Source organism: Tribolium castaneum, chromosome 4 (assembly GCF_031307605.1).
Source record: "Tribolium castaneum strain GA2 chromosome 4, icTriCast1.1, whole genome shotgun sequence".
NCBI lineage: Eukaryota > Metazoa > Arthropoda > Insecta > Coleoptera > Tenebrionidae > Tribolium > Tribolium castaneum.
Window position 1 is genome coordinate 21,158,283 of NC_087397.1, and position 72,089 is coordinate 21,230,371.

Sequence of the window (72,089 nt, forward strand, 5' to 3'; positions counted from 1 at the left end):
TATGGCTTCATAAATGGCGAGGAGCTCGCGGTCGTACGTGCTGTAGTTCCTCTGAGCTTGGTTCAGCTTCTTTGAAAAGAAGCCCAGAGGCTGCCATGTGCCTTCGGTCTTCTGCTCGAGAACGGCACCTACGGCGTTGTCCGAGGCATCTGTTGTCAACGTGAGCGCGCCAGCCTCCATTGGGTGAGCGAGGAGGGCTGCGTTTGCCAGCTCCAATTTGCACAGTGAGAAAGCAGCTTCTGCTTGCGGGGTCCATTCGATTTTCCTCTTGTCGTTTTTGGTGGCATTTTTGAGGTACTCGAGTAACGGGGTTTGTATTTGGGCCGCGTTTTTCACAAAACGTCTATAAAAATTTATCATACCCAAAAACTGCCGCAGTTCCTTCACCGTATTAGGTTTGGGGAAATTGGTGACGGCTTCAACTTTTTTGGGCAGTGGTTGACAGCCTGAGGGGGTGATTCGGTGGCCCAGGTATTCCACTTCCTCCACACCGAACACGCATTTGGCAGGATTTACCACCAAGTTATGCTGCCTCAGCCGTTCGAATACTTCCTTCAGGTGCTGTTTATGTTCCTCCGGGGACTCCGAGGCTATCAAAATATCGTCGATGTATGCGTGGCAAAAGTCCAGGTCACCGAGCACTGCGTTAACATGACGCTGAAAAGTCTGAGCCGCGTTTCGGAGACCGAAGCACATCACTGTAAATTCGAACAGACCGAATGGGGTGCACACTGCGGTTTTGGGAATGTCCTCGTCCGCGACCGCGATTTGTTGGTACGCACGCACTAGGTCTATTGTCGAAAACACTTTTTTTCCTTGCAATTTGTATGCAAAGTCTTGTACGTGGGGGATTGGGTATCTGTCCGGGACAGTGATGCTGTTGAGTTTCCGGTAATCACCACATGCACGCCACTGTCCGGGAACTTTCTTGGGCACCAGGTGAAGCGGGCTTGCCCATGGGCTGTTTGAAGGTCGGCACCACCCTTGCTCGCTCATAAATTCGAACTCTGCTCGCGCGACTTTCATTTTCTCCGGCGATAACCTCCGGGGGGTTTCTGCCACTGGGGGGCCCTGGGTGAAAATGTGGTGTCGCACGGTGCTCTGGCTTTTGGGCTTGGGGGTATGTGGTCTGGTAATTTCTGGGTAAGCGGCCAGAAGTTCGTGGTATGGGGTTGTTCTCGCCACCGTGGTGATTACCTCACTTTGTCCCGCGGCGACGACCCCACGTGTGTGTAGCTGCGTGGTAGCGTCCACTAGCTTCCGGTTCCGGAGATCTGGCAATAAGTTGTGGAAGTTGAGGAAATCTGCCCCTAGGATTGGCTTGGCAATTCCGGCGACTACAAATTCCCATCTAAAAGCCCGGCGGAGCCCCAAACTTAAGGTCAGGCGTCGGGTGCCGTATGTTCGAATAGGGGTGTTGTTGGCGGCGAATAGGACGTTTTCCCCTGGTGTTGCCGAGTTTGTAGCGAAACATTTGGGCAGCACTGACACCTCGGCGCCGGTGTCGATGAGGAAACGAATGTTTGACGGCGGGTCGGTGATAAAGAGGCGATGTGTCCGGTGTTCGAGACCGTCGCCCATTGCCTCGATTGGGGACGGTGCAATTAGTTTCCCTGCGGGAAACTGCAAGGGTGCCGACATTTCCTGGCTTCAGCACCAAATTTATTGTGGTAGAAACAGACATTGTCGCCATTTTGTTGCTGTTGAAGAGGGTTGCGGCTTCGTGATTGAGAACGGCTACGCTGCCGCCATTTTGTCGCAGAAAGTTTGTCGAGCTTGGCCGATAATTCAGTTACCTGTTTTTGTAGAGACACAAGCGCGTTGGTGGCGCCAGCGTTTAAAGTTGCTGCCGCTTGATGCGCGGATGCGCTGTGAGGGGTGCGCACGGCGCAGATGCCGTTGGCGTCGCTGGCGTCGGCGCCTACCGCCATTACATTCGCCATTGGAATTTCCGTAAGTTTGTCTGCTACGGAGGCCAATTTCTCTCCATCCATCCCGTCCATAGTGGAAAGGACCAACTGGATGTGTGGGGGCAGCCTTTGGAGCCACAGCGTCCTCACCACCTCGCTGCTCACCTGCTCCCTGGCAAGCGCTCTCATCTCGCAAAGGAGGCGTGATGGCTTTTTGTCCCCCAGCTCAATTTCTTTTAACAATTTGCGGAGCTGCTGTTCCTGGGACTCCGTAAACGTCGTTATGAGCTTGGCCTTCAGCCGTTCGTACTTGTCAGCTTGCGGCGGGTTCCGCAGGAAGTCCTCTATCGCCTGCAGGGTGTAAGAGTCCAGCGCTGCGACCACGTTACAGTACTTGGTTAGATCTGCTTTGACCCGGCTGGCGTGAAAATGGGCCTCTACTTGCACAAACCACAGGCTTGGATTTTTGTGCCAAAATGGCGGCAGTTTTGGGGTGCTATTGATTTCCTCCACTTCCGGCCTGGGTGTCCCTGACGCTGGGGAATTACCCTGTGCGGCGTCGGGTGGATTTGCGTTTGCTCCCCGCTCTGTTAAAAGTCTTTGGGCGTCCGCTAACTGCTGTTGTAGCAATTGAATAGTCGCGGCTTGCTCTTCGACGGTCGCCATGTTGCACGGTTTTTTCTTTTTGTTTTGTGTTCTTGAACTATCGTCGGGGTCACCAGTTATGGAGGTTTAAGAGGTACTTAAAATACGTTTCTCTTTTACACAAGGTTTATTCACACACGGTATTCGTACAACCATATAAAATAACAAATGGAGGCTGATTACGCGACACGCGGTTTTGTTTCTTGCGGGACTTGAGAACTGACTTCCCCTCCTCAGAGGGCGCCACAACTACATTAACTAAACTGCAGACCAACATCTATTTCCATTAGCAGACATGCAGTGATTTTGATGCACTACATTTTATTCTACTTTTTAGATAAATATTCCCATTTACTAGAAGAAAATAAAACAGAATAGAATAGGAAGTAATAAAATACCTGTTTCCGGTAAAAGACCAACACCTTCAACCAGAAAGCCTGGCCCAACATCCCCCTACCACTCCAGATCCCGATGCCATCTCCAAACTTTCCATGGAAATTTTGGCACCTGTAATCCAAAAAACGTTAAAACATGTGCGTTTTGCATTAAACAATCTTACGTTTTACTGAAATGTCTCCTTTTGATGGAGTTACTCTTTTCCTAGGAGACACCCCAGCCTGCTCCAATAAACACGATGCCTCTTTTTCCGGAGTAAGATAGTCTGGGATGACCGACACCTTTGAGGGAGTGGTAGGCTCTGTGTCCAAAGGTGATGTTCGCTTACCACCTTCCCCATCTAAAACGAAACTTTATGAGTAAAGTCATACTACAAAAGTAATAATCTCACTTGTTGACAAGTCAACAGATGGTACCGCATTTGGTTTAAGTTTGGTGGTGCCCTCATAAAAATCATGTGCATTAAAATGCTTGTGACACACATAGCTGAAACAGATTTAATGCAATTGAATGTAAAACATTTTCTTAGCTACGATGGCTACGATGTTATTTGTTATAAACATGTAAACGTACACCTTTAATACAGACTGATCCCGAAATTCTATCTGTTGTCAATACTGAATTTAAATTTTAAAGGATACGAATGAACTACGCTTCCAGTTGAGAATAATTCAACAATCTTGTGGGGTTGTACGTCAAATAATCGTTAAGATTTAATTTTTCTGGATCAGTCTGTATTATGTGATTGTTAATAAAAAGCTGATTTACAAAACAATTAGTTGATATCAAATTTCAAATCGGTATTATGTAAACTGACGTTTGGCAATGCAGAATTAATGTATTAATTGAATTTTTATTTTTATTATTATTATAGGTATTAAAACTTTGCCGCTTCTTACCAAGATAAACGAACAATGATAGTATATGCAAAATTTGGTTTTATTAGTTACCTGAGTGGATAAAAATTGGTAATTTTCACAAATTTCATAGAATTAGAATAATTAAATGCGGCAAATTGAAATTCCAGAACCACCTGAGATCCTACACTCTCTTATAAATAGTCCGTCTATTTACCATGTTCTGGAAAGATGGTAATATGAGTGATCCACCAAGCTAGGGTTGTTTACAGCAAGCTTCCACTTCCGGCACCTGTCTAATCCTTTTTTAGGATTTGAGAAGCGGAACATAGGTCTCTGCCTGTTCTCGCACCCAGGGACAACACAACGATTACGGCTCGTCATGATTTCCTTATATCAACCAATTATTTAGAATACGGCGTGAAAATTGAAATAAGTCCTTACCTCTTAGCTGTCCTAATGATAATCCTAACTATAATTATCCTAAATACTAAAACCAGTTGAAAATCCTGTAAACAAAAACATAAGTATTTTTCTACATTTTGCTCACAATTTAGATGTACCTAACACTATAATTTATATTCCCTCAATAAAAAAGTTCGAAAATAAAATACACAACAAAAAAAACACAAAACAGTACTAATATCACATAAAACAAAGCCTAAGGCGAACACCAAACAAACGAAGCAGAAAATGGCGACTTGCACAATGACAATATTTACTTTTTAAATTGCGTCATCTGTCAACTGTCACAGGTCCACTTTTAATTTCTGCCGATATTATAGGTAGCTTCGCTAAAATTGACTAACGTGTGTGCGACATCTGCGATGGCAATACGAACTACAGTCGATTTTGAATTTGGCGCCTATACTTGGCATGGTGCATATAGGTTTCACCATCCTGGTTAGAAACTTCATTTTTGTGCAAAACACTCGTCAATGGCTGTAGATCCGAACGTACGCCCACGAGCTTTAGTTTTCGCAAAATAAAACGGAGAAAAGTAGTTTTCTTGTAACATGTCATTTTTGTGCAGTAAAATTTTCGAGATGCGAGAAAGTTTTTTATTTTAAAAGATTGACTCCAACATGATCGAGATGAAATGCAGCGAATAGTTCAAATAAGTGTTTCGTGAAAGAATCATTTCGCTAGCTGTAACACTCATCGTGTAATTGAAATTTAAATTTTCTAAAACAGGCGGTCAAAGTGGACCGCGCGGCGTATTTTCCTTTGACGTAGTGTCGCTAAATTCTATAACATTAACCAGTTGCAAACGATTTAGGACTTAAATGCAACTAGTATTGTTCAAATCAGCTGTTGGTATAACAATCATTCCGATCACTCACAAAATTATTGCAATTTAAAATTATTGCAAATGCGTTCGGGATCGCGTCGTATTTCCTTTGCAGTTTCAAGCGCTGATTCACGCTTCTTTCGCATTTCGCGGGTCCAAAAATAATAGTAATCACAAAATCAATTATTGGCATGTCCAAAAGCAGCTCATTTACGTTTCAAATTGGTTAATGTTATCTAATTTAGCGGCACCACGACAAACGAAGGAAAATACGCCGCGCTGTCCTTTTCGACCGCCTATTGCAGGAACAAATTGCAGTAATTCGGTGACTATTGCAGATATCGAAATGCTTCTTTCACCAAACAATTATTTGAACTATTAGCCACATTTCATCTCGATTATGTAGGGGTCTATCTATCAAAATAAAAAACGTGAGCCCATCGTGAAGACTTCACTACACAAACATGACACGTTACACGAAAACTGGATTTTCTGTTTACTTTTGCAAAAACTAAAGTTTGTGCGTATACGTTAGACACTGCATTAATTGAGGAATATGTTAAAAAAAATGAAGTTTCTAGTTTTATCCAGAAAGAAGAAACGAAGGTCTAAACGCACAATTTGTCCAAATGTAGGTTCTTGTACATTTTGCGCTAAAACGCCTTTTTTACCAAAAAGGCAATTTCAAATCCAATAATTACCTTCAGATTCACATTCAGCAGAAAATTTCATATGACAATCACGTGTTTGTGCTCATTTTTACAAATTGTACACATCGTCCCTTAACATTTAAGCACCCCAAACTTTGTTAATTTGCATAATATACACAATATTCAAGAGATATTTTGTGCTAAATTTTTTGCTTCACAATTTTTATTTAAAACTTTTTTTCTAGCTCTTCCCGATTTTGAAAAAACACATAATTTTCGTGTTTTCAACCTTTTCGCGAGGGTTGAAACGAAAAATTAATTACACTTTTTTAAATATTCCATAGGTTATATCAAAAATTTAAGACTATCCTCCACATGTTAATGTGACAATTTATTTAACTGGGCTAGGTTCGATACGCACGCCAATGCGTAGCCGATCGGACCGCTTGACCTTCACTCGAAAAATGATTATGCCGCTCAGTATCATTGCATGATGCATTGCCTCGTTGATATAGCTTCGACCAATTCAGTGTTGCTACAGCTCAAAATTTATTTGTACTAAATTTTAGTGAATTTTTGTACTAAAATGTTGGTCAATTGTACTAAAAGTAGTTAAGCGGGAAAATTTAAAATAAGGCAGTTTAGAAACGTAAGTAATGATGAATTCTATGTATGTTTTTAAATTATTAGTGCGTTTAGTTTAGGGAAGAAAAACTTCGGATGATTTTAAGGTATATAACACATTTATTTATAAAAGAAATAAAATTCTGTAAATGAACTCAAAACACTGTAAAAACGAACACAAATCTATAAACAAAAAAAACAATATTTTGTAATAGAACAGTCTCAATGTCATCACAAAGTTGGTTTGCAATTGCAACCGTATAATTCTTTGGGGGTAACTTTAGACCAGTCTTAACATTCTGTTTTAAGGCTAATATGTAAGAGCAAGTTAATTCTGAGAGTCTGTTTCTTAATTTGCATTTTATGATGCTCAGTTGAGAAAATGCACGTTCAGCAGCTGCCGACGAATGGGGCAATATTAACACATGTTTAACAATCTCCATTAAGTCAGCAAACATTGGAAAACCCAAACTATTTTTTGCTTTAGAAATTTTTGCCCAAAACTTACTATGAGTAAGTTTAGAATCATTTTCATAGAGAGAACTTAATAGCTGCCACTGTTCATTAATTTTGTCCACATCGCCAGATATATTTGGAAATATGTTTTTAAATTCCGAAATTGCAAAAATATCACCAGAAACAGCAACTTTCGGTACAAAAACACTTGCAAAACGAAAACAAGCCTGATTGCAATTAAACCTTTTTTTATTTAAGAACAAAGTTCCAAATAAAAGTGAAAGCATCTTAATTTAAAATTTTGTAATTCTGCTTTGGTGACTCGTTGTACTTCTGCATTATTTTTTAAAAACGCGTCTACATTCCCGCCAAAATATACTTCCTCTAATACTTTATAATTGGCAGGATGATTGTATAAATTTATTTCAAAAATGTTATGTTTATCTATGTTTGCTGGTTTTATAAAACATCGCAAAATCCCGATATACAAAGTTGTAATTCTTTCTAATAAGAATGGTACTTTGGGTGACTCGCTTTGCAACTCGCGGTTTAATGCCACTACCTTTCCCAAATTATATTCCACAAACTGCAAATACAACTTATAGACAGGATTTTGCAGATCGTCCAATATTGCACGAGCGTTTGCGATTTCGTCTTCTAAAACGGCTCTTTGAAAAAATAGTGTCAAAGAGGCCCAATGCTTTAATATTCGGGAACAAACTTGCTGAAAAAAAAAATTATTAGTTCTTAACTTGTTAAGTATTATTTCTTTAGAGAAAGGACCCAGTTTTCTCATAAGGATGTTCGTCCCTTTTTGTCTCTTCAACTTGAGACTTTTAATTACTTCGTGGTCAACTGAAACCTCTTTTAGAAGATTGACCAAGTTAAATGGAAATAATCTAAGGAAGTTCAATAAATATAAAAAACTTACCGATCCATTGTGTGTACCTTGTTCAGGCTTTAAGGGTTATTTTAATGCACATGCAGCAATGCGCAGCACACAACACACAACGCAGTCGCAGTTCACATCACGTTCGCATGGACAATGACAAAACTGACAAAAGACAATTTTGACAATAGACATCACCATGTGACATGACGTGATTTTATTCATTTTGATATTTGGCCTTTTTATATTGAACAGATTCAGTGTTAACACATGAGGAAAAATTTTTTGCTTTTAGTTAAGAAAAATGTACCTACACTGCTAGTAAAGTAAATTGTACTAAATTTGTCATTGAGGTACTGATGTACTAAACTTTTTGCCGTTGTACTAGATTTAGTACAATTGTACAAACTTTAGCAACACTGTCGACCATATATCGGATAGAGTAGGCAAATTGAAATTTGTTCAGTGTTGCCAACTTATACTTGTCAGAAATCTAAAAAAGTGACAAAAAAAAACACCAGAAACCACTAAACTCAAATAATGTATTTTAAAATTTAACGAACACAAAAAAAAAACAAAAGTGTAAATTCAGTTACATTTACGATTTGCTGCTGGATCTAAATCTCTTAAAATCTCAACTTCATTATGGATGGGATCTTCTTCAGACATTTTATAAACTGCGGATGTGCCCACTGCTTTTAACTCGTTTGGGGGAATTTCTACCTTGCATGTACAAGAATCACAGTGCCTTGGGGCAAACCGAATCAATAAAATATTATGTAATGTCTTCAGCGACATTTTGTTTCTAAGCTTGCTCTTCACAATATTCATATTGCTGAAAACCCTTTCTACATCAGCATTTGAGTGTGGAAGAATTAACAGCCTAACTGCCAGGCCAACTAAATCTTGAAATGGGTTTTCCCCAGAAGCGTCCTTGTACCTCATTACCTCTCCCCAAAATTCTGCCGTATTTTCGGTTTTTTGCCAGTTTGTTAAACGTAAGTTGGCCCACTGCTCCTCGATTTGAGTTCCAACTCTAGGGTTTTTTATGAATCTTTCCGCGATCTTGGTGATAGGCATTCTTTGGGGTTTTAAACACTCTTGTACAGAAAATAGACTTATTTGATTAAATATCTCTTTATTACTTGGTAGTCTGATAACCAATTGCTTCAAAAGCTTGACTAGAAAATTAAAACACCTTTTACCGACTGTCTCTTTTTCATCAGGAGACACGTTGCAGTCTTCACAAGCTTTTTCAAAACTGAATCCGAGGTACGGACGGGGATCTAAGTACGGATCAATTTGTTCCTCTGTTAACTCAAAAATACCTATATCTTTACGATTAGAAAAGTTATTAATTACTATGTTGGCTAATGATTTAACGAAATTTATAAGATCTTTTTGTAGTGTGAATGAATCAGTATTATTTGACTCCTTATTGACTTTTTGAACCAAAATTGAATGCAAGAAAATTAAATACACCTTATTTGAGGAATCACAGTACATTGTATATAACATGTCAGCTTTGTAGCATGATTCAGTTCTCCTGACGATTTCAAAATGTGTTTTTAATTCAATATATTGGTCGAGAATTCTACCAATTGCTGGCTCAATTGAAAGCCATTTAGTGTTCGATAATTGTACCACTTTTAAAGGTATCTTACCATCGTTAATAACTTTATAAATATTGGCATAGGTCAACTGTCGCAAGCTAGAATGTTGAAACCAGTTATACGTTTCTCTTATCATAAATTCAATATGACGAGGAAGCGATTCTTCTGTAGCTGCCGATACAGCTAACTGTAGAGAATGGCACACACAACGTACCAACACCAAATTGTCTAATCCATACGAACTTCTAAGCTTTTGAAATACTCCTTGATTTACTCCGACCATTACAGAGGCATTATCAGTCCCTAAGCCGCAAAGTTTCTCTATTTTTAGATCCACATCAGTCAATAATTGTAAAATAGCAGCAACGATAGCATCGGCAGTTCCATTCTCTAAATGGACCAACCCTAGATATGTAGAAACCGGTTTATACTTTTCAAAACTGTAGTATCTAACAACAACTCCTAACATTTTTGAAACAGCAACATCAGTAGACTCGTCAATTAATAGAGAAAAATTTCCGGTACCAACATCTTCGGTTAATTTTTTTTTTAAATAAGGACCCAGAACTTGATTTATAACAGCGGTACATTTTGTTCAATGGATCCTAAGAGGAGTAGCTGTAGAATCAACAAAAATTGAGTTGCAAATTTCGGATAAGTGATCCACTGCTAACAAAGAAGTATGGACCGCGCAGTATAATGCAAGTCGCACTTCGCCAATAATTGTTGAAGGAATTTCATTAATTGGTTTAAAATCCAATTTTTGTTGTCGTGAAGACGAAAATGGTTCAGCTGCTTTCTTGTGTTTTTGCCGTGTTGCGTGTTCTTTGAGATCTGCTAAGCGTGCAGTTAAAATGCACTTGCAAAATCGACAGAAGGTTTTATTATTATCGCCTTAATCTAAACAGAGCCAGTTTTTCAATTCGGGTACTTTCTCCCAACTAGAGCGATACTTTTGAAAATATTGCGATTTACCCATGTCTGAGACTAACCAAACCGTCGTGAAGTGTAAAGATAAATAAATAGCCAGTTAACCTACCAATTTTAACCAATTAGTTAAAAATCAACAACACAAATATTAACAAACTCACCGGCAACCGAGCAAAAAGTATCCAGAAGGATCGGATCACATTTAAATTAAATTTTGGGCAGTTAGGCTCTGGCAACGTCGTGTCGGCGTCGGGCATGTGTCGGGTTGTCGCAAATCGCTAATTCGCCATCTAATCCTAATCGCTCAACTAAACTGTCATTGTCAAGTGTCAAACGCGGAAGTTGACGGCTGACATCTGTCAATGCGCAAGGTCAAAGCATGCATTTAAAGATCATTCTTTCAGCGTGCTTTCAGCACTGTTTATTTTAAAGATTTTGTTAGTGAAAGTAATTTTAAAACTTTAACGTAAAATAAAAATTTAAATAGTGGCACTATTTACATGTAAAAACCACCAGATTTTAGACATACCTAATAAACAATAATTTTAGCTGAAATCAACAGCAAAATCCACCAGATTTAGTGATAAAACCACCAAGTTGGAAACCCCCAATTTGTTGTTAGGCCAACATGTGCAAGTGGGGCAGGGAGAAGTGACGCATGGTCCGCGAATTTGACCCTTAGGTACCCCTTCTCTGATTGCTTAATTCAAAATATTTCCAAGTGTTTTGTTAATATTCGTCAAACTTCGTGCTTCATGATTGTGATTAAAGGGAAAAATTGTCAATGGTGAATGGGTAAAATTTGGTCCTTGCGTCGAAATATACAGGAGAAAGTATCCACAATGACTTATTCATCGGTAATGTCATCCGTAAGTAAGAAACTACACGTGTTAACCTAAATATGGAAACACACCAGTGGCGTCGTAACGTATTCTGATTTTCCGCTTTGATACTAAATATTATAATTTTGATGACATGTCATAAGATCGAATTGGAAGTATTTTAACTAAGGCACTTTTTTAAACTGGAATACGAAAATTGTTTCTGAAACTTGTAATGTTTTTTCAATTGTTTGCCCCTTGACTACGAGCTGACAATGAACAAGAAGTAAGCTTCCTCTTGCCCCTTACACCTCTCGCCCTAACATGTTGCTTTAAACAACCTGCCTACTATAAGTAGAGACATGGTTGCGCCGTAACTTTTAGCCATTCGGCACTTTTGAATTTCATACGTATTTAGTACAATCAAAATTGTAATATACAAGTCTATTCCAAAGATATAATTTGACAAATACAATCAGCAGAAAATAGGGTAAAAAAGGGGGTGCAATGTTAACAATGTTAATGAATAATTCTAAATACAAAAACTCAAAAAAATACTGAGCAGAGGACCAGGTAGGGTCTTTGGACAGTTCAGAAACACTCTAACAGAGAGTATCGCAGTAGAGGATCGCCGGATAGAGCTGTTTTAAACCATTTTATTTGAAGCACACGATTTTTTTTGTACATTTTACTAAAACTAAATTAACAATAGCAGGTTTTGAAAATACGTGTGTGCAAAATCGTTTCATTTACCGTAAGAATGTATTGCAAATATCTGCTGGCGGGATACCGCAAGGCTCTGTGTTAGGCTCTCTCCTTTTTGTACTGTATACTGCTGATATAGGAGATAATTTAACGTCAACCATTACGATGTACTCGAATGACTTAAAATTATCTGATGACCTCTCTAAAATATTTGAATGATCTAAGATCTGGTTGATTCCACTTAATCTAAGTAAATGTACTGTGCTACACAGTAACCCCAATGTCTCTTATAGCATCAATAATGTCCCACTCTCAAATAGCGATTCTTGTATTAACTTAGGTGTCACAATTACTTCTACCCTTTCTTGGACAGAGCACGTTAACCGCATTTCTATTTAATTAGTAAATTATTTGTAATTAATTATCTGTAATTGTAATTAATTTGTAATTAATTAGTAAATTATTATTTTTACCATCTTCTTCCAAGCTTTACAAGACCTATGGACGTCCTATTTTTGAGTTTGGCAATGTTGTTTGGCCTCCTGTTTTACAACGTGACATAAGACTTCTGGAAAATGTTCAGAGAAAGGTGACTAGACAGCCTTTTCGCAGTTCTTATTGTCCGTCGTATGAACAAAGATTCGCATTGATTGCCCCATAAGAGGCATAAGAGGCGACCTCCTAACAACTTTTCAAGCAATTACTTCCAAAAAAAACCCTATAAATCGATTATTTAGAATTTAGTTGTACTAGAGGGCACCTGCATAAATTGCAAATGCCTTATTTTAAAACAAGTGTCAGACAGAATGTTATAACTAATAGGATTTTTAATGCTTGGAATGCCCTCCCTTCTAAACCCTGTTTTTTAACCAAAGAACCACCAACACCGCAATTTACGACAAAATACACCTGGCAACATGGTGTGAAATTTGAAAATAAGTTATAGATTATGTTTAGTGGAATATGTTTTTTAAAAATTCATGAACGATTTTTGAACTTAGAAAATTTATTTACTTTGTTACAAAACACTATTTATATCTGATTTCGTTGGTGACAAGACTTCAAGTGTCCCTCCCACGATGCCATGTTACATTTGTTTCAGATAACTAGGTGTATCATCAGCAGTTCAGTTTCCACCGTACGGGATGGGACACTGGCCAATGACATATCACCTCCCTCCTAAGATGAAAATGCTGAGGTTTAACGAGGGATTGAAATATTTGCAATTTGTTTCCTTATTGGTGATTGTACCTTCGTCAATGGTAGTTGTACTTCTCCTGGTGACCCTGTTTTGCGGCACTTATAAACGGTCTTCCTATGGATAATTATGACGCCGATAATTACTACGAGTCCGTAGATTACAATTGTCCAGATGCTGGGTGTTTCCAAAAGAAATTTTTGGATTGTTATTTAGGAAGTTTGTCTTCAAATCTTGCATTTCATGGAGACATCTTTCCGATGTGCACACTTTTTTCACATTTCGGTAGGTCAGCTTCGTTAGTACGTTTCGGATCTTCGTCTAATTTGGAAAAAAGGATTGGTTGGCTTGGTGTCATCTTGAATTCTTCGTTATCGAGTGTCTCTTGATGAATATTAACTCTGCAGCCGTTCAGAAATACAATTAGGCAGGTGTGCCGAATTTTAACGATATCTTCTTGATGGTGACAATGCATTTTTATATTTTCTTCGTTAGATGTTACAAAGACCCACTGATTAGTTTCCTCAAGTCTGTTCATAATTGGTTGGTCTAACCTGATATCAAAGCTCCTACATGTAGTAGTGACGTTTCTCAAACTTAGTAGTTGTAGCTCGCTGGAGTCTTGAGAATTTATATCTTGTAGGGACGTTTGTTCGCATAGGAATCGTTTAGGAGACATCTTCAGGCAGGAGTTACTTGAAAATGAGAAGTACAATTTATTTATTGCCAAATATTTTGACTTTGGTATATATATGTTGAAACCTCAGGCGATTGCTCAGGTGTAGATGCTTCCTGTTTGCAATCTGCCCTTATTTCTTCGAAAATTGGAAGCTGGTTCAATTGTAGGTTAAAATAAAACAACGACTTCGTCATACTGATCTTAGCGTTCTGACCACCTTCGGTTCTGACTTAAGACGGCTTTATTTTTTAATTTCGGTTCCACTCGGGAATAACCGAGAATACCCGACATGCCGCCCCCCATTGCAAGCATGCTTTCAATACAACATAACACAAATAACAAAAATACAAATATGGCAAAATTAAAAAATATAACGGAATTACATAAAATAAAAACAAAAAAAATTAAGTATATAACGGAGAAATCGTCATTCAAACACTCTCACCAACCGGTAAGACACACAACTTAGCAACAGGCCTTTTTGCAATTTGCGTTGCAAATTTAATCGTCACCACCCGCACAATACCATCATGTCCTATCTTTCAAGTGAAACGGACCAGCGTAATCTATTCCTACACAATAAAACGGAAACGTTTGTTTGACTCTACAACTAGACAATTCACCCATTATATGTTGTAAAGGCTGAGGATTAGCTTTAAAACAAGTGACACAGTTCCGATAAACCTTTCTAGCCAAATTTCTACCAGCAATTGGCCAATAAGTTTCCCGAAAGGCACTTAATAAACCTTGAGGCCCAACATGTAGAAGTTTCAGATGACAATCAGTGGCAATTAAATCCGTTAATTTATGTTTATTCGGAAGTAAAATGGGATGTTTTTTAGAAAATGAATATGTTGAATGGCCCAATCTGCCACCAACTCTTATTACACCATTGGTGTCTAAAAATGGATGCAAGCTTTTAATTTTGCTGCTAGACGACAAAGTTCCAGATTTTAAATCATATAAATCCTTATCAAAACATTGCTCTTGCAACAGAAGTATCAAAGTAGTTTCTGCAGCAACATATTCTTCCAAGTCTAATGTTTTTGAAGACTTAACAGGCCTTTTCTGCAGACGATTTTTAAATCTTGTCCACCACGCAAATGATTTAATTAGTTTTTTGAAACATGAAAATGTTGAACAGAATTTATTAAATACATCAAAATCGTTAACCGAAACTGTGACAACAACCTTGCATTTCTGTTTTTCCGAAGTTAGAGTCTGACAGGCAATTGATTTATTGTTCTAAAACTCAGATGAGTCATGAAGAAAAGATGGACCGTCCCACCACAAACAATAATTTTGTAATTCTTTGGGCTCAATCTCCTTGGACAGAACATCTGCGGGATTATTGTGTGTCTCAATGTATAGCCAAGTATGTTGATTGGTAAGATTTTGAATTTGTGTTACTCTGTTAGACACAAAAATTCTCCAGCGACTCGGATCCGAATGTATCCAAGAGAGAACTATTTTTAAATCGCACCAACAATACCGTTTGTTGATAATTATTTGTAGTGATTCTTCTGCCTTATTAATAAGTCGAGCCAGTAATAATGCCCCACACAATTCTAAACGAGGTATAGTTAGTACTTTTAATGGAGCCACGCGACTTTTTGAACACAATAGTTTAACCGACACGTTTCCCAATTGGTCAGTTGATCGACAATAAATACATGCGCCGTAAGCCTTTTCTGAAGCATCAGAAAATCCATGAATGTCAACTGAAACACTATTATTTAAAAGAACATGCCGAGGTATTTTTAATTCGTCAACAGCCATAAAACCTTGAAACAAAGCGAACCACTTTGATTTGAGTTCACCCGAAACAGGCTCATCCCATGAGAGTTTTTGTTTAAATAGCTCTTGAATAAACATTTTTCCCTTAATAATAATAGGTCCCAGTAAACCTAATGGGTCAAATATTTGAGATACGAGGATAAATTGAAAAGTCTCCGGCCTAGCTAGGGCGTTTTTCTTGGATTTTTTGTTTTAGCTGGTCCAGCAGGGAAGCATAATATGGGCCGTTGATTGTTTTTCCTTTTTCCAAATAATCTATGAAAAGAATACCCTTAGCATCCCAATACTGACTTTTCCGGCCGACCGAAGTGTTTTCGCTTTCTTCGGAACGGGTTCCCCCTTTGCAGTCCATTGTTTAGACTGCTGTTTGGTTTCGGGTGAATAATGGTGAATCCACGTCTCATCTACAGTTATAAATCTTCGTAAAAAATCCACCGGATTGTGTTGTAAGCGGGCCAAACACTCCTCAGAAATCATTTTTCTAATCAATTTTTGCTCTGGTGTGAGCAGTCGCGGCACCCATCGCGCAGATAACTTTCTCATATCCAACACTTCAGTTAGGATGTAATGTACCCGCTCCGTTGAAATGCCCACAGCTTCTGCTATCTCTACCAATTTTGACCGGCGATCATTCAAGACAATTTTATGGACTTTTTCTACAATTTCTTTGCACGTAGCGGTTTTTGGTCGTCCTGAACGTGGTGCATCTTCCGTGCTTTTACGACCACGTTTAAAGTCCGCGACCCAAGTTTTAATTGTCGTGTAAGAAGGAGAAGAGTCGCGCAATGTATTGTCCAGTTCAGATTTTATATCCTTTGAGGATAGCCCTTTAATAAAAAAATATTTGATCACTGCACGAATCTCAGTTTGCTCCATTGCGTACAAACACCAAACTACATCGAATTCAAACAACTGTCAAATAATTATTATTTGACCGATGTTTTTGATATTCCAAGGCACGACTAATAAAATATGAAAGAATATAATGCCATAATAAAATCTGCCAAATTTGCATCCTATCTAGGCTAGGCCGGAGACTTTTCAATTTATCCTCGTATTGTTGAAAGAATGCTTCTTTTGGTCGGCTTTGTTAATTCATGTCCAAAATTACTGCAACCGTACTGAATTGAGTCACATTTCGAATTCCACATTATACCCAAAGTTTTTGTTTTCTCTTCGGCGCCTACATGTAGTATGTTGTATTTAACGTCCGCTGTGTGTGATTCAATATTATTCAAAACTGTGTCGTTGTTAGATAGGTATTTTCTAAGTACGAAACCTGCTTGGCCCAAAATAGAGTTGATAGTTCATTTTGGATTTGTAAAACTTCTTCAACCGCGTCTGCTCCCGTCAGGACGTCATCAACATAAAAGTCACCTTTAATAATCTCGCACGTTTTTGGAAACGTTTCTTTATTTTCATCTGCTAGCACATTTAGACATTTAATAGCTAAATACGGTGCGCTCGCAGTACCATACGTTACCGTGTTAAGTTCGTATAACTGAAGTTGTTCGTTTGAATTGTCTCGCCAAAATATACGCAAAAACTTTCTTTGTTCGGGATGGATATGAATCATTCGATACATTTTCATCACGTCTGCCGTTAGGACAACAGCGTGTTTTCTAAATCTCAATAAAATAGAAGAAAGATCATTCTGTAAATTAGGACCGGCCATTTGCACATCATTTAACGATAGGCCCGAATCAGTTTTAGCTGATGCGTCGAAAACAACACGCAATTTAGTTGTAAGACTTTCAGCTTTACAAACAGCATGATGTGGCACGTAATAACCTGGTTCTAAGTCCGAAAATTGCTTTGAAACCAAAGACATATGATTCATTTCTTTATACTCATTGATAAACTGCGAATATTGTGTTTTCAGTTGAGGATTTTTGGCTAACTTTTGCTCCAGACTGTAAAATCGTCGAAGTGCCATTTGTTCTGAATCACCCAAGAAAACATGGTTATCTTTCAGGGGCATTTTAACAATAAATTTCCCGGATGGTTCACGTGATACTGTTTCAGAAAAGAATGTTTCGCATAACTGATCTTCTTTAGAAAAAGAAGAAAGTAGTTTTACATCTTCTTCGATTTCCCAAAATTGGGTCAAATTTCTTTGAAGGTCTTCGTTTGAGACATTATCAGGCATATTCGTGTTACAAAAAGAGAAAGACGTATTTTGTGATATAGCTTCTGTGATTAAATTTCCTGCTACCACCCAACCAAATTGAGTATTATGAATAATAGGCAAATTATCATTACCCAATGATATGGGTTCACCACGTAAGATCTGAAAAGCTAGTGACGCACTCATTAAAAGATCGATTTCGCTAGAAACATTGAAATTTGGATCTGCCAGAACTACATCAGGGGGTAGATTTAAAATATTTTTATCAAATGATATGATTGGTAATTTTTCCGTAATTTTTTGAATAACCAAGCAATGTAAGTTGCATTCAAATTTAGTCATTGAGGATGAAATACAGATTTTGACTTGCTTATTAATGTTCGATGGATAAGAGTTTATGCCCAATACAGTGTAATCCATAGGTCGCTGGTCCATCCGGCTCGAAGGACCAAAATGTTGAAACGTCAGGCGATTGCTCAGGTGTAGATGCTTCCTGTTTGCAATCTGCCCTTATTTTTTCGAAAATTGGAAGCTGGTTCAATTCTAGGTTAAAATAAAACAACGACTTCGTCATACTGATCTTAGCGTTCTGACCACCTTCGGTTCTGACTTAAGACGGCTTTATTTTTTAATTTCGGTTCCACTCGGGAATAACCGAGAATACCCGACAATATATATATATATATATATATATATATATATATATATATATATATATATATATATATATATATATATATAAACAAAATTTAAATTACACCTTTTAGAACCAAAGGGACACATTTTAGCGCTACATCATTTATGAAATAATTAATTTAAAATTAAGAAAAAAATTGGAAAATTGTTTAACTGCATATTATTAGAAGCAAGTTTACAATAACGTATTAGCAAACTTCGTTTTAACAGAAGTAATGCAGATTCTTTAAAACCTTTTTTTTTTAATCGTAAAAAAAATGTTTCTTTTTGAGTGAAATATCGTCATCCATGAAGCGGTGTTGTAAATTAGATTGTAAATTAGCTACCTGTAAATTTAAAACTGTCACTTTGACATAAAAATGTCGAAAAATATCCAGTTTAACGAGACTGGTGCGTGGGTGTATTTTTGAGTAAAGATGACTTTGAAATTTTGAACGAATTGGTAGCGTGGATTTGTTTTTTTGGTGGAGTTGGCACCTTATTGGGTTCAGACGTTCCTTGAGGTTGAAACAATGGGAGGATCGCTTACCTTGGTCGCCGATCCGCCTGAAATAGTCCCTCGGGGATCACTTCACGATACACTCAAGAAAACACAAGTTTCAGCGAAACCAGCCGTTTATTTCACAACACTGACGAGCGAATAAAAGAAAGTTAATAATGGATACAAAAAAAAATTAAGAATTCTCCTACTGATCACACAAACGTAATGGTCACAAGGTCTATTTGATTTCGGAATCAAACAAGAACTATCTAAACTTCGGAATTTTGAAACTAGGAAAGCTCGCCTTCGGAGAGGGGCTACTTCCTAGACCAATAACTTAGAAGCATCCCTTGGCGGCAATTCCCGGTCGGAACGTTGTTGCCAAATTTTTCTCTTTTACCCGAACTAACGCGAGGACCCAGAGAGAGGCCAGGTCTTTTGTAGTTCTTGTGACTTTGATGGATCATCTCAGCACTTGTGGCGGTATACAATTTCTACGAATAATATGAATAAAGTGATTACACGGTACCATCACTTGATTTTGAGTATGTTCCATCGCCTAATTAAGGTAGCCAGGACCTCGCGACGCTCCTGTGAATAGAAAGGTCCTGAATACCTGTCTGGTCTGGCCGATCTTACAGCTAAACAAATTGTACAATTACGTGAGGACCGCATTCATTGTATTTCTAGCATGTGGAGGCCAATTCCCTTAATTCGCGTCCAGTAATTCGGTTCCATGGACTTGATTATCAAAGAGAAACTTTTGAAGCGCGATTCTACGAAATGACCACATGTCCCCAATAACCAGATGACGACCGTTTCGGTCATAGAGGCGGTCGTCGGAGGTGGTCGAACATTAAAGTTTTCTAAAGAAGACGGCACTAATTTTGACAAATTTATGATTTCCCGTACATGAACTTAAATGCTGAAAAAGACTGATAAAGTGTCGGCCTTCCGAGAACGCAATCTGGTCGACATTTTCGAATTTGATCCATGTGACAAATAACGGTCAAACTGAAACTAAAGGAACCGAAATTACTAATTCGTTTTTAACAAATAACACATTTGTTACACAAGAAAAGCGAGAAATCATTTTAGTCTATGGTGAAAGCGGGCGAAATTTACAACAACCCGAGTCCTTCAAAAGTGCTTTCCAGAGTTCCGTTACTCTTTGAAAAAGGTCCGCCGAGTTGTTAGATTATTTGAAAGCACTGAGTGATTCCACCTAAACGTGTCTTATTTTCTTGTGAGATAATCGCGCTTCGGCACAAGTTGCGAGAGATGCGATACAAGAAAGATTGAAATAATTTATTTAACTGTGCCGCTGAAGGAAAACAAAAGGGATACTGAAAAATAGGTGTTTGTATTAGTTGAAGCTGGCTGAAGACAGTTACCTCTTAGTTCTGTGGCACAGTGTACAACCTAGGCATTAATTAATATTTTATGTCACATGTTTAGAGGGACTTAAATTATTATACAATAATAAAAGCATTGGCGTTGCTTCAGCAGGTTTGAACCTAAATAAGCCTAATTTTATATCAGGTTCGAAAATGTTCGAGGTAACGTTTAAATAAACCACAAAAATCAAAAGCATTACCGAAAAAATGAATTGGTAAAACAACAATAATAAATAGCAGCAACCAGCAACAAGAAAGTCGTGTTAAAAACAAAAAACTGCGTGCAACCATAAAAAACTCTCAAATTATCTTCTTTAGAAGAATTACGAATTTTTCTCAAAAATAGGTAATAATAAAGCATTTTCTACGTGGAACTAATGCTTACACATTAAATGCTCAAACACATTGCCATTTGCTTGCAAGCAGAGCAACAACCGGTCTCTAAAACTTCGTTTCACTCGTATGAGGGTTTCGGGTGTTATCTCAGCAAAAGCAGCTCTGATTCGGTCTTTCATGTCGTCTACAGTTGTGGGTGCCGTTTTATAAACTTTTGCTTTAAAATCACACCCCAGAGAAAAAAATCACATGGTGTCAAGTCAGGAGAGCGCGCTGGCCAGTGCAAGGATCCTCCACGTCCTATCCACCTTTCCGGTAGGTGTCGGTCTAAGTGGCGCCGAACCTGTCTTGCAAAATGGGGAGGAGCTCCATCGTGCATGAATATAAGTTACCCTATTATGTTTAAAGGGACATTTTCTAACAGGTCCATCAAACTTCTCCTCAAAAAATTGAGATACATCTCTCCATTCAAATGGCCATCAAAAAAGAATGGGCCGATAACAAATTGTCCAAGAATGCCGCCCCAAACATTCAGAGACCATACTTTTTGATGGTCTACTTGTCGCATCTATCGTGGATTTTCAACTGCCCAATAATGCATATTGTGCCTATTCACCAATCCGTTGCTCTTAAATGTTGCTTCGTCCGAAAACAAAACAAAATTTAGAAAATCATTATTTTCCTCTAATAAATGAATTAGGTGTTGGCAAAACTCCATTCGGCTTTCATAGTCACCAGGACGCAATTCTTGATGTAATGATATTTTATATGGATGAAATTTATTTTATTTTAAAATTCTTTGGACCGAACTCTTGCTAATATTATGTTGTCGTGCTATTATCCTGGTGCTAACATTAGGATCTTCTTCTACCGCATTTCTCACAACTTGCACCAAAGCGTCATTGTGTCGCACAGGAAAATAGACACGTTTAGGTTTAACAACTGAGCTGGTGTCTTCAAATAATCTAACAATTTTGCGGACCTTTTTCAAGGAATAACGGACCTGTGGAAAGCGCTCTTGCAGGACTCGAGTTGTTAGTTGTAAATTTCTGCCGCTTTCACCGTAGACCAAAATGATTTCTCGCTTTTCTTGATTAGATAACATTTTTGGTTTTTGTTCAACATTCACTGCACAGTGAAATTATTCCACGTCAAATTTTCGGATATCAATGTCAATGTGACAGTTTTGAATTCACAGGTAGCTGTTTACACCAATGACGTTAGAATTGTATAGATGAAGCGTTGCGTATCTCGGCTTAACTGAACATTGACTTCAACATGTGAGAGAGATAACATGATGGGGAAATTCACAACAAAGACGGAGAACGCAATTCGGAAATAAAATTAACTAGACGCCCTCTGGTGATGACTTTTGAACTATGTCGAAAACAGTAAAGAAATTTTCGTAATGCCACATTTAACTGACATTTAATGAATTGTTCAACAATTTTGCGTGTATAGTGTTATTTACTTACAATAGAAAGAATTACTTTAAAAGTACGTGGTGGTAAATACTAGCGTTGACTTTGGTTCTGTAGTTTTTCGTGGTATAAAGTGTTTATTGTTGGAACTTGAAAGTGGATAAAAAGTGAAAAATATTTAAATTTTGATTACAAAGTGTTATCAAACAGTTGTCTAATTAAAGATTATAAGTAATGGATCACAGCGAACACAAAGTTTGGCTCAAGAAACCAATAAATTAGTGGAGTGTTATGAATTTTAGGTTAGAATTTTCCACTGAAAAAATCATGAAATGCTGCGGTAAATCTACAAAACTACAATAAAGATTAACAACTGCTGATACATTTAAACGTAAATTATGCCAAAAGGTAGGCTTTTCAATGTCTTTGTAATAATTTTCCAATAAAGAAAGTGAACCAAACAGTCATTCGTTATTCGTGTTTTCCTCGTTATCTCTCATTTGTCAACATAAGTTTCTTGCATCAAAGATGCAATAATCATTCCGCATAGGCAATGTAATAATTGTGAAGCCCCAAAATTCGTACAACGCTTAAAATATCCGAATAAACATTTTCCCGCCATTTATGGTTACTGTTTTCGACCTAGCTCAGTGGCGCCCCCAACGATAATTTTACTTCCGAATAATGAGATCACGTGGGTTTGGTCAATTTCTCATTGCGTTGCATTGGCAACACGTACAAAATTGAAAAAAAAACGCTTTATACACAACGAATGATTTATTAATTCATGTATTATTGGTAGATGTTAATAGTACAAATAAAACTAAGCACTTCTAGCTTTAAAACTATTTAAATAAAACAAAAACGTGAATTCTAATTTAAAATTTTATTATTGCGGCATAAACAGTTTAAAGATTACAACAAGGAGAAAAAACGCAAAGTAAACGGCTTTCATTGATTTTTAAATAAAATTAATTTTGAATATTTGTGCCGAATTCTTTCTTTGGTTTCATTGATTGACATATTTTTGTGGTGCAACCGAATCGTAAAAAAAGTTTTTAAAATTAAATTTACAAGTTGCAACAAATGATTGTTCAGAGGATCTTGATCCAGAATGTGGTCATTCCGTTTAACAAATAATTCACAAATTTTCAGTTGTTTTTTTGTTAAATATATTAGCCGTAAAATAACGTTTCCTGATGAGATCATCTCATAATTTCTGAATACATTTTCGACAGCTCTGCAGATTAAAAAAACATCTGCAGAAGGTTTAATCAAACCCCCTTATTTTTCCTGTTCAAAAATTTATAACAGATCAAATTGTCTTCCAATGCAGAGCAGCATATTTGACAATTAATCTTCTTGTTCAATTAGCGAACAATAAACCCAGAAATGTATCCAATAATGTCCGAAATGTACAATGATTGGTCGACCACATTAATAATTTCGTCACATGCATCGTCAATGTTATCGTCAACTTCATGTAAGTTATCAATAACCGACGTTATTTGTCTTTGTTTATTTGACGAAATGTTCAAAATATAAGTTTCGTCTTGTTGCAAACAATTTGCCGTTGCTTTTGATGATATTTCGGCATGGATCAAAAGCCTTTTATAAGCTGCTTCAAACTGCAAAGCTATCGGGTTATTGTTAAAACCGCCTCGGGATCTAATGGCACATAAAAAGTTTCTATGTGATCCTGGCTTACCTTGTAAGTAAGCAGGTATGACAAATATTTCTTTTCGATGATATATTTTGCACAATTCCTTCGAAAGAAGTCATGTTAATTATCAACCCAAGGAAGCCTTTTTTCCGGGCAGATAAAACAAGTTGACTTCCTTCTACAGTTTTCAGACCCACAATGTATGATTTCGCCTCTTTGAAAAACGATGTAATAAAAGGTAAGCGACCTTCAGTCATGGGTTTCTTGAACATATTCTTGCTCAAAGAATTTCTGGTATTAAAAAGATCAAAGAGTTTGTCTACAATTCGACAAAAATCCACTGTGGCATCCGATTCATTAAACTGTGCCAGTCGTAAATCTTTATTGCAGTACTCCAACGCATCCACAACACTTGTACTGAAGACTTGCACAGCTAATTTCACTTTCATTTTTTCATTATGATAGTGAATATGCCGAGATCTTATTTTTGTAGCTAAATGTAGCTCCTGACTTTCCTGGAGTGTTACCAACTCTTTAAAAAATTGCCACAAAATTCTTCGGTTTTTGCTGTCTAAGAATGTAAATTTTCGTGATTTTTTCAAATACCAAAATATTTTCGAAACTTCAATAGGAAATTGGTCTTTGTCCAATTTCGATTCTATTCATTTAAGTTGGTCAAAGACATCAGAAGGGCTTATTATACTGAGATGCATCATGCAATGTCATAAAAATTGCAACACCAGAAGGAATTAAATTTTTTTAACGAAACGTGGCACAAATGGTCGACTTTTAGCGAGTAATAAATGATTAAAATTTGATGAATTTTAATCATGTGGTAAGAAAGTTTTTAACACTTAAGTTCTTTTACCAGCAAATGTTATTCTTCCATTTTTTTTGCTTTTCTGACTATCTTTTTATGTGTTTTTTTAATTCGTTTAGGTTTAATGCCCGGTTGCACAAAAGTCTAATGCCCGGTTGCACAAAAGATAATTGACAATTAACAAAGCGTTAATCGTCCATCAAAAATTTTGTGCAACGCAAAACACCGTTGACGGCTGATTAATCTCTCATCAAATATTTGATGAACGTCAAAGATAATTGTCAATTAATCGTTGATTAACTCCGTTTTCCGTTGCACAAACGCAAATCAAGGCAAATGTCATAGTTAATCAGTGATTAACGAATCATCAATTTGATGGCCGAACGGCGGGCGATTAATCTCTGATTAACAGTCTTTAACACTTGTTGTTTGAGAATTTAAGGTGTTTTTGATAAAATTTCATTAACTAAATTGAACCATTACTTAAGGGGTAAGACAATAACAAGAATTAAAGAAGAAAACCTTGAATTTATTTTATTGGATTAGAATGGTTATGTGCAAATGACTGAAGTGTCTGAGAGGCCTGTGCAGAAAATCAGAGATCTTGAGGATCTGTTTGAGATGTTGGTTCACCATTAGTGTAAAAAGCGCTTTAGTTTAAATAAAAACCACAGGTAGAATTGCACCAAAACGCAACTAATCAAATCTCTCAGTGCACAAACAAAATTTTAATTTTTTTGGCGTTTTTGGTTTTTTGTCTTTTGTAGAACATTTCTAGGGTTATCACAGAAAATCACAACACAACTCGCTCACACATGAATTTGTATCGTTTGTTCAATGAAACAATTCGAGGAATAACTCATTTTTTAACCAATAACATAATATCCACTTTATTGCTTCCCAATGTGCCAATGCGCATGATTCACTTTTAAACAGCATTGTCCAACAGTTCGAATAACTTAACAAAAAAAGAAATGCAAAAACTTTATTAGTTTTAGTTGAAATAAAACCCCAATGTTTAAATCAAGGTTTATTGATTTTGGTAATAAACACGTGTAGATTCCTTTACGCCCTAACTTCATCTACCCTGGGGGCTATTCCCTTGTTTCGCCTTCAGGAATCGCTTTTTGGTACCCCCTTGGCACTTAGTGGCAAGACAAAAACCCCCGAAAAAAGAAAAGTGGAGAGTTCGCAAACACGTCAAAATTTCACAACGCCAATTATGCTTCTTGCTCCCTTTAGGTCTAGAAAGTTTCCATAAAGTCATATCACTAGAATTAACAAATCAACACAAGGCCACAAACACCATTTTTGGCATCATAGATTGTCTATAATAAACAGAAGTTTTTAAAGACGAAAGAACACAAGTTAAATCGTCAAATAAAGCAATGAGTAAAACCCGAAGTCCGAGAAAACACAATATTAATAAAAAAAATTAGGCTGTCAAATGTATATCAAATGACAAATTCAAGACGTAAGGCCTTGTTGCCAAATTGGTTTTTTGCTGATGGATGATTAACGGAGCATCATATGATGAACGATTAAAACATGAGCAAATTGTTTTGTGCAACGCAATCAAAATTAACAAGCCATCAATTTTTGACGGACCATCATATGATGGCCGATTAATTTGACTGTGCAACCGGGCATTATTAATCGACCATCATGTGATGGTCCGTCAAAATTTGATGGCTTGTTAATTTTGATTGCGTTGCACAAAACAATTTGCACATGTTTTAATCGTTCATCATATGATGCTCCGTTAATCGTCCATTAGCAAATAACTAATTTGGCAACAAGGTCATGATGTGTCACAGTTTTTCAATTTGACATTTGTCACTAGCGAATTGTTCTACTTTGGTTGTTTTCCTCGTTATTCTGTTGTGCTGTGTTGTGGTTGTGTGTAAAGGATGGCGTCCTCGTGTTCTTCATCTTCGAAGAGAGTGAACTACACCCACAATGAAAAAAATATTTTTCTTTCGGTGGTAGCAAAGTAAGTTTTTATTAAATTTGTTTTAGGGGAACGATTTATAAGAATACGATAAAAGATTTCAACACTTTAGTATTACAAGTAATTTTATTCACTTCGTAACTTCCTTTTTTTCTATTTCCCACTTTCAACTCCTTTAATGTTCAATGTTTTCCCAATTTCAGTTTCTTAATCCTTGTGAATGCCTTATCCTCTAAATTCTAGATATAATCATGTTATCGAAGACAAAAGCACCAAGGCATGAAATCTGAAGCGTGGGAGGAAATCGCTGAAAAATTTAATTGTTTGGCTAAATCTGGGGCTAGAACGGCCAAGCAATTAAAAATTTTTTATAAGAATCTTGAGCGAGACACGCGCAAAAGAGTGGCACAGGAGCATGTAAGAATTTTACCAGAAATGGTACATTATTTGATAAAATATATATTTTAGCAAGAAGAATATGAAGCCCGAATAAGGAAAGACGAGGCGAAGAAGGCCGCTGCTCACGACAAGGTAATTACAAATTTACATAATACTAGAGTCTTTTTGTTAGAAATTATATTTACAAAGACTATAATAAAAGTAAGAAATATTTATTAATAGAGAGAAATAATGAAAACGGGAGGAGGCATTTCCAACTTGGAAATGACCTCTGAACAAGAGGTACTACTGGCCACTCTACGTGAGCAAGTGGAGCCGCTGGTGAATCCGTACGACAGTGCGGCGGATTATTTTAGTAATACACACGTTAAATTTGAAAGAGAACCAAATTTCATTTTTTATGTCTTAATAGATGATTCTCGAGATGATTTCAAAAATTTTGAAATGCCAGTCTCCGAACTTATTACCCCTGAACCTTCCACCCACCCTTCCGAACTTGAATGCCCTGGACCCTCTGCTCTACCCCCTGAAGCTATCTCCGTTTCTCCCAAATCAGTTCCCCCCCGACCAACACGTAGTAAAAAAACTAAATCAAAAAAAATTAATTATAAGGATCTATATTATAAAGAAAAAATTTTAACAGAAAAAAAGAAGCAAATATTGTTAAATTTAGAAATAAGAAAAATTAAATTAGAAATTAAAAAAATGCAAGACTGAAATTTGTTTTTTTATCTAGCGAAAATAGTATCTATGAGGGAATTTCGAACTGCAAAATTAACATTATTTATATTGTTTTCTTGATAAATAAAATCTTCTTCATCGTTTTCCATTACTTCATCAAAATATTCTTCAATGTGGTCATTTCGTTCTTTGCAGATGTTGTACAAAACACCACATGCAACAATTACTTGAACGATTGTATCAATCTTTAATCGAAGCCCAGATTTCAACAAAGGAAATCGGCGTTTCAAAATGCCAAAGAATCTTTCAATTGTGTTTCTTGTCTTGATATAGGCTCTATTATAAGCCTCTTGGCTTGCATTGTTTGGATTTCGAACAGGAATGAGAAGGTACTGCTGGCAAGGATATCCACCATCGCCCAATAGATACCCCCTACATACAATACATACCTCCCTAGTCGGAAGTCGACGGGAAGAGGCGAATTATTAAAAATGGTGCTGTCGTGTACCGATCCTGGCCAACGGGAAATAATATGTAACAATTTCAAATCAGCATCACAAATCGTCTGGACATTAATGCTAAAATATCCTTTCCTGTTCCGATAAAGTTCTGCATTTGCACCACCAGGCGATTGGATGCCAACATGCGTACAATCGATGGCACCCACAACACGTGGAAAACCACAAATTCGGAAAAACTTCCTTTTCGTTGCCATCAACTCTTCAGCCGTCCTGGGCATTTTTATATAATGTGGCGAAAGTCGGGCAATTTCATGGGTGACCCTCTGGATAACCCGACAGATATTCGATTTATGGACGTGAATCCAATCGCCGAGTAGTTCCAGAAAGCCACCCGTAGCATAAAATCTTAACGCAATCAACATTTGAGTTTGAGCACTTAATGATTTATTTCTTTGCGTTTTAGGTGCGACTCGATCTCCAATAATATCGACGAGGTGCATCACAGTTGCTTTATTCAGCCGAAATCTTTTCTTGAAAGCGTGTTCATCCAAGATCTCAAAGGGATTTTCGCGATCTCGGATAAAACGCATTCTCCGTACTACCGGTCTTTCAGGCTCTTCATTTTTGCTCTCACTTGAAGAAGATGACTCCTATAACATTTTAAACAAGTCTACAATTTCTTAATCCTTATTATGGTCTTGTGCTTTAAGTAGTTAATAAAAACTCACCAAAAACGCCTCAAATCTTTTAAATTTAAAAACGTGACATGTCATACTTTTGGTTAATTACTCATTAATCGCCCGTCGTTTGGCCATCAAATTGATGACTCGTTAATCACTGATTAACTATGACATTTGCGTTGATTTGCGTTTGTGCAACGGAAAATGGAATTAATCAACGATTAATTGACAATTATCTTTGACGTTCATCGAGAGATTAATCAGCCGTCAACGGTGTTTTGCGTTGCACAAAATTTTTGATGGACGATTAACTCTCTGTTAATTGTCAATTAACTTTTGTGCAACCGGACATAAGTGTTCTAAAAGCACTTTTGAAAGAGGCATGATTTTTGGACTACAAATATGGTTTTTTTAATTAGAAAAATTGCTATTCGTTTGGATAAAAATCGAAGTACCATTACGCAATGTTATCACTGTTATCGTCAGTAAGAAGAGAAATCAAATGTACCGTGCTATTGACGGCGTGTGTAGTGGGGAATACGCGGCTACGCTGCACAATCCAAGCGCTGTGAAATGAATGTATTATTTTTAATCAATTTAAAACTAAGGTTTCCGAAGCAGAAACACGACAGTATGTGAACCATACGGACTTTTGAGAGTTGGGGAAAGAGAGGTTCAACAGCTAATAATATTGATAATAATTGTTGTTGCTAATAATTGTCATTTGTCAGCTGTCAAACATCAAAAACAAAAGTTAATTCTTATTATTGCTGTATTAATACAATTTTGTTAGATTTTGTCGTGGAGTAATAAGGACAATTTGAAATTGGGTCGCAGTTGCATAGCAGCTGGATTTGCGTTGTTGCTTAGACAATCCCGATTTGCGCCAATTGTATTTTTCAGAACCACTGTTAGTATTAAAAAAAAATTACTTTAAGATACGCAAGAGGAATAATACTGAACAAATTATTAGTTTATTAACGCATGAAAATAATTTTTGACAATAATATTTCTATGCATCTTTGTCCTCAAAGTCATTCTTCTTCGGCTAAAGATATAGCAGTATCCAGTTTAAAAGTCACATTTTTTTTGCTACGTTATTTTTAACAATTCCCCAAATTCTTTCGATGGGATTAAGGTCCGGATGGTATGGTGGTAGTCTCAAAACCGTGTGCCCGTATTCAGATAGCAGAAAAACAAACTTGTACTGGATGTGCTGTTCTTTATTAGCTTTAATTAGTTCATATAAGAGAGGTTTATGCATATCTGTAGAAAAATTTATCTTTTTGTTTAAAAGCCAATCAATCATGTCCTTTTTTTGTTGAATTAGATGTGGGAGCCCGGTTTAATTGCACATTGTGATACGATGCGTCATCACACACAATAACAGAATTAGGAGGCAAATTAGGAATTAGTTTTTCTTTTAACCATTTTTTCGTAATTGGTCCCATTTAAGTCATTATGATAGTCTCCGCTTTTGCAACCAGATTTAAAAATTAAAAGGGCATTTGGAATAAATCCCATTGACCCTCCTGCGTGGACTATAATCAAACGTTTACTCTTCGATATGTTGGTTAGTAAACCCTGTTGCGACAAATCGAACCAACCTTTTCAAGTGGTGTGCCCAGCATTAATGTATATCTCGTCAAGAAATATTATGGGTTGCCCTGGTTCTCGAAATTTTTTAAGTGCTTTTAGATACTTCATGCGTTTCGCCAGAATGTCCATCTTGTAAACTTGAGATTTGATATGTCCCCACAAAAAAATCTAGTGGAGTCAAGTCAGGTGATCTAGGTGGCCACTGGAATGGCCCACCTCTACCTATCCATCTTTCTCGAAAATTTTCATCCAACCAGTTTCTCACGGGCAAAGCATGATGAGCTGGAGCACCATCCAACTGAAGCCACATGTCATTCATTAAAGCTAGAGGAAGATCTTCGACTAAATTTTCGAAATCATCTCTTAAAAATTCCAAAAAATGTTGCCCTGCCAGACGATAACTGGTCCAATTAAACGATTGCCAATAATGCCAGCCCAAACGTTCACGCTAAACCTATGTTGGTAGTGACTAGGTCGAATTACATGAGGGTTCTCTAGAGCATAGTAATGACTATTTCTTGTATTAAAAAATCCGTCCCTAGAAAAATTTGCTTCATCAGTCCATAAAATTTTTCGGCTGAAGTTTGGTTCCTGCTGGATTTGCTCCAACAACCAGTTACAAAAATTTTCTCGTCTTGGCAGGTCCGTGGGTAATAAAGCTTGAACCTTGGTATAGTGAAAAGGATGCAAACGTTCATCTTTAATTATCCTTCCAACTAAACTTTGGGAATTCTCTAACATATTGGAGATTATGCGGGTGGATGTTGTTGGGTTTTGGTCTACCAAGTCCAGAACAGCTTCTTCCACTTCAGGAGTTCTTAAAGTTCTTGGTCGCCCTCGATCTCGGTAAAATGGCCCAGCTGGATCTACGCGTCCTGTTTCACGAATTCGTTGGTCAAGCCTTCTAAAAGTGTTGCTACTAGGTTGCCTTCTTAATGGGTATCTCTCTCGATAAAGCACAGCAGCAGCATTTGCATTGTTTCTGCATTCACCCAATATTAAATGCATATCAGCATATTCATTGTTGGAAAACATTTCAAACAAAGAAAAACCACAATACACAATGTTGAAAGCAAAAAACGACAGAACGGAACGACCTTAACAAGAACTTAACAAGAATATTACTTGTGGAATAAAAATCAAAGAAAACTAAAAAAAATCAAGTGAAAAGAACAACAGTTTACTTTTTCAAACGGAAACTTGAGTAATGAAGACTCGGAAGATTTTTATGGCGGTGACAATTATTAGACAATTCTGATCAATGACTGATGACAGATTGATCAGACAGTTGATCATCAGTCCAACTTAAAGCAATCTTGATGCGTTATTGGGAATAAGTTCATTGTCATAAGCATTGTTAGTAGCAATGTTGCCGCATATTTTTTCAGGTAAAATGGTCAAAAAATAAATAGCTGTAAACGCTACAGACAATACCCTAAAAAGCTGTAACTTGGAATATAACTTTTTAATTTATTTCTCTAACAAACCGGATTTAAAAAATACCTGAAATTTTTGTAGGTACTGAACTAAGTGAGGTCAAATGTTCAAACTTGAAACCTCCATTACAGCTTAAATAAAAGAGATAGAATTTTTTTAACATTTTGTCTATGATCTCTAAACAGTACCTATTAGTGTACCACATATCTGTTCCGCTAATTTTGGGACAGCTCTGTATATCTTTTGTATGTTTGCGCAGTGAACTCGATAAACAAAATGTTTACTATTAACAGCAATCATCAATGTTAATTGTGAATTTCAATTTTAAAATGATTTTTAAATCCCAAAGACATGTTGAGAATCTCTGATATGTTTTGGGTGGGTGATGTAGTTGGGCTTGCGAAAGTTTGCTGTTTCTTTTAACTGACCTAAGTGCGAGAAAGACAACTTACCCCAAGTTCGTGCCGAGACCGGCCCAACATTTATCTTACTTGCTCCTACCTATACTCTTCCAAGCGAAATAGTGAAGATAGACTAAAGTAGTATTTCATGATAATAATACAGTTGGGGACAAAAAATGGTTTATCTGCACTAAAATGTAAATAAGGGTTTTTTCGGGTAAAGATGTTTTTTATTGCTCACTTCGTCACACTTTTCATAACAGATGTTGCCATGAACAGATGTGGGGCCCAAGCCGAAGCAAGCCCGAAGAAAATCTAATTTGGATTTTACTGCAGACCAATCATTTTCTGTCCCCAATCGGGTTGTTGTCATGAAATATTACTTTAGTCAATGTTCACTATTTCGTTTGGAAGAGAATACTTTCTCGAAGAGTAAGAAGGACTACACCATTTTACGACATTCGACCAAAATTATAAGAATATTCCCACACTACGACTACGACTTAGTCTCACCATTGGGAGTCTACACTTAGAGGCAAATTTAGTGTGTTAAAAATTGCGGATAAGCTCTTAAGAGCAGAGAGATAGCTATACAGAACACTATTTTCGATAAAAAAATTCACAAAACCTTTCATTTGGCTGAAATCAAAAACAAAAAACAGCAACGCCGCGCCGTACAAGTACACTTATTTTTATACGTTTAGAAAAATAATAACCAAAAGTTCACTTTTAAATTGGAGTTTTAACTCATTTTAAAAACCAAAGGAAATATTTTCCTTCAATTCTTTTTGAAAAAATAGATAATAAATCAAGTAAACATGAAAATAAATCATCATAAATCAACAAAAGTGCTGAGCACAGCCTCAGCAAGTGATGCTTATGCTTCTGAGGAGCTCAAAGGTGTGCAGGAGATGGTGCACGATAACACTGACCCCTTACGGAAACTTCGCTTCTCAATCCAAATGGCACTCAATGGAACTTACTTTCAATCTGTCACGACTGACCCATAAGCACTGGCTGGCGAAATACCCTCCTAAACTTCGATCAAAGTTATCTGCGTAAAATGCGCTCCGACTGTGAGACCAATAACCAAAAAACTCACAGCCAACATTTTAAATAATTCAAATTTAATCACCCATTTCCAACGACACCATTCTCCCGAGATGACCGAGGCATTTAAAAAGTTTAAAGACCAAACCAAACGCACTGAATTTGTCCTTGCAAACCCGGCCGAGCCATTATCACTCGACTACGAAGAGCCTCTCTATCTATTAACTATGAATTTGACAAGATAATTTTAGATTTACATGCCATGATCCCACTTAAAGTGGTTTCTGCAGAATCTTTGTGTTTTTACATATGGATAAAAGTGCTCTTGCATTCAGAAGTCGGCTACCCTGTACAGGAAACTAGAGGACTAATTTCAGAAACATGTGGAGGACATTACGGCCAGGTTGAGGCTTGTACCCTGGGTGTGTACGACAGTCGATGTTTAGTCGGGAGGTAAACGCAGTTTTTTGGGAGTCACGGCTCATTGGATAAATGATACACAAGAGCTAAAATCTGTTGCCTGGGCATGCAAAGGTTTTAAGGGTGTCACACATATGACAGAATTCCCTTTTCGTTACTAGAAATCCAGAGAATGTACGAATTACTGACAGATGAGGCAGCTGTCTGGATCTCAGACAGCTGAGATCGATGTGGCACATGATGAGGAATGTGATAAGGATGACGATGATATCGAGTCGTGGCCTTTACTTGACGACGTTATCTTGCCCCAATTAAGATGTATCGCACATACGTTATTCATTTGTGCCAGTGCAGACATACCAAAAATTGTAAATGACGATCCAGAGCTATTACAGACTCATATTATAGCTCTTGACAAGTGCAATGTCTTATGGCGAATGTCGTGACAATCCAAAATTGCCGAAGTGATAGAGCAGATTATTGGCATACCTTTGGTCAGGTCCGTAGAAACGTGCTGGAATAGCTTGTATGACGCTCTCAAAGAAATTTTGCGTATCCAAAGTCATAGTCTGGCACTCCAAAAACACTTAAACATAGCCCAGTTTCTGGACAATGCAGATTTTGTTTACATACAAAATATGTAACATGTGCGAAGCCAGTAGCCGAGGCGATCGACATACTCCATGGAGAAAATAAAGCATATTGTGGTTTACTGATACCGCCACTTTTGGCTTTCCGCAAAAAATTACGGCATTTTGTAACACATTCAAATTTTCGCTTTTGTCGAGTCATTGCCGAGGGCTACTTGATTAGTGTCGAGCAACGCTTAAGCCAGTTTTTGGAGTTTTACCTTTTGGAAGCGGAAACGGCAACAATCGTCCCTCTTTCCTATCCAAAATTTAAAAAACGATGGTTTCCATGTAGTACTAGTACTCAAACTCAAACACGATTAACACAACGCTTTGAAGATCTTATTTATGAAAATTTAGTACGTAATACAACGGCCGAGGAACAACATCATGTTCCAGTGGAGACGGAACGTCTCGCAGAAAGCTTTTTTGACTTTGGGGAAGACACCGAAAGTCAGTCAGAGAAGACTCTAAAATGGTGCAGTATTTCAATGATATGAAATGCTGCACAACTATCCGGCTATTTTTCTCATCTTTAAGAGGTTTAACATCCAGCGCCCAAGTCGAGAGGCTTTCCCTATGACCAGTATGCCCAAGTCCTCGCGCAAAAAATTGATTTAAAGCTTTCAAAGTCTATATCAGAGCTGGAGTTGCTAAAGAGAGCATCGTGTTGTAATGTTGATACAAATGAGTTACGATTATTTACATTGAAGTTTCTGCGCAAGTAAGACATGGATTTTATATTATTAATTTCAAAACGGGTTACAAGTAATTGTCCCAGATGGTCGGAAACATGTGAATCAATAAGATGGCATGAGTCTTTTGGAAGGTTAGTAAAGATGTTATCTATACAAGTTGCACTATTTACACTAACCCGAGTTGGTTCCAGAATTTGCTTTACTAAATTAAAGGAACTAAAGGTGTTTATTAAAGATAAGCTTGACGAAGAGGCAACGGAAAAATCGACGTTAAAATCACCACATATCACAATATTTAAAGATTTCTTTTGAAGTTCTTCTAGCAAATTACAGAGGTTATATTCAAAGCGAGATAAATCGCCGCTCGGAGAACGATATATGGAAATGATGAAGATTTTGTTATTGTTCTCTTCAAACTTGCAACATGAAAATTCAAAATCCTTTTTTAAAGAAGCGATGCCTGGGGTGTAGTTTCGACAGAAGTCAGCAATGGATTTTGATACAAATATAGCCGTGCCACCACCTCTGCTTTTATTTCGACAACTTTTGCTTATCAGGGTATAATCACTCAAGCAAATATTTTCAATTTCGTCATTAGAAAGCCAAGTTTCTGTGAAGCAACAGAAATGTGGATTGTTAGCTTGTTTTAAAGTAAATTCAAGACAACTGACTTTATTATTTAGGCTACGACAGTTAAGGTGAAAAAACTGCATTAAATTACTTTGTATTGGTAAATTTATTCTAAAAAATCCATAGGCTTCAAAGAAATTTCAGGAGCAGGTTCAACAGAAGAATTTAGGATTGTGTCTATTATATTTCGAACAGTTTTGTATTTATCTACATTCCTTGACCTAGGTTTCATAACAGTATCCGAGCATGAAACGTAGGCACTCGCAGTTTTACTGGAGTTAATTTTGTTAACAAATTCACTTAGTTTGCAATTAAATTGTTTAATTCTTGGATCCAACTGTGGATTACCAGTTCGTTGTATAGATAGGAATATAATATTCGTTTCTGAGCACAGCCTAATTTTATCTAATAAATTCCGAAATAAAGGATATTTTTTATATTTTATGTCATTTACACCTCCTATAACAATTAAAAAGTCATTTTTTGTAAATCCGCTTGTTAGATTTTCAACGTCAGTAATGATATTATTAAGAGGCGCTCCTATTTTAAAGAAAGTTAAAATCTCATAAGTTTTGCCGCAGAATTTACGAAGCAGATTTGTATAAAGTGTTCCCGATTCGTCAGCTGAAATTAACATTTTATGAGAACTTGTGCCACTGAAACGTTTTAGAAACCTGTTTCTAAAAAAATACTTAAATGTTTACTATTACTGTGATTTTCATTAATTAATAAATTAAGTAACGGAGCTGCACTCTCAAAAATTTTTTCTTCTTTAAACTCACTGCAGTTTACTTGTTGCAGTTCTTTATACAATGACACATCAGAGAACTGTTGATTTGCAATGAATGGGCCTTCAGAAGTGTTATCATTGATTGATTTTTCTGCACCGCTAGATAATGATAGCGAAGACAAGTCAAGTTTTTCATTTTCATTGTTTTTTAAAGCATTAATATCCAAATTGAGACCTTGTATTATTACATTAAGTTCATCTATTTTTTGTTGTTGTTCTTGGAGAGTTCTATTTAGCTCACTTTCCATTTCAAATGCCTCTTTTTTAAAGTGCTCAAACACCTGTTTAATGTCTAATAATTCTTTATCTCTAGTGGCAATAGTAGTATTTAAGTTCTCAATTATACCTTCTAGATCGTCAATTTGATCTTTCGTTACAATTAAACAGTCATCAGCTGTTGAATTCTCAGTACAACAGATAATTTTATTATCAGCTAGAAATTGTTTATTTTTTATTCGGGACAAACACCCTTTGTGGATTAATTTGAAACATCGTGTACAGATATAATAATTATGCGATCTGGAGCAACAAGCAAAATTTGCAAACTCACCAGATGAGGTATCCATTGGATGAAATATCTGTTTAAATGAAGAAAAACTAACAGAAATCACAGGTTAAAAACCAACTACAAAAACTATAGGTTGTGCCCTAGCACAGTTCTGTTATTGTTAACAACACACTAATAATTATTATTAAACTTGCACACAAGTCTTGCACAAACACCTTTTATAACCCTTTGCAATGTGCGCGCGCTAACTTACTTCCCCACTAGTAATTTCAGACCAGTGGTGTAGTCGGCACATTTTAATTTTGGGGACACTTGCAGCTTACTATTGTCAAAATTTACTTTATTAAGAACACTAATTGCTAATACAATGTGTTCAAATATAGTCGTTTATCAAATCACCTGTAAAATTTGAACGTAATGTGCCGCTTAGTTTAAAATGTAAATGTCGTCAAAGTGGCAAATCCGTCAAAATAATGTAAAAAGGCTTCGAATCTAAAAACAAGAGAATACACAACAGAAAAAAACGGATATATTAAACACAAATCAATACAAACCCTACATTCAAAACAACTTTGCTTAAAAATGCAAAAAATAAGTAAAAAGTTAATTCAATGATTTGACAGAGATGACAGTACTGAAACTACAATAATCATTTGAGCAAAGCGGTACATTGAATTTAAATTCCATAGTCGACTTGATAAACAACCATTTTTGAACAATTGTACTAACAATTAATACTATTACGTGCTATTATCTAAAACTATCAAAAAGTATTAAAATATCTGTTTAAAACAAACAGAACGAAAATAATCTGACAGCATAGAATTCATGAAACGCCTATGGTATCAGCTGATTTGCAGAAACAGCTTTAAACCTGCGCACTGATTGCTCACTTAAGCGAGAAATTCAGAATAGACCCATAGAATAAGAGAGAGGGAGAAGCGAATCTCTCTGTCTACCCCTCGTTTTTATCGAAAGCGTTACCTAGCGAGTAGCTAACGAACTAACTCGATAATAGCGGGAAATTCAAATATGTCTGATTTTTTCACTGTTTTAAGGATTGTGGATTAATGTTTTTGTACTATTGCAATGTTGCCAAACATTTGAATCTACAACAATTGCAAGAGCACAAAAACATTTAACAATATTTAATAACACCAAAATCATAGAATATAAATTTATTATAAAATAATAAGAGAATCGAAACGACAGCAACGTTAACTAAATTTTGATAACCATGCTAATAAATTCTAATTAAAATTTTTAAACAGAATGACAATAGTGCATTTGAAATTTTTGAAATATGTATAAATACCATGTGATCATTTGTATTTATAATTACATTAGGCTTTATCAGTTTTTTAACTTAGATGAAAAGACCGATTGTGACAATTAATCAAACTAAAGAGTCAAATAATAATATTTTGAACGGTCATTTTCAATTCAAATACATTTGTTCCCTCAGTTTCCACTAGTTTTTTAATAACAAAGACACAAAACAGTCTACTCTAATTATAAATTAAAATGATCGCATAGTTTCGTACAAAAAAATAATAAAGAGAATTTTCATAGAAATTTGAGACAACATCTATACTTAAAAAGCACATTAGTTTACATAACAATGTAACAGGTACATATGCTTTTTATAATATCAAAAATATGCTTGCAAAAGAATACGAAACACGTATTAAAATCTAAACACATGATATAAAAAGGCATAAAATGCGCGAACAGGACAGTGCAACTAGGCGAGAAGAAATAATAAACTCTTTGAATAAGACAGCAAGGAAAAAAATACTAATTTTAATTAATTTGTATTAGGACTGCTCATAATTGCAATACAAAAAAAAAGTAAGACATAGCATTTTGTACAATGTAGAAAACGGTGATTTTCAAATTTAAGAAAAACGAATTTTGAACAATACCACAAAAAAATTCTGTCAAGCAAAGATAAACTTTAAGTCAATTAAAATAAATAAAAAATACATAAATGATATAATAATTATTTATTCGACGAATTTGAGTGTATATCGAAAACTTTAGTTCAGGCGTAATAACGAGTGGTTCATCCATCATCTACGAGATGGAATAAATATAACGATTTACACGAAGACTAGTTGAATACAAAATTTTATTCATTGAATTAGAATCAACATGGCTTAAAATCTGATGTTTCGTATTGAGAAATGCCGAGCAATTAGTAGAGAGCGTGAAATTATTATAATTAATGGATTTTTCCAATACAATTAATTAAATTCATGAATTCATGAGCACCGTTAAGTGCCACGAATCAAGGAGGTTCTACCCCTATGAGATGTAAAATTTAATAATTTTTATATATAGTTTTATATAAATTATACTTTAAATAATTATAATATAATTTTTATATAAAATATAAAAATAAAAATGGCACAGATCGTTTCTATTTAGCCTTGGAAAGTTGTGATAAAATTTTGTCGATTTATTTAAAAATTATTATTTATATATTATTATTTATATAACGCAAAACTGCTTCTAAGGGTACTAAGTATCATTATATAAACGATGAAATAAGTATCTAAACTTTAGATTTATTTCTATGTCGTTTATATAATGTATACATTTCCTTTTGCAGTGGATGTTGATTATTGATTTTCTCACCCATAGCACCAGATAAAATCCGGTCTAGTTTTTTGAAATAAGTGAAAATAAATAATTTAACAAATTTTTCAAAAAACTGGACTTTCATTAATTCTGAGTGAGGGCAAGTTTCAAAATCAAAATCCAATGTCTGCCTTAGATGGCTAATTACCCGCGCTCGAATTTGTTCATGATAAACAACATTAGGTACGAGAACCTTAAGATAAAATTTCGTCAACTTTCAATAGAAAGTAGGCAGTGTCACATGCATCAGGTGGCAACCTCTCGTTTCCAGAACTAGCAAACTCATACATTATTGAAGCTACTTTTTGGCGTAAGACCTTTGCTGCTACCGAAACTTTCATCTTTGGATTGCAATTTTTCATCACATGGTAAAGAGAAAGCTGCGGTAACAGCCGGAAAACCCTGTCTTTCTCCAGGTCTATCTTCACCAACCTTTCGATATATTCCCACTTGGCAACCCCAGTTACATGCTTCCCCTCTACATGGCAGCTAAACCGGGAATTACGTTCTAATAAACGGTTCCTAAGTGCCTTCAAAAGATGAGCTATGCTGCTAGCTTTCATCGCAGATTTACAACAGGCAAAAGCTACAGGTTGCTTCCACCGTTTGTAAACTCCACGAATCATAAAGACAGCAACATGGTCAGCCACCGCTCTAGTCCTTGTAGTCCCGTCATCTTCAAACCCTACGACTTAATCCTCCTCAGGCAAGTAGTCGAGATGAGAGTACAAATTCGGTCCCTCTCATCTTTCCACTTTTGCTTGCTGAGGATTTTAAATGTATGTTTGGAAATGCCGGGCCTGATAGGAACTTTGTTGAGAGTTGCCTGCAGTGTACGTACTGAAGGGAGCGCCCAAATTGAGGACAGAAATTTGTACCCCCGAGGACTGCTTTTGTAAAAAGCAACATCATCAGCCTTCTCCTCAAAGGTAAAATTTCTGCCCTGAGGTACGCGCCCTACATTTCTCAATTGACTTAAAATAAATCTTTGCTGCACAGGAGTTAAATTTTCAATTACATGCCTTACATTTTCCTCTTTGTACAACTTATGAACAGCCTTTGTGCTTTTCAAATTTTTTTTCAAGCGTCTCATTCGCGAGTTTAAAATTTTCGCAAATTTTAATAACTTCTTCTCGCGTTCATTGAGCACCGTCCCCGAAGATATGCCAGCGCGTTGTATTAAAGCTGTAAAAAAAATAATTAAAATCAATCGCTGTATTTTAAGTATAACTTACGTTCTGATTTTTTTGTACTTTTCGGCCCCTGCCGTTTTTCAAATACTACATCTGTAAAAAACATTATAAATTAATTATGTAATACACCTAATACAATATTAAGAATAATACAAAAAATAATTTTGATAGTCTACTTAAGCGGTTCTTATCTCGTTCGTATCCGATGAGCCAAAATATAGTCTTAGAGTATGGAAGAGTAAGTTGAAATAGCGCAAATGAAGAAGAGATAAAGATTATGTTTTAAAGAAGGGGATCTTCACCAAGTATAAAACATATTTGAGCCCAACTGGTTTCGCAAATTATTTATTTTTGCAGCATCAAGATTTGTCAAATATCAGGGACATTACAAAACATGTATTAATAAAATATTAATTAAATAAAATAAAATCAAGAAAAAGTTTTGCGGTAAAGAAGAAAACAATTCCTCAATTTTCCATTTTAAAGCCATACGAACTACTTTTATACTCGATTTTGGCACTGTTTAATTGTTTAATAAAAAAATGGATAATACGTTGGCTTAGCCAAGACACACTACGAGATCATGCATTTTTGACGCTTGTTATGTCTACTATTTACATACTTTGTAGAGAAACTCCCGATGGCCCAGGTTGTGGCTCAATACTATTCGTTGGGTCAGCCCACGATGGCCCAGGTTGTGGCTCAATATTATCACCTGTAAAATGTTCCAAATTATTTTGTGGTTCCATGATATTATCAATAACGAATACCACTGTGTGTTTTTAAATGATTCTCATCTAGTCGTCTATGAAGCCATGTAAAATCAGAAATGCCGCTTTATAGAATTAATGACAGGCATTTAGACACCGAATATTACCATTCGGCTCTAATTCGGAAATAAGCTACGACAATAAAAGTGGTTTCTTGTACAGTGTAAAAATTTAGTTACAATTTAACGAAATTTTTAAAATTAATTGACAATTGGTGAATTTCACAAATGAGTTTTGACATTTATTGACAGGGAATTAAATTGAGCAGAGCGGCATAATATTTTTTTTACATGTAAACCAATTTCAAAGTTAACTAGATGAGAATCATTTAAAAACACATTGTACTTTGAAAAAACGACATGAAAATGATGGCTAAAATTTACATACGTCGTAAAACAAACTCGGTCGTTTCCAATTGTGGGCTGTCAGCGCAAGATGGTTCGACTGGCGACTCAATAATATCGCCTGTAAAATGTTAATTTGTTAATATTTATGATATGGTAATAATACTTAATTAACATTTTTATAAAAAATGTTTACTGTAAATCATATAAATGACTACTAATATTTACATACATTGCAAAAGAACCTCTGTCATTTGCGATGGTGAAGTTTCAAGCCAAGATGGTTCAGGCTGTTGTTCAAAACCAACACCTATAAACATTATAAATTATTATTGACACGTATTAGCTATTCAAAATTTAAAAAAAATGCCAATGTCGCAATTTACATATTTATTTTTTTAAATAAGATTGATAAAAATGCGACGTTGGCGTTTTTATAGTTTTGGAATATTTAATAGACACTTTACACCACACTGATCGAACTGCTACAAGCATACTAACATAGAAAAGCAATTCAAAGAAACCTTTATTTATAAAATTAGACATGTAGAAACTAAAGAGCAAAAGTACCAAAACCAAAACATCAAGGTTAATGTCTTTATGTTTCTATATAATTGTACAGAAATTTAAGAAACAGAAGTGCATAGTTACTGCCACTAGCATGCATAAAAACTGTTAAAGATTACTAAAACTACAAGTACTTCAGGTTTATGATTGTAAGCCCAAAAACATGAGTTACCATAAAAAAACAAGCAATTTGTAGTTATAAATGTTATAACGTAACTCAATAAATTTAGAGCAACCGAAAGTTAGTTCATTACAAATTTAATTTTAAATTACAAACCTACTTACTTTGCTGAAAACTTTGTTTATCCTAAATTGTATGTATCGTACTTGTAACTAAAGATACATATTTCACACTAACTAATGAAAAAACTAATCATGAGTATAACTACTAATATCATAGGACAGAAAAGAGCATTATCAAAAGAATCCACAATACACAAATCATTCAAATAATAAATAATAACAATAAGAACTCACAACTACACTTATATTTTTCTATATCAAGCATTTAAATAGGTTCACGTCATTACGCATTTGAAAACATTTACCTGCTAATACTTCACCCTCAGGAATGGTGGCCTCCATAGGTTCCCTGGTCTCGGAGACACCTTGCTTCGCACCTACAGTATTTTATTTTTTATTATGATCTATGTTTTAAATTATGGTACATTACTTTTAACAGGAGTGATCCTTTTTCGTGGAGTTCGTAAGGCCATCTCCAACACCTCAGGAGACTACTCCTTCACAGGAGTTACAAACTGAAGTGGTTCGTCCTCCACCTCTTCAGTAGTATCTAACGGAGGAGTTTCTAAAACACAAAATGTAACAAAACAAACTCAATTTTTTTCTTAAAAAAGACTTACTTTGCTCACCCACTGTTTCCTGAGAATCTGTAGACAAAGATATAGATATATATATATATATATATATATATATATATATATATATATATATATATATATATATATATATATTGTGGGTATAAATAAAACTCACCTAAAGGTTATGGCATTACTCGTCAATCTGTTGGTCAGACCAACAAAATCTGTAGCAACAAAATGGTTATTGCAAATGCGGACCCTGTTGAAGACTTCTGTGAAATTCGCCAAACGAGGACTACCTACTCGCTTAATCCATTGGCGAAACCTCCATAAAGATTTTTTAGGGTGCGGGAACCTATGAAGAGGTTTTCGCCGATTCCCACAACCGGGCACGACACATTTACGGCATAAGTCATCCATACCTTTAACAGAAAATTGTGTAAGAAATAATTCTATGAATTCACAATTTAAAGCAAAAAAGTTTAACTATTTCAGCCGTTTCCCCCTTTGCCCCACCCCTGCGTGTGAACCCTTAATCTGTATAGACCTTCAGGGGCCTGGAATAGACCATAAAAGGTGTTTTGTAGATTGCCAAGAAACTAACATTGGTGGTTATAGGGCACCTTCTTTCCAGAAGTATCTCCCTCCACGAGAAACACATAATTTTATTATGAACTTTAAAACCGTGACCCAGTGCGAACCAGAGTAAATTTTGGTTTCTTTCATAATTGCAAACAAACTCATTCCCTGTTTAGCGCTCTTGTAGATGTAATTTTCAAAAATTCTGAAACGCGTTTTCTTTCTTTTCAACCGTAAAACCAATTCTTTTGGATATACTCGTAACTTCAAAAGTGAAGTCCTTTGTGGATGTAATTTTTAAAAATGCTGAAACATATTTTCTTCCTTTTTAACCGAATGTCTAAGATATTAATTGATATGTATAACTTCAACAATGAAGGATTTTTTGTTTAATTCCCTTGGAGGGGAATTTTCAACAAACCTGAAACACACTTTTCAAAAAACTGCCAAGAGTGCTTTGACTTTGCACCAATCTAGACACTGCCACAGATTAGAGAGGTTTGACAGTTGTCACCGCGCGGTTGTCACACAGTCGGTTTTGTTGTTATCTTTCAGAAAATCAAACGAAACCAGTGATTAGTTAAGCTGGGTGGTTCAAAAGCGCAAAGTGGGGCACCTGTTTTGTGGACTATTTGTGAATTTGCAAGTGGGGGCGCGCGCGGGCTGTGACTTGGAGCGGCGCGCACCATGCGCCACGAACTGCCCCTTGATTGTAATTATGGAAAATATGGAAGGAAATACTACGGGTTCAAAAGACTGTTTTAAACACATTTTTCGATTTGAGAAAGGTAGGTGCTACACATTTGCGTCCAAAACCCATTCGAACGTTAATTTTATTTGCATCGGATTATAGTGTAATTGTGACGTTATTATCAGTTTGTAAAACAACTGTTCTAAACTTTTTGACTTGGAAGAGTGGAATGGTGAATTCTAAAGTGTTGTTTGAGACTTAGTAGGCCCGTAAAGTAGAATTTGGCGAAAAAACTCGAAATTAATGTTACCTAATTGTCAAATTTGACGTGCCCTAAAAAGGCACACCACAACATACGGCCAGAACGATATAAAATCAGTGCTAATGAGCCCTAGCTGATCCAAAAGGACCAAAGGAACATTTCTATGAAGTTTGTGCATAGGGAGTGAGTGTTTTTCTCCAATTTTCATACCTATTGCCGAGATACAGCGCATCTAGAGCACTGTTAGGTCACTATCATAGAATATAGTTGTTATAGAAAATCAAGTAACACGTAATTCACTCGTCGTCAAAATTTCGATAATAGCGCCATATCTTGATAGTATGAGGAACTAAAATTGGCGGCAAATTTAAATATTTTATTATTTATACAATTAATTTAATTTTTTTATTTTTTTACAATTTAAACACACACATAACCGATTTTATTGAAAATCGGATAAATGTGTTTAATTGCAAAATTTTGTTAGTATTATAAATATAAAGGAAAAATTAATACAATGAATGAAAATAATTTATTAATGAATTAACGTTTCACAAATTATGAAAACATCAATTATAAGAAATAAATGTCGTGTTTGGCTTCCACATATTAATTTGGCGACTTCCTCACCCTCAAAAACCGGTTTTTTAACATTATTTTGAAACTTGGAAAAAAATTAAAGAACTAAATAAGTAAATACGGACTCTAATAAGGTACCATTGGAGTTTTAGGCATGTGCCCAATTCAATTTTCACAGAAAAGTAGTGCTTTTAATAGTTTGTGCAAACATTTCTTGTATGTTTTCGTGTTGGTTGTAGACTCACGTAGATGACTTTACAACAAATTTACTTATATGAACTTATTATGAGTAAGAGGTAAGGACTCCACTTTGGTGGATTCACCAGTCTTGAAACTTAACGGTAAAAAGGAGGGAGTTCAAGATACGTTTTTGTGGCTTTTGTACAAATGAATGAATGAACGTGTGTATTAAATAAAAGACACTATGTGCAAGGTAGAAGTCTTAAACGGTGTCCATCATAGATGTCCACTGAAAAAATGAAATTTGGTTTAAATTCTCGAAGTTATTTTTGGTGCCCAAGTCGATTTGTTTCTGGATAGCTCTCACAAGTAAAGAGATGCACTGTTTCCAGAATCATGTGTTCCAGCCAGCCAGAAGTTTTTTAATAAACGTTGTAGGTTGCCTTTTAAGTGTATAATAGGTCCACACCAGAGCTGGAGGTATGTATTACATAGTATTTTTGGTGGCAAAAAAATCCCGATTTACCAAATTTTAGCCTTCGAAAGTTCAAAAGTTAAATGTTTTTGAGATTACTTTAGGAGTAGATAACACCAACAAACGAATTCAAATAAGAATAAAAAGAGAAAACCACGAACACAACACGTAGCAGAATAATTCAAATTGGAAATTAAAACATTTAAAATTGAAAAAACTTTTTGACACCGTTGAATGTAGTGTGAGATTACGCGCCAAAGGTTGCTTAATATTTTGGATTTTTGGATAAATTCGTGGATTTAATTTGAAATCACACTACCAAAAGATGGCATAAGTAGTTTCTATTAACGACCGTGCCACGTACCCCAAATTTACAGAAATCTGCATAGATAACGCACGTGGCGCCGCATGTTGATAGTATGATTTAATAAACCGTTTCTCCTATGCCGCTTGACTAACCCTGGTCACTATTTCTTTTTTAATAACTCAAAGGTGCGTTTCGTGACAAAACAAAATTAAGGGGATTGAAGGGCGGCAAAGGGGGTCGAAGAGGGGTTCGACGGCTTTATGCTTAGCAGCGGCACAACATGGCCTTGCGAATCCGATAGGATTTGCATACATCCACTAGTTTTTAATCTAAAGCCTAAATACCAATTTTTATGGAATAACATTAATATTTTGTAAAAAATGACGGCGTTTTATTTTAAATTTAACTCCCCATTTAACCTCTTTAGGGGTTGATTTTTCACAAATCTAGAAACACGTTCTTCTCAATTTTTAATCGAAAATCAAAATATAAAGTTTTATGGTTATGACTTCAAAAATAACGGATTTTTATACTAATTTTAACATCCCATTTAACCCCTTTGGAGGATCATTTTCCAAAAATCTTTTCTCAGTGGATGCCTACGTTATAAAACCTATCTACTGTGAAAATTTTAAGATTGTATACTTAGCCGTTTAAGCTATGCGTTGATGGGTCAGGATAAGCAATTTTATAGATTATAGTATTATTTACAAATATCTATAGGCGCCTCAGCCCTCACTGACTGATAAGTAATAAGCAATATAATATTTATAGATAAATATAAATACCAACGTATTCGTATTTATTATATTATATCTGTAAGTAAAAATGTATCCGTATTTACACGTAAAAATACGAATATATTTATACTGCGCTCAAAAAATGCCGGAAACCCCCAAAATTTCTGTTGTGGTGCATGAAAAATTATGAAAACTTTTGATAACCGATAAGTGATAAGCAAACGCCAGTTTCCAAATACAAATATTTATAATAAATATGAATACCAATGAATACGCCTGTAAATACGAATTATATTCATATTTACATTTACAGCAAAATTAAATGTGAATATACAGGATGTCTCACCTAAGATTTTCGAGCTTAATATTTTAGTTATTCGCATTGTAGAGTACTTCTCGGATCCTTTTTTTGGTATGTAGTTGGTTGGATCGTAGAAATAGAGGATATTTTTGATGCAAAAAGTTTATTTGAGTGACGACGTTTCGACATTTAAAAGTCTTTAAAAAATACCATTTTTTGGGGAAGTGTGGTTATATATTACATGGGGGGTTTTAAAATAGCTATTATAATATAAATCATAGACAAATACGTAGAATATTATGATTAATTGATTACTTCAACACTAATAAAAAATAGCGATTTATTCAACAATTTCCATAAACTAATACGTGTCGATAAGCTAATGTATCTGTAGAATTAGGTAAAAGGTATCTTTTATCATCTTTCCAACTTAGAGATTTTTTCTTTACTTCTTCAGTAAATATATGCCGTTCACGAGGTATTTAGATTCGCAGTGGCTATGGAAATATGGCATTTTAGTTGGTGATACTGGAATTTGATTTTGTAGGTTAGAGTTGTCAACATATTAATGTCACAGCCTTGATCACAGGCATTGTTGCCTTACCTATATACTTCCAAATTAAAAAAAAGTATTAAATTAATAATAGAAATAATATAACACCAATTATATTGCATAGATTAAGTCTTTACAATGTCGACAAAAATTTTGCCACATAACAGGCGTATAGTGTGAAAGAGATTCAAGCCATAAATTGGCAATTTTATGTCTTGAAGGTGGTTGCTCGTTTATATGTTTGTTGTAATAGTTCTTAGAAAACCCTCATGCCAATTCTATAGGGTTATATTGACAATGGTATGGGGGTAGTCTAAGAACTTCATGGCCTTGGTCGTTCAAAATTTTGTCTATTACATAATGTTTTTCTAAATTTTCTCTAAAAGGTTGTATTAACTCCCACAACTGCTTTTTCGTGAAATTTTGATCAAATTGTATGTTGTGATTAATCAACCATTCCTGCATTACAGTTTTATTACCAGAAAATGAGGGCATATTGTTTAACTGCATCGAATGGTAAGGTGCATTATCCATTACGACCACGCAATTTTTTTGGATTTTTGCTAAAGCAGGAATTAATTGAGAAATCACCCACCTCTGAAATATTTCGCCGTTCATTGTTTTATGATACTCTCGATCATTATTTGCTGCATCCAGTAAAAGGTCACATCCTTCCAGGAAACCAAACTGACACCCTGTATGCAGTATAGTGAACCTTTTGCCTTCATTTTTGATTTTTGAGGGATTACTTTTTAAGTCATTTTCATGAACCCAGCGACGAATGCAACTACCATTTTGGTATATCCATGTTATATCCAAGTACACAAACATTATATTTTCACTAGAATTTTGATATTGCAAAAACTTCCTTAGAAAAACGATTTTGGATGCAACAACATGTTTTTGTTCACATAAGATTTTTCTCCCATTTACCAGTTTATATTTATAACCCATGGACTTTAAAAGTTTGTACAAAGTAGTTCGTTCACCATCAAATTCCAAATTGTGTTTTGCTGGCTTTAACAGTGTATCAAGTGTAAAGTATTCATTTTTTGAGTTATACTGCCAAATGAGATTTTGTAGATCTTTCCGGAATACAAAATTTAAAAATACATCTGTTTTCGGTCTTTTTGCACAATAAGAAGGCTTTAGATTTTCAAAGTCTTCTTTTAGTATATCAATTATTGAACATCTACTAACCTACGAGGGGATTATTAATTCATATTTTTACACACAAACGTTATATCTACCTCAAAGATACGCGATAGCCTTTGATAAATGTCCTCGTTGGTAAAATCTGGCCTATCCGCTTTGTATTCGTTGAAGCATCTTTTTAAACATACTTTTTTCTCAGCCGAAATTACTTTTGGCATTTTGTGTTGACAATTAAGTGACAAAATTCAAAAATTACTTCAAATCTCAGACCCTGGCGCCAACCTGACAAAAAAATTTCATGGCTTACTGCGTGTCTAAATACATCATGAACGGCATATAATTGGGATTTAACTCGTGGACGAAAGCTTTAAACCCGTCATCTTCAACAATACGAAAAGGTTGAAAATCCATGTAAAATAGTCGTAATAATGTTTCATTAATTTTTTTCTTGGCGCTTTGATTCAATTTTCGTTGCAAATAACTTGAAACTGAAGATTGCTTTTGTGGTTTACGAGTTTCTATAAATTTTCCTATTGCTGCTTTTGTGTTTATGTTTTCTTGCTGTTCAGTTTCAAAAAGCACCTAAACGCCAAAATAGCATTATAGTTACTTAAAAAAATATTTTTAGGTACTCACTTCACGTGACGGTCCCGGTTGCGGTTCTCGATTTGAATTTGAGTCTATTGAAACTGATGGAACCAGCGATTGTTCATTTGGAACTATCAATTTAACTGTATGATGTTTTCGTAATAAATGTCTTTTTAAATTAGACATCGACGTTTTTTAAGAAAACGATTGTCGACAAATATTGCATTTTGCAATGTCACTATTAATAGCGGTAAAATAGGGCTATTTTTCTTTTTAATGGCACCACTCATTTTTTTTCTGTGCACTGCTCACGGCAATAACTGATTGGGTACTAATAACTAAACTAATCTAATATCGCCTAAAAGACTTAAAAAGCAAAACAAAATAACATTCCTGAGACGCTGGACCAATTTCTCTGTATTTAAGCTGAAGAAATCGGATATTTATGTTTAGACTGTGTTTGGACCTTGAGGTGCGTTGGTATATTATATCATGCGTTCATTTAAAAACCTTGGCTCAGTTGGCTGTGCTTTAAATTTGAACTTGGGAACAGTGTAATCGGATTCGGAAATAGTTGCCGCCAGTCATTTATGGAATGTCAAAAAGTTTTGAGGTTAGGTATTTTTCCACCCTTGTAATCTTGTTTTACTCGTTACTTGTTTTGCTTTGCATTCAGTCTTATTTCATCGTATTTTTCTCTCTGTTCAACGTTTTGAGAACTCCATAATTGTCTGTGAGTGCACAATTTTTTGTGGTTTGACTGCACTGTTCGAATTTTGTGTTTTATTATGCTTTAGTTCGTTGTTCGAGTGTTAATCATGTTTTTTTATTAACAACATAAAATGTTTATGTTGGAATCGTACTGCCCCAACGGAAGAAAAAGGTTGACGGAATCTGGGAGTATTCTGTTAATGCATGCTTTTTCCCTACAACAAACATGTTCTTAGTTTGTCCTTTGACTCATTCTAGCCAGGTTTACTTGAAAGCCTAAATAAAATTTACACCAACTGTTTCGATTAAAAATTCCAGTCACAAACTCACTCATTTATCGAAGTACGCTCGTGTATTTGCATCGAAGGTCTAAAAGTGGCAGCAAAATAAAATCACCAAAATTTCTTAAATATTTTTTTTTCTACTTTTTGAAATTATGGCTGCCTTGGGTCACTGCGCGCATTTCTGCTGTGGTGTTTGGTTTAACTTTCAGCAGGTCTTTGAGTGAAATCAAAGAAGATTTTCGTTTGACAATATTGACATTTCGTAATGGTAGTGGCCCCGTCGACTGTCAAAATTCTACACTGGAAAATTAAAAAACAAAAGAAGATTCTACAGTCTCCTGAGCCAAGGTTTTTATTTGAACGCTCGATAGTAGCACATATTGAACTTTTATTTAGTTTTTTGAAAATATTAATTTTTAATGTACCAAACGCATGTACTATCGTATTCATAAAACAACTAGAACAGCAAAAATGTCAATTGATGGCAGTTTAAAATAAAATAATGCGCTCTCTTATGCATTTATTTATAAATGCAGGAATTCTAGTATATTTACACATAAAACTTTAATCCAATACGTTTCTGTAATAATTCCACAAATTCAGTGTCACAGTCTGTGACAAAATCACAGGTTTTTGTCACAGTGATTTTGTTGGAGCAGTAACAGTTCGGAACTGTGACGACAAAATCACAGTTTTGCCCATCTCTAATTCGACATTTCGACATTCGATACACCCGCGTTTATTAAGTTGGAAATAATATTATGAATGGTTCCAATTGATGGAATTGGCCGATCGGAGAAAGATACAGAAAAGATGTCAAGCACATTTCTTAGGCTGTTATTGGCATTGTATAATATCATTATCTGTATCTTCTCTTTCGTTGAATACATTTTTTTTTATTTTATCGTAATAATAACACAAACTTCAAATAAGCTGACACTTGACATCAAATAATTATTTTTACGTTTCATTGGTAACTATTCGTAGTTTAAATTAGACCAATGCTTTGATATGTTTTTTTTTCAGATTGAACATAAGGACTATGTTCAGAGTTAAAAAAAAATTCCCTGTATAAGTCTGCGTGCTATAGTTTACTGTCTTGTCTATGCTTTCAACAAACCTGAAACATACTTTTCAAAAATCTGCCAAGAGTGCTTTGACTTTGCACCAATTTGGACCATTTGACAGTTGTCACCGCGCGGTTGTCACACAGTCGGTGTTGTTGTTGTTATCTCTCAGAAAATTAAACGAAACCAGTGATTAGTCGTGCTAGGTGGTTTAAAAGTGCAAAGTGGGGCACCTGTTTTGTGGAATATTTGTTTATTTGAAAGTCCGGGCGCGCGCGGGCTGTGATTTTGCGCGGCGCGCACGATCCGCCACGAACTGTCCTTTGATTGTAATTATGGAGAATAGCGGAGAAAATACCGGTTCAAAAGAATGTTTATACACATTTTTCGATTCGAGAAAGGTAGGTGCTACACATTTGCGTGCAAAACCCATTCGAACGTTAATTTTATTTGCATCGAATTATGGTGTAATTATGACGTTATCGTGTGAAGTTATTATCAGTTAGAGGGCCGTTTAAAATACAATTCAACAGATTTTGCTGGCTTGTGCGGTATGGACCAGGAGAATTTTTGACCCACTTGTATTTATTACGGCCATAAAGGAGTTTGTAGAGTCCGAGGTTGAAGCAGTTTGATTGTTGATTTCTAATTCGTCTTCGTCTGATGAAGTCTCGGCTTCCAATTCAGATTGTGATAAATGTTCACTAACAGCATCACTAAGATCATTGTCTTCTTCTCGGAAAAGGTTATCTTCAAGATCATTGTCACTATGGTCACTTTTGTAAAAGTTTATTTTTTCACGGTAATTATACACAATTTTTCGCTTCTACTTCTGCGCATTTCCGAACTCAAGCTAAATTTCGCAACTGTAGTAAGTGATATAGTGGGATGTTTTTTTCCGCAAAGTGCTTGTTTTCTAGAATGACCAGTTCTACCACTCAAATGAGTGATTAAATCTAGGAGAACATCTGAGACCACAAAACCAAATTTTAATTAAAACTTCTTGATTTTTACAAACATGTGGTCGCTGGGGTATTAAATTACTCCACGATACCAGTTGAGGGTTAAAATGTCGCCAGAGGCGCAGTTGTTCTATTACGGTCTAACGGGCCAATTTCAAGTTGTGAGATACGACCAGTGCAAATCATGGTCGCAGTGCAACTTTGCGCGGTTGATTTGCGCGCTCTCTGCGACCACGAGATGCGTCCGATCTCAAGTTGATAAACTGCCATGTCGCAGCGTGGCAGCAACTTTTGTCCGTTAATTTTTGAGTTTTGCTTTTGTGTTCAAAGTGAAAAGAAAAATCAAGGGTAAGTATTATTATGATAAAAATGTAATAAAAAATATTAGTGAGCAGTCATTTATGGTCAATCCTAAGTCAAAGCAATTTTAATTTTGTGTTGTTTCTTTCAGGAACGATTAAAAATGCCGGCTGTCGAAAAACTGGATGAAATACAAGTGCTGATGAAATTTAAAAGCGTTGAGACAATTTGTTTGATGCATCTTTGGGGTTTGAAAAAGACCTTCACTGATTCAATTTCACTGAGAAAGGACCTAGAACCAGGTCGTAAATTCTGTTCAAGAACAGGGACAGTGGATGATTTGAAAAAGAAATTTGAAGTCAGTGAACAAGTGCAAAGCTTTTGTTAATGCTGATAAACTAGAATTGTCGAAAGCCCTCCAACATTTTACGAGAGGAAAGTGCTTTCTTTTATAGAAACTTGATCAAAACTGATTTAAGAAGTTTCAAAAACTAAAATTAGTAACTGGCAGTTACTTTAAACTTACCTCTTCAAATTTTATAGTTAAAACGGTGACTTTAATACTTATAGTTGTGTAAATTTTCAGTGTGGATATACATACCCCTACCGAACTTAAAAAAGCTGTAGTTCATGAATTTTTTATTATTTATTTCAGTACAAATAATGTATTTTGGTACATTTTCAGACAAATATATTCTTTTACAGTTTTCAATTTAGTTTATTTATCAATATACGACAAATTCCGATTTCCATGATCCAATTCCTGGGTAATAGGTATTTATGGCCAAAATTGCTGCATCTCCTCTTCCATCCAGTAATTCCTTCCTTTCTTCGCGATCATCAACAAACATCGCACTGGAATTTCCTGCTGCTGTTGGAAAATGAATAAATTGTGGGGGCTTTCTTGTCCAAACCTGCAGTCAGTTCCTGGACGGTTTTCAAAGTTGTGCTTTTGAAAATGTGACCTCTGCTGCCTATTATCTATTGTTTGTTCTAGTGTCGAGCCACATGTGGCTTATACATGGGGGTTCAAGGCAGAATAACGCCCCTTTTTGGTGTTTTACGTCAAAGCCCGCGAAATGAACTGCAAACGGTTCCATCAAGCCGGGGTTTGTTGAAAAAGTAGGGTTTCCGAAGAGCCGTTGACCAAAAATAGTCTCAAAAGTCGTTCGTCGTTATCACTGTTTTCACTTTCACTTGAATTTGTCAAGCAGTTTTAAGTAAATCGTTCGCCAAAGGGACCAATATTTGGTCCCAACCGCCATTTTCACATGAAATTGCAAATTTGACAGGTCGCAAATCGACTTACGACTGCTCGAGAGGTGTTGCAGCCAACGGTAGCAAAATAGCGCGCAAAATTTGACTTGAAATTAAGAAGCGACGGTCGCATCTTGACATTGCGCCGTTGCTATGTCAATCATGATTTGCGCGGGTTGTAACTCAACTTGAAATCAGCCCGTAAGTTTTCAGAGCAATAAATTTATAAAAATAGTTATTAAATAACGGTTAGCTCAAGAGAAATAAAAAAATACAGGCAGATAAAACATCAAATTCACAATAATAGAAGCTAAAAATAGTGCAAAAATTTTATCATAAACTATATTTAAAAAAAATTCAATTTGCAATCTGCCCCATATTTTTCAAAACGCTGCGAGTACTGTTACAGATACAAGAAAAATGTTCAGAGGAAAGTTGTAAAGAATTAAATTTTATTGAAAAAATTCCGGAGACCATATCTCTATTTTCAAACATTTAGGCCACAGTCATTCAAAGACGCTCAAGCGATGGATTCCCTTCATTTTGCAGGTGGTTAAATATTGGAAAATAAATTTATACCTAAACCGTTGAAGATAGACATACAGGGTGTATTAAAATTTATTCCCCACCGGAGAGGTGCTAGTGGTAACAGCAATAGAGATTGCAAAAATGCAAAAAAATGTAGGTCTTTTATTCTTAGTTTGCGAGATAGAGAGGTCTCAAAATGGCCAATCCCAGAAGCTCTCTCCCAGGTGTACTGCATACAGTAGATGCGTTACTAAGGAATAAATAATAATTCAAGTGCCCACTTTTATTGTCTGTTCTATCTGTTTTTGTTTTCCTAGCAACGTGTTTTGTTCCCCTAGTCCTCCAGAGCAAGGCCTTTTGTGATTGGATATTTTCAAACGTTCTTATCTCCCAAACGCAAAGAGTTAGAATTTTTTTGTAAAGAAACTAGCTTAATTAAATTATACGCACATTTCCGGTGGGCGGTGGGGAGTGAGTTCTGATACAGGCTGTATGGTGTCGCGGACATTTTTATAGAAAATTTAATTTTCTACAACTTCGTTCCTTTCACTTTTTTGTATCATCAACCGTATTCGCTGTGTTTGCAAAAAAAACGCAAATTGATATTTCTAAGCGATAATTTTTTGGGCACCGTCACCTATTTATTAAAACGCAGCGAATACGATTGAAACTACAAAAAGTGTAAGGAACGACGTTGTAGAGAATTAAATTTGCTACAAAAAAGTTCGCGACACGATATGTCTATCTTCAACGGTTTGGGTATAAATTCACTTTCCCATACTTGACCACCGGCAAAATAAAGAAGATCCGTGCTTGAGCATCTTTGAACGTCTTCAAACCCTAAACCGTTGAAGATAAAGATATGGTCTAGCTGACTTTTTTAAAGAAAATTTAATTCTCTACAACTTTCTTTTAAACATTTTTCTTGTATCTTTAACCGTATTCGCAGCTTTTTGAAAAATACGGAAAAAAGCGCAAATTTTAAATTTGAAATAATTTTTTTCTGTTTGTCATGAAAATTTTAGTTCTCAGTTTTTCTCAGTCTGTTGAGAATGTAAATCTCAACATTTCTGCATTTTTTCTAAGTAATTAGTGAACTGCTTGAATCTCATTTAATTTAAAACAATTTGACACCGAGACGGTATAAATTTTACTCTGCCGTACTATTTTTTTTGGGTTTAGAAAAGCCTACGATTTTGTATCTCGTTTCGTCTCCTAAGTTATAGTTCTTCGTAGTAAACGCATTCAGACTCTTCAGTGCTCGTGGATACTTACTACGTGGAGGCGCATCTACTAATTTGACTTTCAAAAGGGACCGGCGATGTCTTCAACGCCAGTCCTACGACTTCTACGTCTGCATAACCTAAAAAAACTTTTCAAGCAGTAATCTCGCCAGTAATTTTTGACCTTTTTAAATTGCACGAGGATAATGATTAATGATTGACTAAAATGAATCATTCAGAAAGTTTTACAAAATTTTTAATTACTAACATAATGTTTATAACATGAAATGAAAATGAATTAAAACTGAAACGATACTTGTGGTAAACAACCCCTCAGAGTCCTCAGACCGCTTACGGACTCACGCACAACCACAACTAATAATCTGTAGAGGGGTAGGGTCGGATCGAAAAAAATGTCGAGTCTTTTGTCTTAATTTATTTCCTGTGAAAAGAAATATTCTTTTTAAAATAACTTTTTAGTTGTATCCAAGAATAACAATAATTAACTAATTTACGTAGCTATTCAAACTTAAAATGAATGATCATTTTTTTAATCGTAAAATGTTAACCCAGAATGTAACAAAACGTTTTGCAATTTTACAATTATTTATATTTTGGTGATGAAACATTTATTCATTTATAGAATAATATTATTACCCTAAAAAGGGCATTGGAGAAATAACACGATGTTTAATTCATAATTTGCTCAAAATGCCTACTATTGGCCTCTACACAAGCTCTCGCACGTCGTACAAAGTTTCTCCTCACACGATGAAGCGTCTCAACATCCTACCCCGTATGGTCTACGTTTGTTCTGATTTTTTGTCTTAACTCTTTAACGTCTTGGACTAGAGTAGCATAAACCCTCTGTTTAATTTTCCCCCAGACGAAAAAATCTAAGGGGTTTAAGTCAGGACTCCTAGGGGGCCAAACCTGTGGGGCGTTATTGCCACGACCAATCCATCTTTGTGGGTAATGGTTTTGAAGCGACTCCCAGACTTCTGGGATATAATGTGGTGGAGCGCCATCATGCATAAACCACATATTCGCCCGTGTCAGCGGAATACCGTCTAACAAATCTTAGAGGTCCCCATTTCAAAATTACAAATATCGTTGGCCGTTTAAAATTATAGGCAATTCCTCCCCCCCCTTAAAATACGTTCACCCGAGATACCCACCCAATAATTTAATCTGAATTCATAATGAGTGTGATTCACCACACTTGCGTGTGGATTTTCATGCGCCCAGTGGTGACGATTCCTCAAGTTTAGGATACCTTTTCTTGGAAAGGACGATTCATCCGTAAACAAGATTTTCGAAATTTCCTTAAAATCCAACGGCAAAACTCCAAACGTTTTGGGAAATCCCCCGGCAAAAGTTCTTGAACCTTTACTTCGTGGTATGGGTGAAGGTGTTTATCATGAAGAACCCGCCAAACCGTAGTTTGCGGAACGTTCATATCACAACTTAACGCATTTGTGCTTATAGTGTTGTCTGTTTCCATACGATTTAAAATTTCTTCCTCCAATTCCACAGTTCTCACGGTCCAGGGTTTTCCTCCACCTTCGCATTTAGGTCGAAGCGACCCAGTTTCGCGAAGACGCCGCTACTTAATAATTCCCCCTTTATTTCGTGTGGAGCACTGCTAAGGGCACTTGTCTGGAGGCACAAACCCGCAATCGAATATTTGGAGCATTCAATTTTAGTGACACCGCACAACAATAATTTGGCACTAATTATTTCTTCTCCTTCAACAACACATCTGCTATCAGCTGTTCCATTCAGATATTTTAATATCGTGCCCAACCGCAGCAACATTGCCATTGCCACCTAGAAACAAACAATAAACTTTACCATATAATAAATAACCTAACCTCCAAAACTAATGGGATTGGGATTATGTTATTATTACGATATGCAATCGCGTATCGTAAAAATTTTCTTATGGCACATAGATAAAAAAAAAATAGTTAACAATTGACAACTAGATTACACTTACCTATTACTTGAACACACGAATGAGCGCCAAAATAACCGCAATCTCATCACTCTCCACACGTTGCGCACTATACAGCAAAGAATATAAAGGTAAACAGAGTATGACCAGAGAACTCTTCTCTGGTATGACTTTCGCTGTCAGCTGATCAAGCGATCGTGGCGCCACCATCGGTAGCCGAAATCGCGAATAAAGAACGATTTATCCGTAAACAAGATTTTCGAAATAAACGTTTCGTCATCTTGATTTTTCCTTAATCGGCAAAACTCCAAACGTTTTGGGAGATCCCCCGGCAAAAGTTCTTGAGCCTTTACTTCGTGGTATGGGTGAAGGTATTCATCGTGAAGAACCCGCCAAACTGTGGTTTGGAGAACGTTCAAGTCACTATTTAACGCATTTGTGCTTATAGTGTTGTCTGTTTACACATGATTTAAAATTTCTTCCCCCAATTCTACAATTCTCACGGTCCGGGGTCTTCCTCCACCTTCTCATTTAAGTCGAAGCGACTCAGTTTCCCGAAAACGCCGATCAAGAGACACAACCATTAATCGCAGGGACTCATCTATTTGAAAATTTCGGGCCAAATATCGCCTTGTTGCAAGAGCGTTGCCATTGCACTTTCCATACGCCAGGTGAATATCGGCCAATTCAGCAAAGGAATAGGCTCTATCCATGTTTTTTAAGAAACGAAAAAAATCATCATTTATTTTAAGATTGAGTAGTTACGTAAATCAGTTAATTATTGTTATTTTTAGATATAACTAAAAAGTTATCTTAAAACGAATATTTGTTTTCACAGGAAATAAATTAAGACCAAAAGACTCAAAATTTTATGATCTGACACCATCGATCCGACCTTACCTCCCTGCGCCCTCCTACAAATTAATGGTTGTGATTCGTAAGCGGTCTGAGGACTCTAGGGGCTGTTTACTAATGCCACAAGTATCGTTTCAGTTTTAATTCATGTTCATTTCATGTTATAAACATTATGTTAACTGGTGTAAACTTGGAGAGCCAAAATAGTTGCAAAACTTTATCGAGAAATTTTTCTATATTAACTTTTTAGGTGAGTCATTAGATTATTTCTCTGTTGCTGTATATACTCCAATTTGGAATAGATCCGCACCCGGATATTTAAGCTTCTTATGCGGATATTCTGTTGGAACGAGTGTCCACAAACGAGGGCCCATCTTCGTAGACATTAAACATTTAAAAATTAACATACTATTTAAAGATTTACATTATTACATACCAAATTCCTGTTAGAATGTTATAGTATAATATTAGTAATAAAAATTGCGGCAAAATATAATATTACAACTAAACGCCGAAGTTGATTACAAAAAATATTTGCAAAATAAAATTAAATGTATGAAATGCATCAATATAAAAACGGCAATGTTTTGGAAAAATGTGGTAATAGTATATTAATATGTAATAAGTTTTATAAACTTCGTTGTAGTCACGATTTGGTATTGATCATAAGTTCATAAGTGAAGCGGAGTGGAGCGCATGTTTAATAAAATGTGTGACTAACAAGTTTATAAAATAAAGACCGGTTTATAGAAGCGCCTTTACTTTAACTCGCAATTAAATGTGTGATTAACTGATCATGTGACCAAGATTATTCACAGCGTCTATTGCTCTCTTCATATTATCTTTCTCTCAACTATTCCTCCCCGTCTTTCGTTTATATTTTTAAAGAAAGAATATGAAGTTATTCCCCTATCTGTAAGAATAGGATTCTTTCGGGTAATGCCGGCCGATGTGGCCGGTATTTCCCTGCTTGCTCTCACGTAATGAACTCTAACCTATTCAAAATTTTGTCATACATTTTGCATTTTAACAGCAGATAATGATTATATAAGCTTTACTGATATAAATTACAGTATCATAAGTTAAGTAATTTTTTAGTTTATCTTAGTTACTTATAACACAATTCAGCGTTTTACATTTTCGACGATAGTAACGCCATTTCACGCCGATGCGGCTAAATTAGCGATATGATTACAGTTTCCTATTCTAAAAACGCCTAATGACACAAAATACTGATACCCACTATATTTACGTAAATACCAGTGTGGCCGGTGTTTCCTTCTGACCGGGAATACCCGACTTGCCCCTATATGGCTGATGATCCTCTGAGCAATTTGATCGTAATAAACAGCCGAAGGTATTAAAATATTAAAATGATTATATATTTGAAACAATGCTTTATTACAAACAACAAGTAAACTACTCAATCCAGGTACTGCTGAAAATGGCCACCATTGGCTTCCAAACATGCTCGAACTCTTTTCAAAAAATTTCGGTGAACCCGTTCCAATGTAGCAGGTGAATTTTTCATTTCGGTTGTTATTCTATTGACACGCGCCATTAGATCTTCGAGGTTTTCTACTGGAGTTTTGTACACCTCCTGTTTGATAGTTCCCCACACGTAAAAATCCAAACGATTTAAATCGGGACTTCTTGGGAGCCAGAAATGCGGAGCCTCATTTCCTCTTCCGATCCATCTTCCAGCAAAGTTTTGCTGCAACCACTGGCGAACGTCAACAGCAAAATTTGGTGGTGCACCATCCTGCATAAACCACATATCAACTCTGTCGGCGAGTGGCACATCCTCAAGGAGCTCTGGCAGATGATTTTCCAAGAAACTAAAATATTCTTGCCCAGTGAGGATATCGGGCAATCTCCATGGGCCTAATAAATGGTTCCCAAGAAAACCCATCCAATAGTTTATTCGAAAATTTTGCTGAGTGTGATTTACAAACACAGCGTGCGGATTTGCATCTGCCCAGACGTGCATGTTCCTCATATTTAGTACGCCTTTTCTATGAAAACACGATTCATCTGTAAACAAAATGCGGGAGGAAAACGAAGGATCTTGCAGATGGTTTCCCAAAATCCATCGACAAAAAATTCTTCTTTTCTCCAGATCTTCGGGAAGAAGTTCTTGTACTTTAACTCGATGAAAAGGATGCAAATTTTGTTCATGAAGAATTCTCCACACAGTGCCCTGAGAAACATTTTCTGCTCGGCTTATTTCGCGTGTGCTAAGTGTTGGATTTTCTTCCATCTGATTTAGAACGCGCTCTTCTAATTGCGGTGTTCTAGCCGCTCTGGGCCTTCCACTATTTCTATTTCTTGGGCGAAACGATCCACTTTCTCGCAGTCTTTGGTGTATGCTGAGAATAAACCCTCTACAAGGTGCTCTTCTATTAGGGTGAAGTTCGATGTAAAGCCTTCTGGTGGCAGCCGCATTGCCGTTACAGCTTCCATAAAGATAATGGATATCGGCCATTTCGGCATTACTAAATCTTTGATTCATTGTTATAAACAAAGTTGACATAAAAAAACTTCGCAATAAACTGAAACCAGTGAAAGTAACAATTGCAAGTTTAAACAACAATTATTTATTGTCATAGATACGCAAAGCTCACTTTGTTTTTTTGAAGGGCAATAAAAACCTGGATCATTTTTAAACTAAGTATTTAGACTAACAGTATGGGGTAAACAGAGCATCATTTTTAAAAAGTAAATAAATATTTTTTAAACGTGACTTTATTATTCAAATTTTTATTGTTTTTCGCGCTGTACGAAACACCGCCAGCGCTTTACGAAAAACAGCACAAACGCCATCTAGCGGCATTTGTTGCAGTTGTGCTACTAGTGATGCTACTTTTTGACGTTCTTGTAATTTAAAATAATGTAAATAATTTTTAAACAGTGCATTAATTCTTTTTCAACAACCTGTGGAACAAAAATAACTTCCTATTAATGCAAAAATTACCATATGCTGCTACCAATGGTTGATAAGGTTTTATTTTATAATTTGTTACAGTTGAGGTTATCTTCTTGGTCTGAACGTTTTAATGTTTCATTTGGTTTTGTAGTTTTATAATGCAAGTATTGAAATACGAAGAACAAACAACAATTTCGATGGAAAATCGTTTTCGGTGTAAAAATTTGTGGTGTGGTCTTAGATCAATTTGTGACACCAGGATGGCTAACGCAAGCTCATGCATTGTTTCTTCCAACACATAATCGTGTCTTTAACTATTATCATCACGAGTTAATCACATTTTACTTTGGATTAAATGAAATTGACAGCATTGACAGCTGTGTCATTCGTAGTGGACTGTTTCCAAGGTAATGGTACGCTCAAAATTCATACTTTTTGATTTTGCAGTGCAGTGTAGAGTTTAGTTTAAACCCAAATAACTTGAGACGGGTACATTTTGGCGATATGAAGCAAGAGTACCTTTTTTATTAAACAATGATTGGGCTTTCGATTTTTGGCATCAAAAATACGTGTTAATAGGCCGAAAAATTGAGTTATGACCCAAAAAATGGAAGGGCCCCCTTGTCTCCGAAAATGTATAACTTTTAAATAATTTAACTTTACACCATATCAAAGAGCGTCTTCGAGTCTCTTGATATGCGAAATTTCATAATTATCGGATAAACAATAACAAAAATATTTAAGAAAAAACCTTTTTCCAACAAATTTTTGCAAAGCTGTGATTTTTCTATTTTTTGGGGTAGGCCAGTAAATACTATCCTATCTATTTTCATTTGTAGATGAGTATTCGTGGTTAAAATTATGCCACACAATTTTGAATCACCCGATATACTTCAAGCGTTTATTATTATCCTATTCTCTCAGTGCCACCAGTTTATGAAGAATTGGATCTGGTTCTCCGTAATGATTTAAATTCTGCAGGCAGATTTCACAATTATTTCTTTTGGGAGACAGGTGCTTAATCATGAATCCACCTACATAACTTAAAGCATTAGCATCGGAGAAGTTCCAATTAAATTAATCTAAAATTGGTGGTGGTTGCTAAAGAAGTCTGCGCCACTGCGGGGGTACATGTATCTGAGAAAGCAAATCTCGAATTGTGACCAAGAAGGAATCACCGTTTTGTTTACAATTAGATCCTCCTGAGTGGTATGACGAAAAATTTCTAATTATAACGATTTGTAGAAATGAAGGAATGCTTTAGATGTTGGGTTTGTATATCGCACCCCGTATTGCCTAATTTAACCAAAGCGTCTTGGTGGAGTGTATCTTTAATCAAAATGAAGCCATCCAGATTACGATACCAGCCATCTAAGACTGGAGGCCTTTTCTGATCTCCAGACTTCGACTTGACAAACTCCATTTCCGAAAACATTCGCTTGTTTCTAACCAAATTCTATAATGAGAAGATTTTTCCGTCACTACCCCTCGCAAAGGTTTCTCAGAAGCATGTCCAATTCCCTTGTTAACACTATCAAAAATATTATCCATTATTTTAAGAAATTTAGCAGTGTCACGTGCTTCTTCTGGCAAGAATCTTCCCCCAAAGAGTTCCGGGTTTGCACCGGCCGCGAAGATCATAAAAGAAGATACCGAATGACTAAACACCTGCGCTGCCAATGAAACCTTCATCTTACGTATTCGGTGGGAAATAACGTGATGAATGGTTAGTATAGAATGGCAACCTCAGTGTTCACGCTGATCTAAACGATATGCATCAATTATATGTGAGCACTTGACTAACATTGTTTTGCTATCTTGTGTAAACTGCAACTCCTTGGTTAACAAGTTATTGCGTAAAATCTTTAAAAGATGAGGAGGATGAAGCAATGACATAATCGTTTGATTATCAAATTTGATCACACCATTTAGTAACTCCTCATTTTTTACAGAAGCTTCTCGCCTTGTGTAGGTAATCAAGAAGTAAATTTATGGCTTTAACATTGTTAGTCCCTTGGTCACAAACCAAAGTAATAACGTTAAGTTCTTTTACAACCTCTTTATATAAACGGACAATGTTTTCTGCCTTTACAGGAGATTTACAAAAAGCAAAAGCAACTGGTTGCTTCCACCTTTTGTAAATTCCCATAAGCATAAAAACACAATCATGGCCCCAATTATTCTGTCCTCGTCAGACAAATAGTCCAAATGAGGTTGAATCGAAATTTCTTTGAAGATGACAGGATTTAATGAATTACGTTTATTTTTCATTTAGGCTATTTGTCTTTTGAGGACTTGGAAAACAGGTTTGTAGATGCGTGGTTGGATGATAGGAACTCTTCGTAGGTTTGCCTTCAGGGTGCCAACGAAAGGAAAAATATGCATTTTACGCAATAACCTACACGTCTTTGTACCAATTTTCCAAAGAGCAATACAGTCAGCCTTTTCTTCAAATATAAATTTTCGAGCCTTCGGTCGCACCGGCGTCATACCCTCAAATAATTGTTTTAATTTTTGAGACTTACTAATATTCTGCGCAATTTTGACACCTTTGCCTATAATCTTTTTGCTTCCATAAACAATTTTTTTCCGTTCCATTTACGATTTTCTTTCTACTGAGCCCCATACGTTTTAGAAGCGACACTAAGAAATAAGAAAATAAATCCGTTTAAATTTTCTTTTTAAATACCTCTATTATATGTTCCATTGTTTCCTTATTATTGTTCTTATTAACTGAAGCTTTAGCTTTAAAACATATTTTTAATATAAATAACGTGATAATCTGATAATATAACGCACTAACGACTTGTATTATCATCAAAAGTATTATTGAAGACACCAGCTACATCACCAAAATATTTTATTGTAATTCAAACTGTTAAATTAAATTTAATGCAAATATGCCTTGAGTATACAGCGTGTTCGGTAAATGGATTGCCGTCGCTTCACTGCAACCTCACAGAATCATTCTGCATTTCTATTTATTATTTTATCATACTGTGCAGAACTAGAGGCATTAAAAAATGACCATCGAGTGAAGACGTTTTATTATCCGTTTTCTAGTGTATCAAGTAATCTATTTTAAAAAAAGAAAAACTGTCATTGCTGACAACAACTGTCAGTAAAAATTCAGTGGCGTACAATTAGACAATAATTTCGATATGAGAAGAAATTTATTATAAAATAAACTTAAAATGTTATAAAAAGTGGTCAAATCGGCCACCGTTATGTTGTATGCACAAACGGGCTCAGTAACGATGCTCTAACATTTGCAAATATTTCTGGATTATTTCGTATTTGATCCAACGCCTGGAAGATTCTATTTCGTAATTCGTGTACATCTGGAACATAATCACTATCGATTTTACGTGGCCCCAAAAATAAAAGTCTAAAGGAGTCAAATCCATACTTCGAGGGGGCCACGGAATTGGACCATTTCTACCAATCCACCTTTCCGGAAATACATTATTCAAATATTCTACAACATTTCCCTGGGTGTGTGGAAGTGCTCCGTTCTGCATGTACCACATATTAAATCGCTGCTGCAAAGGCAGTCCGTCGAAGAAATCTTCTAATTCAGTTACCAAAAAAATTAGGTAATCATTTCCCGTTAGGAGATTCGGCAGAAAAAAGGGTCCAACTAATGAATTTTGAAACATTCCAGTCCAAACATTGAGCGAAAACGGTTGTTTTTGATTAATTATTCTTGTGACATGTGGATTTTCTACAGACCAATAATACATGTTTCTTAAATTCAATACACCATTTCGGGAAAAATTTGCTTAGTCAGTGAAACAAATGTTAAAAAAAAAATTGGGGATCTTCATTATTTTTTGTAACAACCATTCACAAAAACGGCGCCTCCTTGGAAGATCTTACAGTAACAAAGCAGGAACACGATTAATGTGGTATGGATGCACATGTTTTTGTGATATACATGTCCACACAATGATATACAAGTGGCTGGAACATGAGTTCTACGAGCGATTTCGCGAACACTAAGTGTGGGATCAGCAGCTACCATTTCTAAAATCTGCTCGTCCCGGGCGACAGCATTAACTGCTGCAGGTCTACCTCTGTCTGCATCCAGAGGTCTACAATTTCCAAATTCTCGAAGGCGACCATCAAGGTTTGGGAATACATTGCGATTGAGAATGCGACGATTTGGGAATCTTTCTGCGGACCTAACTGCAGCTCTGCTACTGCCTTGAGCTTCACCATAGATTAGGTGCATATCAGCTAGCTCGTTGAAGGTGTAAATTCCGGCCATTTTAGAAACTTTAAACTAGTCTAAACCAACCCTGTTAACCCAACACACGAACACCACTTTTGTGAAATAATCAGACTTGTCACATTGACAGTAACTGTCACTTTTTTTTCTCAGAGCACTCGGATTACTGATTTCAACCATAATCCTTGTCTCAGATCTGATTGAGTAAATTTAAAAGACTATTGTTAGAACAGGAAGCAACGTGGGATAAATTTAACACTAGCTTTCGAATCCTGATGGTTACTTTTACCACTCCTAAAGCGTTGGCAGTCCAATTACTGAACACGCTGTATACTTGAGTTATTTCCTCAGTATTATATGCATAGAGCTGAGATCTGCAATGGTGTTAAGTTAAAATATATGTCGTAGGCTAATTCTAAAATTAGGCGTATTATAAAAAAGCCTAGTCATATTGTAAACGACTAGGAAAATTGTAAAAGAATGAATAAATGTCGGTTTTTATAATGCGGCTGAACAATTTAGCCGTATTATAAAACGCCTAACCAGTTTTCATCTTATTGTAAAATACCTATGGATCTTTTACAATACGACTGAAACGAACCTAAATTATTTAGGCGCATTATAATGCGCAAATCAGTATTTTTGAAATTTATGCTTTGAACATTAAATTTATATTATAAATTATCGTTTTAAAATGCTGGAAGACATAGAAAGCAATACCATCATTAATAAAGGGTTGTATTATCAAGAAATACCAAAAATTTCCGGTGATAACTATAAAGTATAGAAAAAAAACTCAAAATCAAAATACTACAGGGTGAATGATGAGTTGCGAAAATACGTATTTCAGAGCGTGATAGCCTGATACCAGTGATAATAGAACTCAAAATACGTGAAAATAACAACTTGCCTTATCAGAATGTTTATTTACAGTTCTTGAGATGTTAAAAGATTTCTGTCGACAAATACATTTAAATTTGTGGTGCAATTTAATTTTTTTTTATTAAACTACCTAATTACAATAGAAGGTGGAATTTTATAATGTTTGATAATTTTTTCCATTCTTTTACAAAACTACTAAATGTCAACAGTCTTTTGTATTTTCTAAGTGGGTAATATTAAAAACCATTATACATTAAGACGAAAACTAGTTAGGTGTTTTATAATACGCCTAAAATTTTCAGTCGCATTATAAAAACCCGACATTTATTCATTCATTTACAATTTGCCCAGTCGTTTACAAAATGACCAGGCTTTTTATAATTTTACAATTAGCCTACGACATATATAAGTACAACTCAGTAATCGTATCACTTACAATCTGATAGTGTCAACCGTTTTCAGGTTATTATTAGTCGATTTATCAATAATTGCATTAAATTTGTAAAAATCAATGTCTTCTATTAGTTGTGTTCCATAATTATTAATATCAATACAAAAATAATTTTCAGAAAACAAAAAAGTTTCATCAGATTTCACTAAAATATTGGAAAAATTTAAAAATTTCTTAAATTACTTAATTAGTACCATTCGGTAAATTTAAGTAGGTACAGCTGTCCTTAAAAGTTTTTTGTCCCGGGTACAAATTGACTTTTGTCAAAATGCATCTAACAAATAAATGCTCGGCGATAAATTTCATGGCGACTAAAATTTTTGTATCTTGGATTTGCTGCTGCCTGAAGCCATTGGTGAAATCGCTGCAGTTTGAAATCTTCGATTAGGAAAATGGAAAATTGGTATTTCATTTTTCCCAAAACCTAAAACACTGTAATATACCCTACTGTTTTTTTGATCTATTATAGAGCTGCAGATATACATATATCAAGCGTTCATTTAAAAAAAACTCTAGAGTGCTTTGAAATTAAAAAAACAATTGTTTTGTATGTCTATGATTAATTCGTGCACTTACTTGTCAAAATGAAAGATTTCGTAACCTTACTTTTTGCCAATTAAAAAAATACACATCTTCGTAAAAATATTTATTTATTAACTATAAAAACTGTTGGAAATGTCTTCCTTGTTGCTCAACACACATAACACAACGCCTTCGAACACTGTTTAACACATTAGTCAGTTCAAGTGGATTTTCGTTAATTTCATTACTTTTTTGTTGAATGCGTCGTCTTAATTCATCAATAGTTGGAATTGGTGTAACAAAAATTGAATTTTTAATGCGTGGCCAAAGATAAAAGTCGCAAGGCGTTAAATCACATGATCTTGGGGATAATCATTTGCTGTATACCTGCTAATTATTCTGTCATCAAAAAACGTTCTCAGAATGTCTAAAGTTTCTGCTGTGCAATGCGCTGTTGCACCATCTTGTTGAAACAAACCTTCTCGTAATTCATCATCGTGAAGTTCTTCGATAAAAGGCGTAAGAATTTCTTCGCGATAACGTACTGCAGTTAATGTTCCTGAAAAGTACATCAAACTGTAGTTTTAACCCTAACATTACAAAAAAACACTCAACCTTGAAAGAAAATTGGACCGACAATTCTTCTTTTGCTGATAGCTGCCCAAACACCTATTTTTTTTGGATGAAGAGGTTCTTCCACAACTTCATGAGGATGTTCTGTTGCCCAAATTCTCATGTTTTGTGAATTCGTGTAGCCAGACAGGTGAAACCATGCTTCGTCCGTAAAGAAAGTTTTTTCCAAAAGTTCATTGTTATTTGCAATGTTATCCAAAAACCACTGACAATACTATAATCTTCTAAAAAAATCCACAGGTTGTAACTCTTGAACAGATTGGACACGATACGGGTACACATGTAAATCTTTTCGTAGAAGTTTATGGCAAGTACCAACAGAAAGTTCAACTTGTTGAGACAGATGTCTAATCGATATTTTTGGGTCTTGCTCCAAAATTTCCTGTGTAGCATGAATAACTTCTTCTGTTCGCTCAGTTGGTCTTCCACTACCTTCTTTACACGAGGTGGACGCAGTACCACGAAACAAGTTCACATTTCGGTGAAGAGTGTTTTTAAATTCTTCATAGACGATAACAACCTCAGGAAAAGCTTCTCGAAACTTCTCCAGGCACGGTTGAATTGAATATTTCCAAACACCGTTCACTTTCTCTCCATTTCGGAAATAACTTTCCAACAAAAAGGCTTTTTGTTCACTGGTATACACCATGATTACAAATCAAGAAGACACGAAATTTAGTATTGAAAAATACTGTTTTTTTATGTTCGGAAAACAGAAGCAACAACCACAGAAAATCACACAAAAACCAAGCTCGTTTTGATGGAAACTGGCGGAAACGAAAAAAATGTCAGGTTATGAATTTTGGTTTGATAGGCAACCAACAATACAAAGCCAAAATTGTGTACTAGCCATAGGCACTAGCTAAGAAATACGTAAAAAATTCAACGCATGCTGCGAGTTTTTTTATTAATGAACGCCTGATATAATATTTTATTTTTATTAACAATATTATTCCAACTTACAAAACTTCCAAAAACGAGACAAAACCAGAGTAAAAGTTTCGATCAGATTGTATATAATGGCCAAAATGTCTATAAGGATATGGCGTAACATCTTGTTGCCTTTTTTTAAATATATCTGAGTGTAAATTAGAAAGTTTTCTAGGGTGATAGGCAAAGACAAACTTTATGTCAACAACATATTCAATAAATTAACAATTTCCGTGCTATTTTCTTATAAATTTCAGTTTTTTTATATCAATTTGCTGTAAAATGATGACAGCACTGTCAACGGAACTGACACTCCTTTGCCTACCGTAGTGCTTTCTGCTCGAATTTATTTTAACTATTAACTAACTTCTGATTTTGACCCCGTTCTTACAGGTATAAGTCACATATGTATATTGACAATGGCATAGAGCCTTATTGTATTCTTATCTCAATTGGTTAAAGATTTTTGCACAGTGTCTCCTACATCCTTGCCAATCATTTGCTGTGAAAATGGTTTACGCAAAGTTTAATATCATATGCAATCTTTGAAGAAATACCTAGGGAGTTCAAATCTACCTCTATGCACATGTAATACTTTTTTTAATAGAAGTCTTTTGGCTTAGTGCGTTGACATTTATGCAGAAGAGATTCTACCGAGGTTCTTAGTGGGTTTAAACACTTCAAAAGGAACTTTTTCAATTCATTATTACATATATAAAATTATTCAGTATGCTCTAGGCCTATAATAAGCGGGCATAATTATTACGTCCGCTAATTCGTATTAATGATGACAAAAACAAAAATTTATTTATGAATTAATTTTCATATTCCAAGTGGAAAATAAAACGTTATATGCACTACGGGCATAACTTGATTTTATAAATCTGGGGCAACTTAAAATTTCGGACATCTTGATTATGCCCTTGGTACATTAAATTTTATAAAAAGACATTGAAAAGCTTACCTTTAGGAACAATTTATGTTTAAATATATCAGTAGTTGTTAATCTGAATTGCAGTTTTGTGGATTCACCTAAGCATTTCATTTCTTTTCACTGGAAAAATTGTAACCTCAAATTGACATACTTCAGTAATTTATTAGTTTTTTGAGTCCATCGTAACACTTTGTAATCAAAAATTAAATCTTTTTCACTTTTTATCCACTTTCAAATTCAACAAAAAACACTTTATAATCACGAAGAATCCCACAACCAAAGGCAACACTCATGGTTAGGAGAGACATGGTTGCGCCGTAACTATGACTAGCGGCTAGCCCCTGCCGGTCTACAAATGTTCGCTCAGTCGAAATGTTGCGAGCGAGGTCGGAACAGTACGAACGGAGACCATAACGGACTTCTCATTTCAGCTGGGCATATTGGAATAGTGGTTTTTATGGAAATATGTTGCGCGTGGCTGGGGCTTCGCCCCAGTTAACTAAAAGGAAACAAACCCCACGACCAATTAAACTCGAAAACGTGGAACTCGAAACGTGGAATAGTGTTTATGTTTATGAACTGTACGCCACCCTAGCTCCATAAAAAAACACTATTCCACGTTTCGAGTTCCACGTTTTCGAGTTTAATTGGTCGTGGGGTTTGTTTCCTTTTAGTTAACTGGGGCGAAGCCCCAGCCACGCGCAACATATTTCCATAAAAACCACTATTCCAATATGCCCAGCTGAAATGAGAAGTCCGTTATGGTCTCCGTTCGTACTGTTCCGACCTCGCTCGCAACATTTCGACTGAGCGAACATTTGTAGACCGGCAGGGGCTAGCCGCTAGTGTAACTATGTGGATGAGTGGGAGAACCGCCACGTTGATACGCCATCAAGATTACAAACGTGTTGTTGATGCCTTGTAAATGCATTTTTTGCATCGTGTTTTTTATGGTTTTTATTAAAAAAAATAACGATTGTAACCCTGTGGTGATGACTTTTTTAGTTAACAGTGTTGTTTGGCTTGATAACAATGCAATGGAAAAAAAATAGGAGGGGAATTTCAATTTTCCATAACCAATAATAATTTGCAGACCAGGGCTTTAAAATAACCCGACCGACTTGAAATTAAACACACTTGAACAACTGAATAATAGTTTTCATTTGGTATTGTAGCCTTTAATGTTATAATGAAAAATCACAAGATATGCGATACGAGCAAACGTAACTTTTTACACTTTTTTGTTTTGTTTTGTTAAGTTCGAGTTTATTTGTGTCACACCACAACACCAGTCTGCCTAAGTTATTTTGTAAGTCGTAACAGTCGTCCACACATGTTATAATTTTAATTTTTGCTAATTTTAAGTCATCGGCATAAATAAATGTATCACAATCTAAACAGATAACTACATCATTATAAAGTATAATAAATAGCAAAATAAAGTATAATAAATAGCAAAGGATCCAAGTTCGACCTAATAAAACAGATTGTTGTCTTCCAGTTAATAGAGACTTAAAAACAGAAATTAACTTGTTGCATATGCCGAAGCTTTTAAGTTTTTTTAATAAAATACAATGATGGACTCTATCAAAGGTTTCGTTAAGTCAGTGCAATGTCTACCTGCAATCGGTTATCTAATGCAGTTTAAACAAATTGAGTGAATTCACACAAGTTGGATACTGTAGATCGGCCTTTAACAAAACCATGCTGTTCCGGTACAATATTGCATATAACATGAGAATAAACCACATCTGATAGTATGCATTCAAATATTTTGGCGATGTTTGGCAAAAGAGCAATGGGTCTATAGTTCTTAATATTTGATTTTTCACCAGACTTAAAATGGGGACAATATAAGAGATCTTCCATATAAGCGGGAACTGAAATGAACTTAAGATTAAATTAAAGATATGATGTAATGGTAGCAAGAAACAGTTTATACAATCAACAA

At 35.7% G+C, this 72,089-nt stretch overlaps 3 protein-coding genes and 2 long non-coding RNA genes across 5 annotated transcripts; 2 read left to right on the forward strand and 3 right to left on the reverse strand.

The window, feature by feature from the left end:
* Positions 1 to 1,604: 1,604 nt before the first annotated feature.
* Positions 1,605 to 2,576, reverse strand: LOC135265896 (uncharacterized). The gene has a single exon (XM_064356243.1). It carries the CDS (start codon positions 2,574 to 2,576, stop codon positions 1,605 to 1,607), a length of 972 nt encoding a protein of 323 aa, XP_064212313.1.
* Positions 2,577 to 2,979: 403 nt separating this feature from the next.
* LOC103313632 (uncharacterized) lies at positions 2,980 to 4,665 on the reverse strand. Its single transcript, XM_064356245.1, has 5 exons — positions 4,253 to 4,665; positions 4,026 to 4,198; positions 3,343 to 3,437; positions 3,115 to 3,291; positions 2,980 to 3,062 (listed from the first exon to the last, which is right to left on the reverse strand). The coding sequence occupies exons 2-5, from the start codon at positions 4,190 to 4,192 to the stop codon at positions 2,980 to 2,982; spliced, it is 522 nt and encodes a 173-aa protein (XP_064212315.1). The 5' UTR covers positions 4,193 to 4,198; positions 4,253 to 4,665.
* Positions 4,666 to 25,929: 21,264 nt separating this feature from the next.
* On the forward strand, positions 25,930 to 27,522 carry LOC135265950 (uncharacterized). Its single transcript, XR_010333837.1, has 4 exons — positions 25,930 to 26,771; positions 26,823 to 26,885; positions 26,976 to 27,108; positions 27,166 to 27,522. It is a non-coding gene; the product is annotated as an uncharacterized LOC135265950 (long non-coding RNA).
* Positions 27,523 to 40,065: 12,543 nt separating this feature from the next.
* On the reverse strand, positions 40,066 to 43,158 carry LOC107399186 (uncharacterized). Its single transcript, XM_064356246.1, has 8 exons — positions 43,118 to 43,158; positions 42,928 to 43,062; positions 42,803 to 42,874; positions 41,920 to 41,997; positions 41,731 to 41,808; positions 41,196 to 41,288; positions 40,616 to 40,666; positions 40,066 to 40,565 (listed from the first exon to the last, which is right to left on the reverse strand). Exons 2-8 carry the CDS (start codon positions 42,968 to 42,970, stop codon positions 40,066 to 40,068), a joined length of 915 nt encoding a protein of 304 aa, XP_064212316.1. The 5' UTR covers positions 42,971 to 43,062; positions 43,118 to 43,158.
* Positions 43,159 to 57,943: 14,785 nt separating this feature from the next.
* On the forward strand, positions 57,944 to 59,381 carry LOC135265982 (uncharacterized). Its single transcript, XR_010333894.1, has 2 exons — positions 57,944 to 58,445; positions 58,613 to 59,381. It is a non-coding gene; the product is annotated as an uncharacterized LOC135265982 (long non-coding RNA).
* The last annotated feature ends 12,708 nt before the right edge of the window (positions 59,382 to 72,089 follow it).

Coding starts and splice junctions, on each gene's coding strand:
- LOC103313632 (XM_064356245.1), bottom strand. CDS start 4,192: ATGACGAGCCGTAATCGTTGTGTTGTCCCTGGGTGCGAGAACAGGCAG. Junction 3,438..4,025: donor TACCATCTTTCCAGAACATG/GTAAATAGACGG, acceptor AATCTGTTTCAG/CTATGTGTGTCACAAGCATT. Junction 3,292..3,342: donor ATCTGTTGACTTGTCAACAA/GTGAGATTATTA, acceptor GTTTCGTTTTAG/ATGGGGAAGGTGGTAAGCGA.
- LOC135265896 (XM_064356243.1), bottom strand. CDS start 2,576: ATGGCGACCGTCGAAGAGCAAGCCGCGACTATTCAATTGCTACAACAG.
- LOC107399186 (XM_064356246.1), bottom strand. CDS start 42,970: ATGGCCTTACGAACTCCACGAAAAAGGATCACTCCTGTTAAAA. Junction 42,875..42,927: donor AAGGATCACTCCTGTTAAAA/GTAATGTACCAT, acceptor AAAATACTGTAG/GTGCGAAGCAAGGTGTCTCC. Junction 41,289..41,730: donor GACCGAGTTTGTTTTACGAC/GTATGTAAATTT, acceptor AACATTTTACAG/GTGATAATATTGAGCCACAA.